Raw genomic sequence first — 72,089 nt, forward strand, 5'->3', positions numbered from 1 at the left:
ATCAACATTAATATTTAAGGTTGTTCTTTTCCCCAATAAATCTAGTACAGAACATTATTGCTATTCCAAAAAAAAAATATATAAAAATTCTGGCATATTAGGGGACACTTGCCTTATCCCCTCCACTATTTTGCAATATCATAGGAAAGCTGATTCTCTTGTGTTATGCTCACAAGTGAAGTGGGAAAGAGCATTCTTATGTGCAGCATTATATTATGGGTCCTTTCTTATGCTTTACTAAGTTTATGTAACCATGACTGATTTCCTCTGTTCTTGAGTTGGCTGTACTTGTTAATCCAAAATGAGCATTTCTATTGTTGCAGCATCTTCCTAGATTCCAACCTGAAAATCTGGAGCATAACAAACACCTTTTTGAGCGTGTTAACGAAATTGCGGCGAGGAAACAATGCACTCCATCACAACTAGCACTTGCCTGGGTCCATCACCAAGGAGATGATGTCTGCCCCATTCCAGGAACCACCAAGATAGAAAACTTCAACCAGAACATTGGAGCTTTGTCTGTGAAACTCACACCAGTAGAAATGGCTGAGCTTGAATCCATTGCCTCTGCAGATGCTGTAAAAGGCGATAGATATGATGGAAATATGGCTACATACAAGTTTGCCGATACTCCACCACTATCTTCATGGAAAGCTGCATAGAGGCGTGTCGTTCAGCGCGTGTGTGAACCTCTGCATTTTAAGGTTGTCTTTGGTGTTTCGTATACCATTTAGACTGACGACATATTTCTGTTAAAATTTTTCATGTAACCTATGGTAGAAAAGATAATGTCACCATTATTCTCTGTCAAAACATTATCCTATACTCCTAATAAAATTTAAGGAATAATATCATCTGCTTAGCACTAATAGCTTATGTGTGCAATTTTCTTGATAGGTTTTGGAGAAAGTATGAAAGTGGAGGCAAATTTTTTTTTTGCTTGGCTTTGCAATATGTAAGTGTTGAATTATTAAAAATTCAGGTAACACTTGCTAGGCATAAAAGCTAATTCCTGGCAATGATCATAGCCGGCAGCAAGTTAGAGCATGGTGCTTCCTCTTTTAAGTTCTTCAAAGTAGTTTTTATGGTGGATTGTAAGGTTAAATTAGCAAACTCCGAGTTGGAGAAACCCGGGGAAGAATTTTAAAGCTTTCTTCAAGATTTGGATGTATATTGTGAGACAAGCCCCTGGACCCTGGTTCAGTTTTATGCAAATTCATACCTTCAAACCTTAGGGTGGTGATGTTCAGTTTTTATGCAAATTCTTACCTTCAAACTTTAGGAATGTTCGTGAGTTGGGTTGATTGGTTTATAGGTTATATATTAATCTAAACCATCTTGATCGGATTGTACTTATTTAAAACCAAATTCAATATTTGAAATTAAAAAATCAATAAATTCAAGTTCATCTGTTTTTAATCGGGTTCGATTTCATTTGAAAGTAAATCCTAGCAGCAATATAAAATAGTAAGTACAAAATTATAATATACACTCACTGATATGGCTAACAATTTTGTACTATATAAAACAATATCAATTGTAAATAACTAAAGACTAATACTATATTTATACATTAATTATAATTAAACCATGCAAGATGATAGAAAGCTTTGAGAAAAAAAATTATTATATATTTTATAACATTCAACCATCCATATAATGAGAAATATGAGTTAGTAAGAAAAACAACTTCATGAATAAAAAGTCATGTTCTATATATGGATTTGAACTTTTTTACTTTATATTGGGTTGTGTCGGGCTTACTATATTTTTTAAATTCAAAACCGGACTCAATCTACTCTTATTCGGTTTTGAACATTTATAAACTATTTTCAATTCAAGACAGTTTAAACATAATATATTTGTTTTTCGGTTTTTATCGGATTTTTTGAGTTGGTCATGTTACTGGTTTGGTTGAACACCCCTACCTTACATTATAAATGGATTAGAGGTAACTGAAAGAGAAAGGAAGAAAACAACTGGGGGAATAATTAACTATTATATTTTAAAATTATTATTATTATTTTTTTTTTTTTGAAAAGAAAGGAAAATGATATGTTGAGGAAGGTAAAACTAGTTATGCTCATTTTGGAGAGTAAAAAATTTAAGTCGTGGAAAATAATTAAGATATATACATTTCTTGTCTTTTCTTTTTCTTTTGTTTTTAATGATAATCCAAATATAACCTTTTTATATGATTTTTAGATTTTTTTATTATGTTTTCATATTTTTTATTTTTTATTCTCTTTATTTTACCATAATTTTATAATGGGATTCATAAGTCACAAGCTTGTGTATGTTACCACTTCAATATCAAGTTTCTCTCTTTCTCTTGTTCTATATCATGGTTATAAATTTTGTTCTTATGGCCATAGACGTTTTCAATCCTCACAAGCTAGCTTTTAGTTTTCTGTTATTTTGTTTTTTTTTTTTCTTTTTTTCATTAATTTCTATTTATTAAATCTTTTCCAAATATAATTACCGAATATCTTAAAGAAAAACCTGTTAATTATAAGTTAGATTTCTTAAACATGCTAATCTTTTTTCTTTGTTTTCTTTGCTTCTATCTGTCATTCTTCTATTTCAAGGGATTTAAAAAAATATTAAGTCCAATTTTCGTGGTCTGTAATTCAATATGGATTGTACAGACATTCTCTTGTTAGTTTTATTTTATTTTTACTTACAATATCTGTCACATTTGTTATAGTTACAAACACATTATATTAGATTAGTGCCAGGCTATATTGTATGTTATTTTAGCAATAATAAAATTACTAAAAATAAAAATAAATAATTTTAAAAATAATAGTAAAATATTAAAATAATAAATTTTGCTAGAGTATTATTATGGTATTTTATAATTATAAAATATATTTTATAATTATAGTCAATCAATCAATTCTTTTAAATAATTTATTAGTTTTATATATCTTTAAACTAATTTAGATTGCTAATGATTTTATATATAATTGTTAATTTTTTATATAAGTTAAAATTATATAGGTGAATCTTATAGTTGTTAAGTACGATTGATTAAATTTAAAAAATAGATAGAATTTCTTTATAAATAAAGATAATGTATTTAGTTGATGGATAGTTAAGTACTATATAATTGGCTAATTTAGTATTTAATTATGTTAATAAGTTATTATTAATAAATAATATCATTTTTTTTAGATTTATAGAGTATCGTACACCCATAGTATATTAGAAGGACTTAGGGCTGTGATTGAACCGAACCGAACCGAACATCAACAAATTCAGCCTTGGTTTGTTTAATTCTAACAAAAGCTCGAGCTCGGCTCCTTTGTAAATAATTAGGCTCGCGAATAGCTCGAGTTCAGTTTGTAACTAGCTCAGTTTGATGAATAGCTCGAGCTTGATTTGAATTTGATTTGTTAAGTGGTTGCATAATAAGAAAAGTTCGAGTTCGAGCTCGTTATACCTATATTGAGAATAAGCCCGTTAAGCACAGGTCGAGCTCAAGCTTGTTAACTACAATGAGCTCGGGCTCATTAAATATTTTTTAATAATTAAATTAAGCAATAAAAAATCTAAATATATATTAAGGAATGATGAAAATATTAAATATAATAAACTAAAACAAAACTCAAATTTACAACAAAAGTATTCAACATTAGCGTCTAAAAATATAGCAAAACATGAAAAAAATATTACTAGAACAACATGAATGATGAAAGTAAATACCAACAATACACAAAAAAATTTATAAAAAGACCATACTAGACAAATCACTAGTCTATATTAACTTAAAAAGAGTATATAAACCAACATCACAATCTCTTTTTTAGTGGCATTCACCTTCTAATGAATACTATTTATAAAATTTAAAATTAATTTAAAAAAAAAAATTAAAGTGCGATATAACAAAGTAGCTAAAAGTTTTTTATAATAATATATTAACTTATATATATTACCGTCTTGATTAAGTTTAACTTAGTTTTCAATTTTGATTACCGTCTATAAATATAAATGTAAATTCAATCCAAATTCTTAATTAAATTAAAATTTTATCAAATAAACTATATAATCCAACACCCACATTCGACTCTATTGACTCCGAGATTTTGGTTGGACAAATATGAGATATATAAAAACTAAAGAACATCATATCGAAAGAAAATACTATATATATATATATATATATATATATATATATATAAGATTTAGTAATAATGGCAATACTAATAACTATATTCATTTAGACACAAATGTTTAATTTTTTTCTTTTCACGCTAGTGCCTAGTTAGTCATGACCTATTATATACTAATTAAGACTTTAATAATAAATAACTTTTTCATTAGATTAGTATAATTAGAGGAAGCATTACGAATATTTTTACTATTTGTAAGAATTTAGTTAAATTTAATAATATACAATAGTTTAATAAGTAGAATAATAATGGATCAACTTATTTTATCTAATCTCAAGAAACTCATTTTTATTAAATTTTTATAAAATATATTTATTTATTATTTATTATTATTATTATTATTATTGTTATTATTATTAATGTTCTTATTATTATTATTAATTATTTGAATCGAGCTTGAGTCTATAAACGAGCTTACTCACTAGCGTGCTTGTTGAGCTTATAAACAAGCATGTTTATGAACTTTGTTTACGAGCCTGTTCGCAAGCATTATAAGCGAACCGAACTCGAGCTCGAACTCGGTTCCATAAAACTATTGAGTTCAAAATTAAGCTCGAAATCGGCTCGTATAAGTTAATCAATAACACTGAATAAGCTTTTTAGTGATCTGAGCTCCGAATAGCTTGCGAGATATTTGATTCATTTACAAACCCAAAAGGATTTCACCATAATATCGTTAGAATTAATGGACTAGGATTGACAAAAAAGTTTTGTACTCTTTTAGAATTTAATTTCTTTAAAATCTTTTAGAATTTAATCATAAAAAAACGTATATCTTAATTATAAAGGTCTAATAGCTATAAAAATCTAAAATTTTATGTGATTTGGTTATTTTGGTCAAAACTTTAAATATTATCAATTTAGCCATGGATTTGCTAATTAAGAGCGGTTTTAGCCAAATTTTAATATTGGTCAAAATTGAGCTGGATAGAGGATGACATGTAAGCCACCTAAACAATTTTGAACACATTCAGGGTCCTATTGCCATGTCATATTAAAACTAATCTACTTTAGTTAACCTAACTAGTCTTACCTATGTTACTCAACCTACTTTACCTTAACTAAAAAAGTAAAGAAGAACCCTAATTAGCTCTTGTCTCTCACCTCTCATCTTTCTTCTCATACATCTTTTATTTTCTTCTTTGAATTTCTATTTATAGTCCTACCTAACCATTTAAAAAGAGAAAATAATTAGATCTATACATAAATATAGAAAAAGAAAATATGTATATGCTAATAAGGAGGGTTCTAGAGAGAGTTCACTTCTAGACACGCCTAACAATGGAAGTGAGTAAGATGTGATGAATGAACTAAAATCAAGAGAGAGCTAGTGAGTGGATGAGTGAGTGAGGGGTGAAATTGATGAAAATAGTTTATTGGACATGTGATGTTAGTTGTTGGATCCAAAAAATTTATGTGGAAACTAATAGGTTTTTTCATAAAACTATGAAAATGAGGATTAATGAATCTAATGGTGCCATCTCTCCTTTCCTCTTTCTTGGTTAATGTTGCTAATTAATCAATTTTAGTTCTTTATAAATATTTATAATTTTTTAAAAGAAAGATAGATGTGTGAGAAGAGAGATGAGAGGTGAGAGATAATTAGGGTTTTTATATATTCTTAGGCTAATTGCATTTTTAATCATAAACTTTCGCGCTTTTTACAATTTTAACATATCTTTTCAATTTTGATAAATCCAGTCACCTAGTTCCATTTCTTTGCAATTCGAAGCACCGATATAAGATCCAATAGGTTACTTCCGGCATGTCAGGTCGAGATTAGCCACGTTGGTCTTACTGTTTTAATATAGGCCCACGTCAGTACTATGCATTTGGTGTCAAGACAAGGCGTTTTAATTTTAATATATTAGAGAAATACAATGTTTTAAAGGAAACCCTAAATAGAATACTAAAATCCCTAAATTGGTTTTATATCCTAAAATTTCCAAACCTAAAAATTGTCGTGTTCTTCATCTCCTACTGACATAACTTTAGTTCTCTCTTGAAATCAGAGTTAAAGAATCCAAAAGTGTTTATCGTCATTTAAAAGCCTTCCATATTTTAGAGATTTAAGTTTACTTGCTACACATTTTGAAAATTTAATATAGAAGGTTTCAATGTGGTGCCTTGTAGTTGTGGTCCCAAGTGCTTCATAGTGTTGCGAAAATGGCAACTACGTAAGGCAACTTTCTTTACTTTTATAATGTAGTGGACCCTAACTTTAAATTTCTTAATAGGGTTTGTATAGTTTCTGTGTTTTGTGCTTTATCATGGTTTGACTATATGTAGCTAAGCAGTTTTCTGCTTATATTATACTACGGCAATACATTTTCAATTTACTTCCACCATGGTAGGAGTTTAGTAAGTGTTGGTAGTGAAATGGTATATGCTAGAGGTGACATATACCCTAGACATGGGCTTGATGTAGATAGATTTAGCTATTTTGATTTGAAAGAGGAAGTAGAGAAGTTAGGTTATAATTGTTAGGATAAATTGTCGTTTAGATTACCAGATGTGAGAACAAGTGAAGGGTATAAGACTATTAATGATGATTATGGTGTTATGGAAATGGCGAAGTATATTTGTAGTAGGGATGGTATGATGAATGTGTTAATAAAGGGTGGAAGAGCGGTAGAAAAGACTACTGTAAGGAATGACAAGTCAGGGGTTAGAAATGGCAGGGTTGAAATGCAAGTTTATGTTAGTATTGCAAAAGAACTTGAAGAAATTGATGTAGGAGGGAAATATGAAGGAGTTAACATTGAGGTAGGTTACAAAAAGAATGTGAATGGTGGCGTAGAAGATGAAAGTGAATATAATGCAGAAGATGAACAAACTGATCTTGACTAAAATCCTGTAGGAGAAAGTGGCATAGATGATGAGCTTTTTGACATGAGCTAGCATCAAATAGTAAGGAATACATTCAAGCAAGATAAAACAAGGCAAATTATAGAAGATTTGTGCCTGTGGATGAGTTGTAGATAGATTCAATATAATTGGTGGATTTCAGACAAGGAGAACTCAAGGCAAAACTGAATAAAAAGAGAGGACAAATTATGAAAGGGAATGACAATCAGAATATGAAGACTCTAATAGTGATATAAATTCAGATTCCACAAGTGATAAGAATGAGGCTTTTGAGGAGGGATCAAGTAGAAGGAGGAGAAATAGAGTTACATATGACTCTAATTGTGATCATAAAACACTTAAATTTGTCTTAGGTATGAGATTTGAAAATGGATTTCAATGTAGGCAGGCTATCTAGAGGCATCAAATTTTAAATGGACATAACATCCAAATTTGTAAGAGCAACAAAGATCAACTTGAAGCTAAGTTTGTACCAGGGTGCCCTTGGAGGCTTTATGGCAGTATCATAAAGAGAGAAAATACATTTGCAATCAAGACCTACTTTGGTCCTCATAGATGCCATAGGAAATGAAGAACAAACAAGCTACATCAACTCGGATTGTAAAATGATATGCATATAGATTTAGAAGAAACCCTAATTGGTCTATTAAGCATTTACAGGATGATGTGCTTGAGAAGTATGTTTTAAAGTTATCAAAATGGAAACTATATAGAGCTAAGTGGAAGGCTCTTGAGATGTTGAGAGGTTCAATACATGATCATACTAGGCAGAATTAATAAGAGTGGACAAGGAAGGGAGGTTTGACTTTCTATTGGTAGATGAGAGTGTGTTTAGAGGATTTTTTTTAGATTCAGTGCACTAAAGAAGGGTTTTTTTGAAGGGATGTAGACCAATAATAGGATTTGATGGGTGTTTTCTTAAAAAATTTCTTGGTGGGACCTTTTCGTGTGCTACTTCAAAGGATGACAATAATCAGATGTTTCCTATTGTTTGAGCAGTAGTAGAATCTAAAAATAATTTTTTTTGGGAGTGGTTTTTAAAGATTTTATTTAAAGAGCTCAACATCACAATTGGCCTTGGTTGGGACCAACAAAAGGTATATCAATCCTTTTACTCTATATAATTTTTCTTATAGTTAGTTTACTTGTAATGTGGGCCACTAGTACATGTTAATGTGTATACAACAGAGACTGATAAATTCCATTAGGAACCTTACACCGTATGCTGAATACAATAACTGTGCCAAGCATGTGTACTGCAATTGGAAGAAGGAGTACAAGGGTCAGCCATTAAAGAACATATTTTAGAGAGCTGTAAGAAGCACTAATGAAGCCTCATTGAATGCAGTACTGGATGAGCTAAATGCTGAAAATGAATCTGCTTACCTAAATTTCCTAGAAAGAGATCCTAGCAAGTTTTGTAAGTCATTAACGGTTATTGTCTTAGTATATTCTCTTCCTTTAGCTTTGATATCCACTGTATTTTAAACTATGCTAATACTTTATGCCTTTGATGATTCAAATTTAGTGCTTGACCAGAACTTTTGCAGGAAGAAATTAACTTAACTATCGATCAAACTCACCTACCAAAGGCCCCGAGCAAGGATGGACTTCCAATGGCTTTTTTTACCAAAAGTACTAAAATATCATTAGGGATAATATTGTTTCAGCTTGCTTGGGAGTTCTTAATGAAGGAAAAAGCATGGGAGATATAAACTTGACTTTAATCAAGCTCATTCCAAAAGTCAAATATCTGGAAAGTGTTGAGGACTTTAGGCAAATAAGCTTGTGCATAGTTCTGTATGGATTATCTCTAAAGCTTTTGCTAATGGATTTTTACGAATAGTTGCTGAAGCTATCTTCGAAAACCAAAGTGCCTTTCTCCCTAGTAGACTAATTAGAGATAATGCAATTATTGGCTTTGAGTGGAAACATGCTTCGAAGCACTGGAATAGGAAGATGAAGGTTATCATGAGCTGAGGCTGGACATGTCCAAAGTGTATGATCGTGTCGAATGATCTTTATCGAATGTATGATGTTGAAACTTGATTTTTAAGTTTCCTGAAGTGATAAAATCTTGAGGTGCATTTCTTCAGTCAATTATTCTTTCTTGATTAATGGAGAGGTGAAGGGTCATCTAACCCTTTCAAAGTGGAGCCCCACTCTCCTCAGCCTGGCCTTCAAGTTATCGAGTTTCAATCTTAAGCTAAGCCCCCTACTTTTCATGAAATATTCGCGGCCAGGTTGGACTCCGAAACTAGATCAATCAAAAAATTGAAATTAAAATTCTTCAAATTCAAAACCAAACTCAAACTTCTTAAAACTTGAGAGGATTAGTTTCTTTTCAGTTGGAATCAGAATCGACAGTTTTGATTCAAACTCGTAGAAATATTATTTATAAACTTTTATTATATAATTATATAATTTATTTATTATTTCTCTCTAAAATTACTCTCTAGAATTATTGATTCTCTATTTTTTTATTTCTCTATAACATCTCTTTATAATTATTTATTATCTAGAATTATCTCTCTCATAATTATTATCTCTTTCTAGAATTACTACATAGTATATATATATATATACTATGTACATAATTATAGCTAAAATACTATTTCTTAGAATTAGAAATTATTATATAACTAATTAAGAAAATTAACTTATTAGTTAATATAATATTAAAATATAACTACTACTTTCAAGAATTAAAATTATTTAACTCTATCAGAAATTCATTTATTGTAATCTTTTTATTTATAATATTTTAGAGTCCTATCTCTATACAAATTGAATTTCTATACCACTACTATGTATTATGTCTCCTATTAAATTAGATCTAATATGTAAAAAAATTATATCTATATACCACTATAATTTATTATCTATTTTATTAAATTATATTTAATTAGTAAAAGACCAAATTGATATATCTCACTAATCATAAGGCCATTTTTATAAATTTATATGTCTCCTTTTTCACACACACACATATATATCTTTCTTTTATCACAATAGACATTAAAAAAATATAAGATATATAAATTTTATTGTAACAAACATTTAAAAGTATATAATATATATTAAATTTTTTCGATTATACAAAAGGTTTTAATGAGTAATTTATAGATATTATTATGAGTATATTTCAAATATATTATATGCTTAACAATATATAATATAAAGTAGTAATGCGTATAAAATTAAAAATAAAAATCAAAAGATGTACAAAAATAAGAAAAATGTAAAAAAGTACAAAAGTAAAAAATTTCAAAAAGCATATAAAAGTGAAAAAATGTGAAACATATACAAAAGTAGACAAAGATCTAAAAAGTATAAGTAAAAAAATTCAAAAAGAATAAAAAGAATAGATTAAAAAAGAATAAAAAGAAAATTAGATTAACCAAAAAATTCGAAATACGAAATATAAAAATAAATAATGTAATCTCAATAAAATTAAAGAAAAGTTCCAACACAAATGTACAATTGAAGCAAGTATAAGCCTTAGAAAAATAACATCTAACACATATTTCCATATTTTAATGATCCCTTATTTTATGATTTTATCCCTTCCTCGGCTAAATGGAAAATCAATTTTGTCCCTTCAATTGAAGTTTTCTTTTTCTGAAAACCCCTTCAATTGAAGTTAAGCAACAAGAAAATGTGGAAAATTTTTAAATTGCTTTCATAAAATAATTTAAGTTAGATATTTTTTATTATAAAATTTAAATTTAAGATTTTATTTAAAAATCGAGATATATATTTATTATATTAATTCTTATTTTTTATCTTTAAAAAAATATTAGATTTTAAAAATAGATGATATTATTATCAAAATTCTTTTTTGTTGGCTCTTTCTTTCATAACATTAATTTTTATGTTCCAAGTTTTTTTTTCTAAAAATAAAACGAAATACAACCATAATTACATAAGCAATTCAGATAGGACAATGATATTATATACATGCATGACAATAAACCATAATTATTTTCTAGAATTAAGAAGAAAAATCGATTCATTGAAATTTATTTATATAAAAAATTTCAGCAAAAAAATTAATTGTCTTCCGTTATTGATATGATCATGTAAGATAAAGACCAAAAGGAAAAAGAAAACTTTCATATGGGTCAATTTGCATACTCATCACCTAGAACTCCTAATTCTTGCTGGTGACAGTGCATTCTAAAGGAAGTCCTTGAGGAAATCTCTTGGTATCTATGCAATAATTAGAGACCATATAGTTCATCTGCACCCATTTAAGCTGCTTTTAATTTGTAAGATCTAGCTCCCGAGAGTACCACTTATCATGATTATTAGTACCATTAGAAATAGTGCAGGAAGATTTTCCATTAGACTAAATACAGGCATTAGCTTGGAAGTTTTTGAAAGCAGTAGTAAATGGTGTAAATGGTGTTTGTGTCCAGTCTGTCTTCACTAGTCCTCCTCTTGTAGCCCAATCATCTGCATTCCATATGCTTGCATAAATCCTCCTCGCTTGGCCTTTTGGGTACGGAGCTCCAATTGATTCCAAGTTCTTGAATTCTTTAATTGGTCAACCGTCAACATAGAATCTGTAAAAAAGAAAGATAATCAGAAAGAAGTCAGCACCGTAATTTTATAGTAAACTCTTGGCAACATGACATGCACTGTGAGGAACTTATATACACAAACTTACACAATATGCCCTAGATTCCAGAGGACTGAATAGGTGTGAAAATTAGTTGTTGGATCAACCCATAGGTAGAATTGCTGCTCCCTATTTCCTTTTCCATGTTTTAGTATTATGTTTATTGCAAGAACCAATAAATAACTAAAGAATATATTGTTCCAGAGTGCAGGGAGAGTGTTAATGGTACTCGCATAGAATGTGGTAACCGTGCCAGTAGAGTTGCTAGGTACAAGCTTGAGTTGCATATCGAACTTGCCAAAAAGATACTCATTCTTAGACTGGAAGCCTGAGCCAGAGGCTTTGTCTAGGGAAAGTGTGACAACATTGCCATTGTTGAGTATTTCACCACGCCCATCTCCCCATGTGATGTCAACATCTTGGTAAATGTTTCCGGCAATGATAGGCTAAATCATTGCCGTGCTGAAACTGTGGATCTCACCAAGTAGGGTTTCACCACGGCCGTGTTTCTCCCTGTGTTGGCTACCACGGGCCGTGTTGTTCCCCGTGTTATCCACCACGGGCCGTGCTGAAGGCCGTGGTGGCTACGAAAACCGTGCCCAAACTATTGTTTTGAAGACCAAGTTTTGATGGTTGGTCACGGCCAGAGTCTAGGCTGTGATGGTCAGCACGACCTTGACTCAGGCCGTGCTCAATGTGTGCAACGCGGGCTCTTGTCCGATCTTGATGAATTCTCGTCCGTTTCCGCACGTATTGATCTATAATTGCTTAAACACCGATGATGGTCCTATAAATGTTCCTGAAATGTAAAAGAACATAAAACACGGGTGATCTGGGAATAAAAGCACAATAATTGCTAAGAACATACGCAATAATATGCAAGCAAATATGTGTAAAACTATGCTCATCAGGCAACAACCATCAAAGAACCCACCATAACAAGGGATGTTATTAACAAGAGTGCTAAAGAATTTGGCGGACAAGGATAGGTAGCCATGTGAGTATATTCTTCAAGCTTGATAGTGTTTAGGCAAGGCAGTAGTAGTGTATGTACTTTTGAGATATGGTACATTTTTTTTCAATTTGGTGACTATTTATAGGAAATCGAAGGAGTGGTAGACTAGGAATGTTTATTACAGTAAAGAGAAACACAGACAATCACATCAACATCAATAAACATCAAGCAACACTAATCAAAATAACAATCACAAAGCACTTGTAGACTAATATTACTTGTCAAGCATGCGCCTATGTTCGATGATTACCCCATCGTCTAGGAGGTTCTAACTCAATCCCGTTATGCAGTTAAAATCTACTTTTCACATAATGCATGCACGCATATCTTATTAATCACTAAGTCTCATCAATCTCATTTACATTTAAACGCATGCTTATTATAAAAGGGAGAGAAGAAAATGCATATACATACATATATGTATAATATACTACTCACACTAAGACGCTCCCAAACTAAGCTCCATCCATCACGCTTAATAACACCGGGTTATCTAATCACAAATATAGAAGTTAGAGTTTATAAATTTTATATTTCTAATTAATTATCATCAGACTATATTATAAACAATTCAATTAAAACATCAAACAAAGAAATTAAAATAACCCAACATGACTTTTGAAGTAACTCCATCATGCAACTTAATAAAATTAAAGATTAGCTACTAACCCTATCATGGAATTATTTTAAGATGAGGTAGAGGTACTAATCTTAAAAATAGAAATTGAGATAGTGAACAAAATAAGAAAATTAAAAAACTTATATTTAGCTCAAGAATAACCTTAAAATAACTTAACTTTTCAAGCATCAGCTTCTAACTAATCACCAGTTCTTCAATTAAAACTCTAAGCAAAGAGCCTCATTACTTGTGCCAACGCAAACCTTATGTTCTTTGAGCTCCAATCTTCAAGCACAAACCATTTTAATAAGCTTCAACTTCTAATCCAGTCATAATAGCTAATGAACAAAAAGTTAGTATCTTAAGCTAGTATAAAAAGTGGCTAGAAGAGCAACTTAACTCTTCAAGTTGATAGCTTCTAACTCATGATCAGGTCTTCAATTAAAACACTAAACAAAGAGCCTCATCACTTGTGCTGACGCAAACCTTATGTTCTTCGAGCTCCAATTTTCAAGCACATACCATTTCTTACAAGCTTCAACTTACAATCTAGTCATAATAGCTAATGAATAGAAAGTTAGTATCTTAAGCTAGTTTAAAAAGTGGCTAGGAGACTAAGTGAGTTGGATTTGAACAAAGAAATCTTTTCCATAAACATGCAAAGAGATAATTAGAGGAAGATAATGGTGATTAGTAAAAATTGTAAAAAATAATGTAGAAAGAAAGAAAAATTAGGATATAAATGATTACTTGAAATATTAAATTTAAAAATATAACAATTTAGTTTTACTAAATTGTTATAAATTTTTATAACAATTTAGTAAAACTAAATTGTTATATTCTAACTTACTCACGCAAGAGTACATGCGTATCCATCCCATATTATGATGATTGTCATACTATCAATAAGATTATAGTAAAGTATCTCCATGTTAGGATGATTAATATATTTTATAAGTTTATACTTTATTCTTAGTTATTATTTAGAGCTAATTCGAACTTATCAAGCAATTCATCGTTTGTGGCGTCTAAATCCAACTTATCCATTTAGAATCTATACTAAATTGTGGCGTCTTCTACATCTAGTACCTTAGATTTGATAGTTTAATATGCTTGAAGGGTCGAAGGTTTCCATTGATATGATTCTAGATAGATCTTGGGTATTGAAATCAAACTTGCATACGGGTTTAATCCTTTGATATAGGTTAGGTTCGTACCATTCACCCGTACATTATATCAAATTGGGAAAAGAATAATGAGGAAAAATTGCAGTAGGAGTAAATAGAAGCAAATGCAGATATATCAACAATTTTTGGAGTAATGATTGAACTATATAAGCAACCATGTAGGTACAGCAGGTGCAAGAACATCCACTGTTAACCAATTCGCATCTTTTTCTTCATTCAACTGTTGGATTGAAGTACATGAAACAACCATCTTTTCTTAAGTCGCCTCTACACATGAACATCACAATGGCAGAAATGAATATTGACAAAGGCTATCCATTGATTAAAAGAATGCACTATAATTTCAAAACTAATGGGAAAAACTTTAAGATGTGAATAGTATAAAGAGTGAAGATAGGTACCAAAAATATCTGCATGTTCTTGAACAAACACAGTTTCTTGAAAGGCTACTACATGCAAGCAACATGTCAATCTGTAAGGGAAGAAGATATACAAGAAAGAATAAGAAGTGTTAAACAAACTAATCTAGAGGTATAGCCATCATTCCACTAACTAAGAAACACAACTGAAAAATATAAACAACTACATTATAAAATAAATCTCATGATAACACAAATCAATTGAAAGTATGAGATGCAATTATATATTTAAACATAATATACAGCATGTAATTATAGAAAATAAATGCATGATGATTGAAAGCGATGCTTCTTTGTGACCATGAGCATTACAGTGCTCCACAATATGGCGTGTACCATATGCAATACCATGTCCGACACTGATCGACCAACATTCTACTCGATATATTTGACATGAAAATTATATGATGCATGAGTGAACACGTGCGACTTGATACATGCGAACACTATTGAAAAACCATCGGACACAATGCTCAAGTTCAAAACTTAGAGAAAATGATAAAACTATTTTAAAAATATTTTCAATCTCTTTAAAATGCTTATAATACTTTTGAAGCTCCATAGATACATACTTTATCTATAGGTTCATCTTGAAGTCTCGTGTATTATAGTTCTCTGAATATTTGACTTTCGAACCCTCTAGTAGTCCGTTAAGAAAATGATCCTCTTCGAAACCGAGAGGGTCTCCACTTTCGCTATCTAATCAGTTTATTTGGATAGTGGTAGTATTTTTTTCTGACGATTAATTAACCTCAAAATGACACGAGCACAAACAATCACATCAACATCAATAAACGAAGCAACAGTTATAAAAAATAACTAAGCACTTCTAGACTAATATTACTTGTCCAGAATGCACCCACGGTCTGATGATTGCTCCATCTTCTAGGAGGTTCTAACTCAATCCTAATAAGCAATTAAAATCTATTTTTCATATAATACATGCATGCATATCATATTAATCACTAAGTGTCATCAATCTCATTCGCATTTAAAGACATGCTTAATGCAAAGAGGAGAGGCGATAATGCATACAGATACATATATGTATAATATACTGCACACAGTACGATGCTCCAATAGTAAGCTCCTTGCGGCACGCTTGATGACTCCGAGTTATCTAAATATAAATATACAAATTAGGGTTTACAAATTCTATAGTTCTAATCCTATTACCCATCACTACACACAGTAAACACAATAATTCTCATCAAACTACATCGCAAACAATTCAATTCAATCATCGAACAGAAACCAAATTAAAGAAAACCAACATAGTCAATAATCATCATTTGAAATAATCCAAAGGTCTTACTCTGTCATGCAACTTAATAAAATTAAAGATTAGCTACTAAACCAATCATGAAATTATTTAGACATGAGGTAGAGGTACTAACCTTAGAAATGGAAATGAAGATAGTGAACAAAACAAGAAAATTAATAAGTTATAATTAGCCTAAAAATCACCCTAAAACCACTTAACTCTTCAAGTTAATAGCTTCAAACTCATCATCAGTTCTTCAATTAAAACTCTAAAAAAAGAGCCTTCAACATCACCTGTGCTGACCTAAACCTTATGTTCTTTGAGCTTCAATCCTCAAGCACGGACCATGTCTAACAAGTTTCAATTTCCAATTCAGTCATAATAGCCAATCAACAAAAAATTAGTATGTTAAGCAATCTTTAAAGTGGCTAGGAGAGCAATAGAGTTGGATTTGATCAAATAAGCCTTTCCCTTAGACATGTAAAGAGATAAGTAGAGGAAGGAAGATGATGGTGAATAGTAAAAATTGTGGAGAATATGTAGAGAAAAAATTAGGATATAAATAGTTACTTGGGACATTAAATTTAAAAACAATAGGTAAAACTATACTGTTATCTTCTAACTTGCTCATGCAAGGAGACATGTGTATCCATGCCATATTTCCTTTTAACCCTCCAATTAAATTAAAACTATCCTAATAACCGTATAATAAAATAAATCCTTAATAGACTAAAAGGAAATGTGTCCTCTACATATGTTGCCAAGTAACATCCTACTATCAAGCTATAATAGTTCATTTAGTCCATCCATCATAATTAGGAAACATAAATTCACTAACTCCCATTTACTATTAAAACAAAAATTTAATTCATGTAATATCTTCGCCCTCAAAATTTTATTATCTAACAAAAATCAATTTAATCCTTAAGTCCAAAAGAAATTAAATATATAGACTTAACTTATCTAAAATTCTAAAATATAAAAGTATAACCTACTATAATTAAACTTTAGTTATTTAATAATTTTCTCGTAAAAAAATCATTTAAAATAACTCTCAAAAAAATAATCCAAACACCACGAAATTACTAAGTGATAAAATATAAATTGTTATAAATTTCTCCTATGACTACCCCTAGACCCATCAGTACCCATAATACCATATTATTTGAAACCTCTTTGAGCATCCACTCAGCTATGACACACAATAATTATTATTTAAAACATCTTTGAGCAATCACATACATTTCACCAATAAGCAATCATATCATTATGCACTCACAATCACTATACCGTTTATTGTGAACCCTAAGGCGTCAATTAACTATTGTTCGAATGTCATCCATACAAAGAACTTTGATCTATTGTGAGTCTTATTCGAACCATTCAAAGTACTTTAATAATTCTTAGTAAAATATATTTTAGTATACTTTTTATTATCGCTTTTTGTTTAAAACTTGCATCATCATGTCCGACACTAACCGACCAACATTCCACTAACATGAAAATTATATGATGCACGAGTGAACACATGTGACTTGATACATGTGAAGACTACTGAAATACCATCAGACACAATGTTCAAGTTCAAAACTTAAAGAAAATGATAAACCCATCTTAAGAATATTTTCAATCCTTTTTAAAATGCTTATAATTTACTTTTCAAGATATATAGATTCATACCTTATATATAGGTTCATTTCAAAGTCCCGTGGATCATAATTTTTTAGACATCTGACTTTCGAACTCTCTAGTAATCCATTACGAATATGATCCTCTTCAAAACTGAGAGGGTCTCCCCACTTTTGCTATCCAATCAATCTATTTGGATAGTGGTAGTATTTTTTTTTTGACGACTAATTAACCTCATAATGATACAAACACAACCAACCACATCAACTTCAATAAACAACAAGCAACAATAATAGTCATAATAAGAATAACAAAGCACTTCTAGACTAGTATTACATGTCAAGCCTGCACCCAGAGTCCAATGATTGCCCCATCATCTAAGAGGTTCTAACTCAATCTCATTATACAATTAAAATCTATTTTTCACATAATGCATGCATGCATATCATATTAATCACTAAGTGTCATCAATCTCTTTCGCATTTAAAGGCATGCTTAATGCAAAGGGGAGAGCGGATAATGCATAAACATATATAAACAATATACTACTCACAGTACGATGCTCCATAACTAAGCTTCATGCGCCGCGCTTGATAACTTTGGGTTATATAATCAGAAATAGACAAATGAGAGTTTACAAATTCTTAAGTTCTAATCCTATTACCCATCCCCACATGCGATACACAGTACAATTCTCATCATACTGTCACAAGCAATTCAATTCAATCATAAAAAAAATAAAGCAATTGAAAGAAATAGTCAATAATCATCATTTGAAGTAACCCAAAGCTCTTACTCACTTCATCATGAAACTTAATAAAATTAAAGATTAGCTACTAACCTAATCATGGAATTATTTAGAGATGATGTAAAGGTACTAATCTTAGAAATGGAGTTGGATTTGATCAAAGAGGACTTTACCATAGACATACATAGAGATAACTAGAGGTAGAGGATGGTGAATAGTAAAAATTGTAGAGAATATGTAGAGAGAAAAAAAAAACAATTACCATAAAAATGGTTACTTGAGATATTAAATTTAAAAATAAAAGGGATATAAATTAAAACTAAATTGGTACATTCTAACTTACTCAGGCAAGAGGACATGTAAATGTAACCAAAACATCAATCAAATGGCTAGATCTGGGCAGTGCTAAAGCATTGCAAAAGAAATAGAATGCAGAGTGCAGGTGATAAGCATCATACTACACATGTTTTCATGCCCGATTGTTCACATTTTTATGCATGATTATCCCGTTTTATGCTAGAATCACCTGTCTTTTGTTTCCCTTTTCGTTTCAGGTCATTTTCGAAGGACACCATCAGTAATCGAGGGAAATACGTGGGATTACGGAGCAAAATCCATCAAATTGGGCAAGAACAAGCACCCCGAGGGTTGAGCACGGCCTGGACTCCGGCCGTGCTGAATTATCAAGAGGCTATCCCCAATTGTGCCATTTCAAAGACGCCTTGTAGCCACCACGGCCTCCAAAGACGGCCTGGTGGATCAAGCGCGACTGTGGTGGCTCACAGATTGACACTGGACTCGTCTTGAATCAACTATATAGGCGATTTTGAATTCCAATTGAAGAAGACGATTTTTGGACTCAATTCCAAGACACACACTTAATCAAATATTTCCTATACCTCAATTGTAGACCTGAAGAGATCAATTTTCATCAATTGAAGGGGGGATTGCACTTATTCCAACATCGAATTGAAGATCAAGATAAACTTTGGGAGCATTCAAGAGGCAAGTAGGGTTTGAGATTTTGAATTTGCAAATTTAGGGTTTCTCATTCAGCTTGAAAGAGAAGGGTGTACATACCTTTAATTTATTTTTCCTTATTTTGTTCTTTAATTGCTTTGACTATGAACATGAGCAGCTAGATCTTTTGAATCCATTAGGGTTCACCTTTGTTGATGGATTATGCTTAATTGTTAGTTTTTTTTATAATTGTCATTCTTGCAATCTTCTTGCTATTCAGTAATAAAAGTTTGATGCAGTTAATTTGAGACGTTGGATTAATTGTTTATTAGGTTGTTTCTTGACATTGAGAAATGCTTGTTACAACTGGATTTTGAATAGTAAGGACCGGTAGTTAACACTTAGAGATGAGGTTGATTTACTCACGGATTAAGAACTAACAACTCTTAATAGTCTTAAATCATACTTAATGCTAATTTATAGTAATCCCGATAGGAAGAGATTCCATTAGGTTAGTGCAGGGTTTAGGAATCCGGTAAGCTCGAGAGAGGAACCGGGATTCAATTCAGGGATTTAGGCACGGGTAAGCAAGATCGGCAATCCATAAAATTCATCTTTAGAATTCCATCACTTAGGCTCCCTTTTGGATTTATTTCTCTCTTTACAATTGTCTTTTAATTGTCCATTGTTGTCCTTCATTTACTTAATTGCACTCATAACCATTAGCTGGTATGTTAGAACTTTCACACCCTATTTCAGACTAGATAACATAGCAAGCAGTAGTAACTCTAGGTTCACCCGATCTCCAGGGATACGACCTTGATACTCACTAGTGCTAGGCTGCATCGGTAGGTTCACTGCCTTAGGTGTAGGTTGCATAAAGAACCCATCAAGTTTTTGGCGCCGTTGCCGGGGAACTGTAAAGAAGATAGGTGAAAGAAGATCGCCAAGCTCTCAACGCAAAAATACAGAAAAAGTGCTTACCATATGCTTGCTTATGGATTCAATCTCCACTACTACGAAATAATCAATAATCATGATCAAAGGGTCTTGAGCCAGGTTGTAATGGGGTTAAGGTAAGGTACGTATAAATATGGAAAGTAGGCTACAAGTTGCTGGAAGTTAAGCAAGTAATGCAAGAAAGTAATGAAGGATCAAGTGTTGTACCAAAATGAACACTAAGTTGCTCTAAAAATAAGATGATGCTCGAAATGAACTAAATTAATACTTTTTAACTTTTTTTTTTGTTTTTTTTTTGTTTTTTTTATATATAAATATATATACTATGTATATATATTACAACAAATATATGTAGGAGTTGTTGGTTATTGACACATACAATAATTGAAGGGAGCATTTATGAAAAATCTAGCAACTTAGTGAAATATATGAATGCGGATTGATCCAAAGTAAAATGCGTATAACTTATATAATTTCCAAAGTAACAATGGTAGAAAGAATGGTCAAATGAATAGAAGTGATGAGATGAGTGTCACTGTTATTATTGTCAAGAAAGGAATGGCTAAGGCTCAAAATTGGTTCACTAAGGGAAAAATAGGGTTAGGCTTTTTTGGCCAAATTGTGTAAATCCTAAGTGCCCAAATCATCTCACGATTATTGACAATTCATGTAATCTCAACAGATATCGTAAAGCAAGTTCTAGAAACAGAGATTCTGTAAAATGCTCACTAATGAAAGAAAAGGGAGCATAATAGTGATGCTCAATATCTCACCATTTGAGTGGGTTAAAATTGCATGAATTCTCAAACCAAAGTTTAAATAGTCAATCACAATAATAAGCAACAATATTAACAGTGTTCTATATCTAAGATAAAGTAATATGGAAGAATTTAAGGAAAAATACCAGTTTTACCTGGCTGGATTGTAATTAAGAGATTCGTTCATTGCCTTCTTCCAACAAGGTTCGATAAAAGCTATAAGGGAATCCATTCAAAGGAGAAAATCATTAACTACTCGATTAAAACAAAACTCAAGATAAGGACAGTAATAATGAATGGACTTAATCAATAAGGGATATTAAAACAAGATAAAAACAGAAAGATAAAATCCAGACACGCACAAATCTACTTGACTCACCCCACACTTATGAAAGACATCCTCGGTGTGAACAAGGTAGGCACTCCAAAATATAAGGAATAAAATCACGTGAAATGAAGCTAATTATGGGAGTCCATGAAAGAAATTAGAAAACTAAGAGAAAAACAAGACGACAAAAAGAGATAAAAACTAGAAAGTCTACTAGATACTGCCCTTGATGTGTACTTTAACACTTCAAAATATGTTAGTCCTCAAAATTACGTACGAGCATCAAGTAGGCTAACTCCTGAAAAATTCAAGAATAAACACATTCTAAGCAACATCTAGTAAAAGGTTCAATAAGATAGTATCTCCTCAAAATCAAACTTACTAAAAACAGACTGAAATATCTAACTGCAAATGACTACATAAAATAAAATAAAAAATGTCCAAAAATTCAGAAAGCAAAAATAGATTCGGGAATGCCTTCCGAAGGCGCTTCTTTTTGTTCGAGTCGTCTACCGGACTCGGATCGGCATTCCCGCATCATGGGCAAATTAAGAAGGTAGGCTCAATGTAAGTTGGGGTTCGAGGCATATAAGCGCAATGAAAAGGTCCGATGTGTGCAGTAGATGTCCAAAGAGGTGCTCTCTGGACCGATTTGGGATGTCCATTCATCCACTCCGAATTTCGGCTAAGTGATCTGTCAAAAACAAACTTGCAACTACCCTTCTCGGGTCTATCACAGCACAAAGTCTCATATTGATACAAGTTATTTTTTTCAGATGAATAACACATACTAGTAGGGGAAGAAACATGTATAGCATCATCCATTTGTACATCTTGTGGTTGTGTATTACATGCAAGATCAATTCCATCAATACAACAAATGGCATGAACATGGTCGGTGGAAGAACTATCAAATGAGGGTAAACTAAAAGTGACACAATCGTCCCCTACATTAAGTTCTAACTTCCCCTCAAATACGTCTATTTTAGCTCTAGCTGTGGCAAGGAAAGGTCTCCCCAAAATTAATGGTATACCATGCTCATTGTCCATATCCAAAACCACAAAGTCCACAGGAAATATGAACTTATCTACCTTAACTAGCACATTTTCCACAATTCCCCTAGGAAGCTTAACAGAACGGTCAGCTAATTGTATGCACATCCTAGTGGATTTTGCCTCCCCCAAACCTAGCTTATTGAACAAACTAGTGGGCATGACATTTATGCTAGCCCCAAATCAGCTAATGCATCATCAACATATAAATTACCCAAAGTGCAAGGAATAGTGAAACTCCCTGGATCGTGACGTTTCTCTGGCAACTTGCTTTGAAACACCGCTGAGCACTCCTCATTAAGCTGAACATAGGCTACCTCCTCCAACTTCCTTTTTCTGCTAAGTATGTCCTTTAAGAACTTATCATACTTTGGCATCTGCTCCAATGCATCAATAAAAGGCAAGTTAATATGCAGTTGTCTAAAAATATCTAAAAACTTACTGAACTGCTCTTTCGCCTCTGCTTGTTTATCTCTAGCAGGATAAGGAATCTTAGGTTGATATTCCCTAACTGGAATTGATTTCACCTTTTGTCCCTCAGGTTCCCTAACCTTACTGCTTGCCTTAACCTGCACATTAATAGTGGCGTCATAAAAAATAGGCTTAGAAGGAGCTGAAACTAACTTACCTGAACGCAAAATGATGGCGTTCACGTGCTCCCTCGGGTTAGACTCAGTGGTGCTCGGGAGCGCTCCTTGCCGCCTCTCGGACAACATCTTAGAGATTTGGCCAATTTGGGTCTCCAAGTTCGAATCGAGGCCTCGGTTCCTAAGTGCACTATCGGTTGGAACCTCATCTCCGTAGACGTCACAAACTTCATCATAAGCTCCTCTAAATTTGACTTCTTTTCCGGTAGAGGGAGGAGCTTGTGCAGTCCACCGAATGCTTACCGCCGATGAAGTCTCCGAAAACCAGTGGACCCTGAGCGTTATTGTTCCTCCAACTGAAGTTGGGATGATTGCGCCACCCGTGGTTGTATGTACATCAGTAAGGATCGTTCGCTGCCTTGGGGCATTCCCATATAATTAACTGTTCAATATCGCATTTACATAGCGAATTAGATGGAAAAGTAGTAGAGGATGAAGCAAACATACCTCCCGCGACAACAGACCGAATGCGGGCCACCACAAAACTTCGCAGCCCAACGCTCACTGCATGAACTCAAGATCCGGAGTTGGTCGATCTTCTTGGCTAGAAGCTCCACTTGAGCTCGCCAAGGTTGTAGAGTCCACTTGGTTGACCACTCCCTGTCTTCCTAGTCGGCTCCTAGAGGATTGCCAACGATAGTTGTTCATGGCCATTTCCTCTATCAAGTTCGAGCCCGCCGCCCATCGTTTAGCGCCCCACCGCCGCGAAGATCCACCATCTCGCCTCGTTGCAAGGTTCAACCCATTTGTAGAAGGTCCGAACTGCATCCACACCGGCAATCCGTGATGTGGGCAGATCTCAAAAGATCTTTAAATCTCTCCCATGCATCGACATGCTTTCATCATCAAACTGCACAAAAGAAGATATGTCATTTCTAAGTTTAGCAGTTTTAGCGGGAGGAAAATACTTATATAAAAATTTTTCGGCCAACGCCTTCCAGGTAGTGATCGTCTATTGTGGAAGAGATTGCAACCATCTCTTTGCTCTGTCCCTCAAGGAAAATGGAAACAATCTCAGCCGAATGACATCATCGGTTGTTCCATTTATTTTGAATGTGTCACAAATCTCCAAAAAGTTGGAGATATGTGCATTGGGATCCTCGCTGGGCAATCCTCCAAACTGCACGCTTTGTTGGATCATCTGGATAACATTGGCCTTTATCTCAAAATTGTTGGCCGCTACAGCAGGTCTGACTATACTAGTTTTCGTCCCATCCAAAGATGGTCGAGCAAACTCGTACATCGTCCTCTGATCTTCATCGGCGTGGGGGTCATGGTTTTCCATCGTGTCTAGTCTATCCACAGGTACCTCAACCTCAATCTCCTCCTCTTCTAATTGCAACCTCTTCCTTAAGATCTGGGCAGTGCTAAAGCATTGCAAAAGAAATAGAATGCAGAGTGCAGGTTCATCTAGGCATTTTCTGCAAGTTTTTCTCTACAATACACAAAACACCAAAACATTGAAGGAACAATGAAGTAAAATATGCCTTGAGGTACTTCCCTGCTTATTGCAGGTTTACTGAATTTGGATATTTGCAGCAGGTCTTAAAAATCACAACAGTATATTTAAAGGTTAAAAACAAAATCTAGTAGACAAGCTAGGTATTAGGCACTTAGAACTTCATTCAAGAAGTCGATCAGTCAATCCCTAGCCAGCTTGGCTCTAAGGTCATAGAACTTACTCACATGTGTTGCCAAATTTTACTATCAACTTTAAGCACCAATCTTATGCAAGGGCCTTTGGATTTATTTAAAAAATTCACAACTGATTTATAAAAATTTGTAGCATAATTGATTTGCAGGTTAATATCATTGGAGTAATACTTTGCTTAAAGTCCTTTTTGTCTGTTTTTACATTTATTTCCTTAGAGAGAGGTGGAGAGAGTGGGATGGACTAGGAGAAAACAATGACTAATAGGAGTTCCAGCAGAAATAGAATGAAAAAGAAAGTTTCATTATATTGTGCACTTATTGAAAAAACATTGTCCTAATCATTTATTGTTCTGTACCTAGTGATATGTCATAAAAGTTATTCAACTGCAAATTCAGAAACAAGATGTCATGCATACTTGACTGGCTGCATTCGAGGCCCTCGTCACCTCATAGAGATTGGCATATCTTTTGCAGCAACAGCACCAAGAATAGCAGTACCCAATAGAACATGCTTGCTTTCTCGTGGTAGTATAATAGGGCAACCTGCACCAGTCATGAACAAGTAAGCATTAAGTTTGTTAACATGCACGACATTGAAAAGAATAACAGAAAACTATTATTCTCAAAAGTAGTCAGAGCAAGCTATCAGTCATAAAAAACTAGTATTCAATTAACAACTCAAATTTGAAGCTTTTCACCAACTCTTAGTTTTAAAATGAATAGACTAAATTAACCTTTTTATTATTTAGTTAATCTTATTTACTATTCTTTTAATTTTAATTTAAAATAACTTAATTTGAATTTTTTACAAAGAAATAACAATTTAAATTATTTCTTATATCCCTTAAAAATACTAATTTAATATTAAAATAAAATATTTGTTATTTCTTTTAATTAAATTCTTTTGGAAGAATAATAAATGCGACACTTTAATAAAAAGGAGAAAAAATAATTAAATTGATGTCTACATCATTAAACATATAAACAGCACCAACTATAGATAACTTTATCAAACACAATATTTTGTTTACATTGATAGTTTCTTTTTCTCTTTATGTAGTTTATTTAAATATTATGCAAATTGCAGATATCAGATAACCTCTCTCTGCCTCCATTTAATTCACGTAGAATCATTAGTCCACAAAGACATGAGATTGTTCGAAACTTTCTGGTCAAAGACCTTGAGGCTTTAAGTGTGAAGCCATTCCAATGGCGGAATCAATAACAAGTTGATAAGAAAAACAAAAATCGGAAGCATCATTTATTTTCAGAGCTCTGAACTGTTGTAAAATCTCTGGGTTATGTACCTGATGAAAATGCCAATCAACTTTACAAAGATTTCTTTCTGAGATTTTATCAACTCCTATGATCCTGCACAAGTTTACACAAGTCCTGAGTAGCAGCAGGACCTATTCCAAGCTTTAGCAATTAATGCACATTGAGATAGTTGCTGCTCATAAAGCTCCCGGAATACTCGGTATTTGGCATCATGATACGGCTTCAACTTGGGGTCTTTTGATGGATGAATAACCTGGAAAAGAGTCAGGTTAATTACATTGAATCAAGTGGATATTAATAAAAAAGAAATATATGACGACATAGTAGAACAGTTTGTACAAGTCTTAATCCCAGGTTAGCAGCTACTTACATTTTAGAATATCCAGGTTAACAGCTACAGTCCTCTTAATTTGCACCCTATTTTATTTTATATAGTAACATACAACTCCTATTGATTTTGAAATTAACGGGAGCCAATCTATGTACCGTTGACAATAAAATAGCAAGTTGTTACTAATCAAACATAATATATAACTATTCAAAACATATTGACTAGTAAAGGCAGTGCTGTGTAGAAAAACAAATTAATGTAGTTTAAGGCTATGCAGAGGTGGTTTATTAATGTAATCAAACTTCAACCAAATGACTAGACCCAGACAGTGCTAAAATATGGCATAACAAACAAAATGTAAGTGAAAACTCATTTAGGCAATTTCTGCAACTTCTTCTCTATAATACACAAAACACCAAAACTTTGAAGGAGCAATGAGGTAAAGTCTGTCATGGGTTGTCGAATTCTACCATCAACTTCAAGCCCCGATCTTAAGCAAGGGCCTTTAGATTTATTTTTTCACAACTAATCTATAAAATTTTGTAGCATAATTGAGGTCAACGTCATTGAAGTAATACTTCCTTCAAAGTCGTTTTGTCTATTTTTCTCATTTTTTTCTTAGAGAGGTGGAGGAAGGTGGAGGGAATGGAACGAACCAAGAGAAAACAATGACTAATTGGAATTCCGGCAAAAACAGAACGCACAAGAAAAGTTACATTATGTTTTGCACTCACTTAAAACCTCTCCCCTAATCATTTATTGTTTTGTATGTAGTTATATGTCATAAAAGTTATGAATTGAACTGAAGATTTAGAAACAAGAGCTCATGCATCCCTGACCGACTGCATTCAGGGCCATCATGGCCTCATTGAGACTAGCATATTTTACAGCAACAGCACCAAGAATAACAACACCTAATACTCGTGGTAATACAATAGGGCAACCTGCACCAGTCATGAACAAGTAAGTATTAAGTTTGTTAACATGCACACAACACTGAAAAAATAATAGAAAAGCTATTACTCTAAAAAATAGTCAGAGCAAGCTATCATAGTCTTACAATCATCGAATTTAGTGCATGTTTCTTTAATTGCATATATGTTCTAAAAGACAAATTTGTTGCAATCCCAACTGCATGATTCTCCTAACTCAAACTCACTATGAACCTGATATCAAGAAAAATAAAATTCAAAGAATCATGAGATTTAGTGTTTTGGTCTAATTTTATAATTTCAACACCCAAAAGGTATTTCCATAATTTCTAGCTTTGCAAGGGGAATTTCTGTAATTTCCAGTTTTGCTGGAACAATAGTTAAAATTCATTTTTAAAAGTCTTTATTTATTTTAAGTGCGAATTAAAAGTTTAACTTAATTTAGTAGTGGTAGGATTAGTTTAGCCTATAAATATCTAGGCTTATAACAACTATTATTAAGAGTTTTCCAAGTTTATTAACAAATATTTCCTACAAATTGTTGGTCTAGAATTGTGTGTTTTAATCTTCTTTAGGTGTGATCCGAAACCTTCGAAGTCTTGACTCTTAGAAGTTTTCTTGTCTTTTCTTTTCTATTCCTCTATTTCATATCGGAATTTCTGCTAAATCAGATATGAAATTCAATCTTAACCTTTATATTTTCAAGAAATCGACATAGAATAGGTTTTCTAAATTCGTCCTACATCAAAACCTTATTGGTATGAACTATACAAGGTTTAATTTGAGGTTTCATGAACTATTCAAGCCACCAATTCAAGATTGAAAGACTTTCCTAACAACGTATATTCATAATAATTAATAACTAGTGAACATTGAGACTTCACGATATATTATATCAAACTGGGAAAAGAATAATGAGAAAAAATTGCAGTGGCAGCAATGAAACTTTATGAAGGCTATCCATTGATCAAAATAATGCACTATAATTTTAAAATCGATGGGAAAAATTTTAAGATGTGAACAATATAAAGAGATTATGAAGATAAGTACCAATAATATCTGCATATTCTTGAACAAACACAGTTTCTTGAAAGGCCACTACATGCAAGCAGCATGTCACCTGCAAGGGAAGAAGATATATAAGAAAGAACAGGAAGTGTTAAAACAAATTACATATGGAGGTATAGCCATCATTCCACTGACTAAGAAACACATAGCTAAAAATATAAATAACTACATTATAAAACAAATCTCATGATAATACAAATCAACTGAAAGTATGAGATGTAGTTATATGTTTAAACATAATATAAAACATGTCATTACAGAAAAATAAATGCGTAAAGATTAAAAACAATGCTTCTTACTTTGTGACCATGAGCATTGCAATGCTCCACAATATGGTGTGTATCGTATACAATACCCTGCATGGCAGCAAGGTATGAAAAAGCCAATTGTCTATCACTAATGTAAAGGGTCATGCCACAAATAATTCCCTTTGCCTTTGGATATGCAACAAGAGACCTGTAGCATAAAGAATTTAAAAGCTCAATGATTAATAAAAAAAAATTAGGCACTATAACCTGAAAAAGCCTTATATTCACTAATCGTTTACCTGTTCCCATGAAAGTCGGGAAGGACATTTACATCTTATGTTAAAGCAGCAAATGCAGCATTTAGGTCATCCATTATAGTCCTCAAAATATTGTTCAATAGTTCAAACAATGAAATGTCTGGAAGACAAGGATAAGTAATATATGATCAAACATAGTTATTAAAGGCGCATAATTAGGTGTATGCTTGAGAGACGTGACGTGCAAAAGAGAAGAAAATAAAAGAATAAACTTCTGAAAGAAATTGAAATTTTAGACAGACGTATATATATTTATATAATCAAGAAGAGGAACACTCTCCATGATCCCCACACCACCAGCATAAGCATCAATCAATGAAGTCCTGACAGGAGTTCCAGCTTCAGGACCTAGTTCCTAAACATATAGGCAAATACTTGAAATAAACAATATAGAAATGTCCCATAGGTTTATGGTTGATAATAATAGATCTACTTTGCAAAGCCTAGATAAAGGTTATGTGCCAAAATTTAGTACCTAATCAAATGCGACTTGGTCAATGGACCTCAACGAAGCACCATCTGAAATCAATGTGAATTCTTCAGTATAAAATTTCTTGCCTTCGCAGCTGCAAGAGTCAAACCAGAACCCAGAGAATGACCAGGGAAAGCTACACTTCATCCTGTTTGATGTCAGGTAAAAATAAGAGTAAAATATCGGTAAATGCAGAACTAAAATTATATGTTAAAAGCCAACAACATTATGCTTTGCTTCTTTTTTTATAGATACAGAACTATGTTTCAAATTGTATAATAAATACACTTTATCAATGTGCATCATTAAAGAAGAAAGTGTTATAATCGGATAAATCATGGAGTTGAGGGTGTACTCTATTGCTATGCTCATTCAACATAAGAATCTATAAGTGACACAACCTGGAAATCAGTCTTAACATAAGAAGTTCTAAAAAACCCTTTCCTTATATTGATGGCAAGTTTTAAATAAAGTATCATGAAATTGATATCAAAACCAGTGCAATAATAAAAGATCTAATCAGATTATATCATACTGAATCAGACACCACTTTCAACTTAAACTAAGGGCTTAAATCCCATAAATTCTTGTATAGAAGCCTGTCAGATATTCATTGAATTAAAAGGGGTAATTGCAATTTTCCAAACTAGACAGCAATCCAAAGAAACAAGGAAGATCCCTAATTCTAGTTTAGAAAATTCTCTCCGGGTAGTCCCTAGAAAAATGGCCATAAGTCAAGATCCGACCGTTGGATCAAAGTGCCATTTATACCCATAAACTACATAGACAGGAAACAACATACCCAAAAATCAACCATTCATGTGTCGTAGAATTCGGCATATTAATTTTCAAACTTGACTGTCAAGAAAAAACTTAAAACAGAATTCAGGGCTTAAGCAAACAAATATTAAAATCAACCTTTAATTACAAAACCAAAGCTCCCACCAGCAATGTATCAACAAATATATCAAATACTAATCATATGGCATAAACAAAATAGATTTTCTCAAGCAATTAATCAGCAAATATATCACATACATAATCAATTAACTGTCATATATGACAAATTTCTGAGGCTCTACTCAAAATTGTCTCAAAAAATTCTAGGAAGCATTACTGGTACCATCTTTTCCATATCACAAAGACATTAAGTCTAGTTTCATTTCTAATTGGTCTTCTGCCATTTGGAAAGGTGAACAAAGAGAACTAAATAAAATATTGTAGATACGTCAATCTGTCAGGTCAGATTGACCATAAAAATCTAATACTCAATTTTACTTCTAAAACAGCAGAATTAGGCCTTCCACAAAATAAATAGTTTTAGAGGACGGATCAAAGTTTCTATAGGTTTAGATTTCGCCTCTTTTGGAGTTGTGGAACTCTAGATAATGCTCAAACAAGTGGACTGTCACACACAAGACAGAAATCCGAAATTCCAATCAAATTCACACTTCGATGGACCAACCTAAAATTTATATAATTTGGTATAGCACCAATCTAACATCTCATGCCACAATACAAAAATTAAGCCATAAACATAAAATCAAACACAGCATAGTCAATAATCATCATTTAAAGTAACCCAAACTCTTATTCATTTCATGCAACTAAATAAAATTAAAGAATAGTTACTAACCTAATCATGGAGATAGTAACAAAATAAGCAAATTAAGAAGTTATAATTAGCCCAAGAATCATTCTCAAACAATGTAACTCTTGGAGTTGATAGCTTCAAACTCATTATCAGTTCTCCAATTTAAACTCTAAACAGCCTTCGACTTCGCTTGTGCCAACCCAATCCTTATGTACTTCGAGCTTCAATCTTCAAGCATGGACCAAATCGCACAAGCATCAATTTCCAATCAAATCATAATATCACATGCCCAAAATTACTAAACCCAACTCATGCCAACAAGAAGTTAGTATCTTAAACAAGCTTAAAGAATAGCTAGGAGAGCTATGGAGTTGGATTTAATAAAAAAAGCCTTTACCATTGACATACAAAGCCATAATTAGAGGGAAATGATGGTGAACAGTAAAAATTGTAGAGAATATATAGCGAGAAAAGAAAATTAGGACATAAATGGTTACTTGAGATGTTAAATTTAAAACATAAAGAGATATTAATTAAAACTAAACTGGTATGTTCTAACTTACTCATACAAAAGGACATGCGTCTCTACAATATCCACTATCAATGCCATATTTTCACTTTAATCCTCCTATTAAATGAAAACTAAACTTTATTCTAAATAATTAGCTAATAAAATAAATTCTTGATATACTTAAAGAATAAGTGTCCTCTACATATTTTGTCACCTCAAGTACTATCCCACTATCAAGCTGTAACCATTTATTATTAACAGAAAAAGTATTAACTCATATAATATCTTCCTCCTCCAAATTTTGTTACCTCATGAAAAATCACTTTAATCCTTAAATCCAAAATAAATTAACAATATACATATAATTTATTTAAAATTCAAAAGTAAAAGTGTAAACTACTACAATTAAATTCTAATTATTTAATAATTTTCTCGTAAATAATCATTTAAAATAACAACTCTCACCAAAATAATCCTAACACTACGAAATTACTAAACGATAAAATTTAAATTGCTGTAAATTTTAGTATAATTTTTCATTTTCTCTTTGTTTTAAACTCACATCATTGTGTCTGAGACCGACAACCAATATGTTACTTGATGTATTTGAAATGTGAATTTTATGATGCATGAATGAACATGTGCGACTCAATACATATGCAGACTATTGAAAGACCATAGGACACAAGGCTCAAGTTCAAAACTTAGAAAAATGACAATGCTATTTGAAAACAATTTTAATCATTTTTTTCAATGCTCAAAATATTTTTGAAGCTATATAGAAACATCTTTATATATAGGTTCATTTCAAACTCTAATGGACCATGATTCTCTGAATATCAGACTTTTGAACCCTCTAGTAATCCATCAAGAAGGAAAGTAATTTCTAAGTAGAATAAAGAGAATGAAAGCCCAAATGTTCAATCCTCTGAGTAAAGAATCACTCATGCTTACTTGTAGAATGTCAAATTTATTATAGAACACCCTAACATAAACAATATGATAAAAATGATAAACATAAAACATGTTATTTTTCTATCAATTAATGACCAAGATAACAGTAGAAACTTCTATTAGTCACCTGACAGACATAGCTTTCTGTGAATTAAAGCACAATAAAAAGCTAAATATTTGTTGTACTGGATGTATGTATATTCCGTTAAACGTGTAATATGATCTGCACTGTAAATTTTGACAAGAAGATTAATTTACTAGTAATTGTTTTGCTTCTATAATATAACTACATCTCCCAAAGGACATATAGATAACTGAGAAGCAACCAATAATATAGAAGAAAAGAACAATTGGCAAAAAACAAAGAGAGGGGCAGTAGCCTTAGAACCGGTAAAAATTAAGCTACTCCCTCCAAGTTTGTATCGCAGAGCATTTCAAATGAAAGTTCAAGATATAATATAAGTAGAATCATGAAAGTATTGATATCAAGAATCAAATTAGTCATTGTTTTAAGCAACAACTATAAAAAAACAAAGAGATCTGACTATTGCTTAATATAATTATTATATCAACATATTTAGTTACATTATGTACAATTTCCATCCAACATCTAAATTCCAGTAAAATCTCATCCTAGCAAACCTATTAGCATAAAAATGCACGAGTCTCATGCGTTGGCAAGAAAATATATGGTTTCTATTCTTTTGTATTGTGATAAAATTAAATTCAAGCAGTTGCCATTTATAATTGATACCATACTAATATCATTTCAGAAATTCAAACATGTGCAATTTCAGTATCAAAACCTTAATTAGAGAGACAAAGAAGAAATAATGTTAAAATCACACATTGTCTTCATAGAAATAAAACGTGCAAAAGATACAATTTACTAACTTTTACATTTCAATCATCACAAATTTTATTTATTTAAAAGGGATGCTTTCTTACTGTGTGAATGCTCCACAATATGACGTGTATCATATGTAATACCCTGCACGACAGCAAGGTATAGAACATCCAATTGTCTATCACTTATGCCAAGGATCATGCCACAAATAATTCCCTTTACTTTTGAAACTGCAGTAGGAGACCTGTAGCATGAAGAAGTTAACAGCTCAAAGATCTATAACAAAACTTAGACACTATAACCTGAAAAGGCCTTTCATCACTAATCATATACTTGTTTCCATGGAAGTCAGGAAGGACATGTACATCTTGTGTTAAAGCAGCAAGGAATGGAGCATTTATGTCATCCATTATAGTCCTCAATTTATTGTTCAATAGTTCAAATAGCGATATGTCTGGAAGATAAGAAAAAGTGATACAGGATCAACCATAGTTATTAAAGGCGGGGGCTCAGGGGTGTGCCTGATAGATGTGAAGTGCAACAGTGAAGAAAATAAAGAATTAAACTTTTGAAAGAAATTAAAACTTACACACACATGTACATATTAATACAATCAACAATCTCTTGTTCGTAACAAATGTTTGAAAAAAACCGAGTAAATAGAAACTTAATGCTAAGACACATGGCACAATTAACAATTTAACTTGGCACAAAGATAATGGTAGCATCAATAATTTAACATGGCATAACTAAAAATCAACATGAAAAGGAAAAGTTATTTTGCTGCTTGTAAATGTAGGATGTGAGGTTTCCAAAAAAGTTGAGAGAAGAGGAAAGAAAGAAAAAGAGGTTGTGAGAGCCAAAGAGGATAGAGAATTGAGGGGCCGCAGAGACAGAATCAAAAGGTCAAGGACATCGTTTTAGGGATTGAGCTAGTGAAAGAGTATAATAAATGAAAAGCAAGAAAAGAAGGAGGAACTATTTGGGTTTAAAAAAACAAACGTAAAATTGGAGTGAGAAGAATAGAGAAGGTAGAGTAAAAAAGAGAACATAGAAGAAAGTTGACGAGAGAGAGATAGAGGAGAAACTGGGTATTGTGATGTAGAATAATTCTGGCAGCAACTTTTTATCCCCCTTATGATCTAAAGCAACATGGGTTTCTTTCTTTCTTATAGTTGATCTTTTTTAATTTGGTATGCGTGATCTTCATAAGTTCACTTGCATATTGAGATTAATGTTGGAGATTGTATAGATATGGAAACAGTTAAAGAGAAGGAAAAAAAACAACTTTAAACTAAAAAGCTTGTGCCCACATCTCACACCTTTTAGTGTTTGAGGCGTTAAAGCTTGTGCCTCGTGCACCTTTAACAACTATGGGGATCAATTAAGCCTCAATACTACGTAAAAAGCATTAAATATAATTTAGTTAAAATGTATATGCTGGAAACTGATATCCTACTCTAAGAAGCAGCACGGTTTGCAAGGCGGGAAGAAGCAACATGATTTTCTATGATGTAATCTAATAATGCACCAGTAGCACTCTACCCACCCTCTGCAAGCCAGTACTCAGGGATCATTGCTGTAGAAATTTAAAAAAAAAGGCCTTGAGATTAAGTTCAGCAATATATTGCTGTGGACAAATAAATGCTCACTTTTGATTAAAGTATGATAATATGTATGCATGTCTACACATCCATTGTCGTAAAATTCATTTCATTATAACATTCAGAATACTCCAAAATGATAGCCTGCCCCAGCATTGTAATAATTTTTAGAGAGACAGATATTGATATTAGAAATTGTAGATGTTACCTTACCAAAAAGGTCCCCAAACCCCAAGAATGAACAGTTTGCTCTGTGATACAGCCATATGACAAGTAGAAGTACCACAGACTAAAGCCATATGATGACATATTGCTTCCTTATCACACTCTGTAAAGAAAAAGTTTATAAGAAAGTTAGGAAGTATCTTTTTGTTGTCATAAGACTTAACAGATAATAAAGGTAACAGATCTATCTTTCATTCCAAATGACATAATACCTTTAACATCAGAATCTGTGTCAAGAAGAGGAACACTCTCCATGATCCCCACGCCAACAGCATGAGCATCAATTAGTGAAGTCCCCACAGGAGTTCTAGCTTCAAGACCTAGTTCCTAAACATACAGGCAAATACTTAGAAATGTACCATAGGTTTATGGCTGATAATAAATAAATCCACCCTCCACAGCCCAAAAAAAGGTTATGTGCCAAAATTTTAGCGTCTAATCAAATATGTTTGGTCAATGGACCTCAACGAAGCGCCATTTGAAATCTATGTGAATTCTTCAATACAAAATTTATTGCCTTCGCAACTGTAGGAGTGAGACCAGAACCTAGAGGATGACTAGAGAAAGACAAATTTTATTATTATAAAAAAATATCAATCCAGTTCTTAAGTATAAAAGAAATTAAATTTAAAGACTTAACTTATCTAAAGTTCTAAAATAATAAAATATAACCTACTTCAATTAAACTCGAGTTCTTTAATAATTTTCTCGTAAAACAATCATTTAAAATAACTATCAAAATAATCAAAACCCCACGAAATTATTAAATGATTAAATTTAAATTATTATAAATTTCTCTTATGAGTACACAACACCACGTTATTTAAAACCTCTTTAAGCATCCACGCAACCGTGACACAATAATTATTATTTAAAGCCTCCCTGACCAATCACAAACAATTCACCAATAAGCAATCATATTATTATGCACTCGCAATCACTATACAGTTTACTGTGACGTCTCAAGTGTCGAACGTCATCCATATATAGAACTTTGATCTATCGAGTCTTGTTCGAACCCTTCAATATACTTTAATAATTCTTAGTAAAATATATTTTAGTATACTTTTCATTTTCGCTTTGTTTAAAACTTGTAGCATTATGTCTGAGACCGACCGACCGATATGCTACTCGACGTATTTGACATGAAACATATATAATGCATGAGTGAACACGTGCGACTCGATGCATGTAAAGTGTATTGAAAGACCATCGGACACAATGCTCAAGTTTAAAACTTTACGAAAATGATAAAAATATTTTGAAAATAGTTTCAATCTTTTTTAAAATGCTTATAATACTTTTGAAAATTTATAGGTTCATTTCGAAGTCTCGTGGATCATAATTATCTGAACATCTGACTTTTGAGCCTTCTAGATCCACTAAGAATATGATCCTCCAGTAAACTGAAAGGCTCCCCACTTTCACTGTCTAATCGGTATATTTGGATAGTGGCAATATTTTTTTTAAGACTAATTAACATCATATTAAATCTACGAACACACACAATCACATCAATATCAATAAACAACAAGCAACACTAATCAAAATAACAATAACAAAGCACTTGTAGGCTAATATTACTTGCCAAGCATACGCCTATATCCGATGATTACCCCATCGTCTAGGAGGTTCTAACTCAATCCCGTTTTGCAGTTAAAATCTACTTTTTTCACATAATGCATGTGCGCATATCATCTTAATCACTAAGTCTCATCAATCTCATTCGCATTTAAACGTATGCTTATTGCAAGGTGAGAGGAGAAAATGCATATGTATACATATATGTATAATGTACAACTGGTAGTAAGACGCTCCAAAACTAAGCTCCATCCATCGCGCTTAAGTATATTATACATACTTTTCATTTTCACTTTGTTTAAAACTTGCAACATTATGTCCGAGACTGACCGATCGATATGCTACTCGACGTATTTGACATGAAACATATATGATGAATGAGTGAACACGTGCGCCTCGATGCATGTGAAGTGTATTGAAAGACCATCGGACACAACGCTCAAGTTTAAAAACTTTGCGAAAATGGTAAAACCATTTCGAGAATAGTTTCAATCTTCTTTAAAATGCTTATAATACTTTCAAAAATTTATATCTTCATTCGAAGTCTCATGGATCATAATTCTCTGAATATCTGACTTTCAAGCCCTCTAGATCCACTAAAAATATGATCATTCAGTAAACTGAGAGGGTCCCCACTTTCACTATCAAATCAGTCTAATAAAAAAAGATCAAACACAAACAATCACATCAATATCAATAAATAGCAAGCAACACTAATAAAAATAACAATAAGAAAGCACTTGTAGACTAATATTACTTATCAAGTATGCTCATATATCTGATGATTACCCCATCGTCTAGGAGGTTCTAACTCAATCCTATTATACAGTTAAAATATACTCTTTCACATAATGCATGCACGCATATCATATTAATCACTAAGTTTTATCAATGTCATTCGCATTTAAATGCATGCTTATTGCAAAGGGGAAAGGAGAAAATGCATATACATACATATATGTATAATATATTACTCATAGTAAGACGGTCCAAAACTAAGCTCCATCCATCGCGCTTAAAGAGCTTGAGGCTTTACGTGTGAAGCCATTCCTACGGTGGAATCAATAACAAGTTGACAAGAAAATCAAAAATCGGAAGCATCATTTATTTTCAGAGCTCTGAACTATTGTAAAATCTTTGGGCTATATACCTAGTGAAAATGCCAATCAACTTTACAAAAATTTCTTTTTGAGATTTTATCAAACTCCCATGATCCTGCACAAGTTTCCACAAGTCTTGATTAGCAGCAAGACCTATTCTAAAGCTTTAATTATTAATGCATGTTGAGATAGTTGCTGCTCATAAAGCTCATAGAATACTCGGTATTTGGCATCATGATACTGCTTCACCTTTGGGTCTTTTGATGGATGAATGACCTGGAAACGGTCATGTTAATTAAACTGAATCAAATGGATATTAATAAAAAAAATATATGACGATAGAGCAGAACAGTTTGCATAAGTATTAATCCCCGGTTAGCAGCTACTTACATTTTAGAATATTGGTTTAATGTTTAATCAAGTGAAGCAAGCTGCATATACCACCCCCACAGTCCTCTCAGTTTACAAATTTTTTTATATAGTAACATACAAATCTCTATTGAATTTGAAATTAACGGGAGCCAATCCATGTACCGTTGACAACAAAATAGCAAGTTGTTACTAATTCAAAACATATTGACTAGTAAAGGCAATGCTGAGTAGAAAAAATAAATTAATGTAGTTTAAAGCTATGCAGAGGTGGTTTATTAATGTAATCAAAACTTCAACCAAATGAGTAGATCCGGGCAGTGCTAAAGTATGGCATAAGAAACAAGCAAGTGAAAATTCATTTAGGCAATTTCTGTAACTTCTTCTCTATATTACACAGAAACACCAAAACTTTGAAAGAGCAATGAGGTAAAATCTGCCATGTGTTGCCGAATTCTATCATCAATGTCAAGCCCCAATCTTAGGTAAGGGCCTTTAAATTTATTTATTCACAGCTGATCTATAAAATTCCTTAGCATGATTGCTTTGCAGGTCAACATATTGAAGTAATACTTCCTTCAAATTCCTTTTGTCTGTTTTTCTCTTTTTTTCTAAGAGAGGTGGAGGGAGGTGGCAGTAATGGGATGAACTAAGAGAAAACAATGACTAATAGGAATTCCAGCAAAAATAGAGTGCACAAAAGAAAAGCTGCATTATGTTTTGCACTCACTTAAAACCTCTCCTCTAATCATTTATTGTTTTATACCTAGTTATATGTCATGAAAGGTATGAATTGAACTGAAAATTCAGAAGCAAGAGCTCATGCATACATGACCGGCTGCATTCAGGGCCCTCATGGCCTCACTGAAAGTGACATTTTTTGCAGCAGGACCAACCCAATAGCATAGACTCACTTTCTCGTAGTAGTACAATAGGGCAACCTACACCAATCATCAACAAATAAGCATTAAGTTTGTTAACATGTACACAACACTGAAAAAAAAACTAATATTCTCAAAAGTAGTCAGAGCAAGCTATCATAGACTTACAATACTGAATTTAGTGCATATTTCTTTAATTTTTATACATGTTGTAAAAGAAAAACTTGTCTGCACATCAAACCCGCTTAGTTCTTCCAACTCTAAAACTCAACGCCAACCTTATTGGTAGGAACTATCCAAAATTCAGTTTGAGGTTCCATGAACTATTCAAGCTAACAATTCAAGATTGAAAGACTTTCCTAGCATATTCATAATAATTAATAACTAGTGAACATTGAGACTTCACCCATACATTATATCAAACCGGGAAAGAAATAATTAGAAAAATTCGCGAGATAAATGCAAGTAAATGCACATGTATCAAAGCAATTTTTGGTGCAATGGTCAAGCGGATAAGCAACAATGTAGCTACGAGGGCAAGAATATCCAACGTTAACCAATTCCCAATCTTTTCTTTATCCAAATGTCGACATATAAACCAACTGTCTTATTCTTAACTCGTCTCTACACATGAACATCGCACGGTGGCATAAATGAAAATTCACATACAAAGGCTATTCATCAATCAAAATAATGCATACTAATTTTAAAATTACAGAGAGAAAATTTTAAAATGTAAAACAATAAAGAGAGTGAAGATAAGTACCAATAATATCTGCATGTTCTTGGACAGACACAGGGTTTTTTGAAAGGCCACCACATGCAAGCAACATGTCAATCTGCCAGGAATAAGGATATAAAAGAAAGAACAGAAAGTTTTAAAGCAAATTACATTTCGTGATATAGTCATCATTCCAATAACTAAGAAAGAATAATTGCTATAGGGGTTCATTGTCGGTGCCTGCTTTCTGTTTGTATTGTGGAGTTAATTTTCTTAAAAGTCCCATTTTATCTGTTGTTTCAGCGGTTGGATAAACAAGGTATTAGCTTTTGTGCTCGCACTACATATGATGATAATGCCATCACAAATGCTCTTGAATGGTATAATTGATGTGTATAGGTGTAGATTATGAAGAAAAGGTTAGGCTCAAAAATTGGCTAACTAATGGAAACATAAGGTGGTAGGCTTTTGGTCAAATGTGGGGAATCCTAAATCGCCCAAATCATCTCATGGTATTCACAATATTCATGTAACTTCAACATGCATTACAAAGCAAGTTCTAGGAGCAAAGTTAAGTACAATGCACACTCAAACAAGAAATATAAAGAGCATAAGCATAATGAATGCTCAACTGGCTCAAAATCTCACTTTCAGGTGTGGTATTAGGTGCAGTTGGTTCGAAACATTATTAATTGAATCATTATTTAAGAAACACATGCATATGATATTATCAACGTTCTAAGTTAAAATTCGACAATTCAAAATAATTAAATAACACCGGTTTAACCCGTATAGGTTGATGTGTAAAACACCATAAATTGTTTTCCAAGGACAATGAACAACAAAGAAAAGTAACTACAATTCTATAAATCAAGTCATCAATCAGCTCAAAATTAGCATACTCAAGTGCATAAAAACACAATGTCCTAACATCTCCTAAAAATACACAACACCTAGCCATAGCAATTAAAAATCCATATGAGAGATTAGGGTTTACCCATAAGCACCCCACACTTAAAGAACACACCGCCCTCGGTGTAAAATGTTATGGATACCCCGCATGGAATGCTCAACTAAGAGAACAAAAGCAATACAATCCAAGTGCATGACATGTATGAAAAATAAAGTAAATAAATACGGAAAATAAAAGATCTAGGGATCGCCCGATCATCCATCGAGGCCGATGTTGTGGAAATTCGGGCCTCCTGTAGAATCAAAATAATAAAATAAAGAAATAAAATTAAAACTAAAAATATGAAAACTAAAACTAATAAAATGTTTCCAAAACAAAAGGTTAAAAAAAAAAATAGAAATTAAAGATAAAAATTGGGGTGCCTCCCAAAAGCGCTTCTTTTTTATGTGATGAGTCTTCTTAGCTGGACTCATGGTGAAAAGCAAACGGTAGGGATTGGCGACCATCCATCATTCTTCCAAGTAAATGGCTTCAAATATCCGCTTAGAGGGATAATCGTCAACTTCCTCTTCCCGACTATCAAGCAAGCTGCCAGTATGATGGGCAAGACTCGCTCCTTGTATAATTGCATGTAGTCATGATGTTTCTAGGGCTCTTCCAATTTGAAAGTCAAGTTTCACCAATTGGAAGGATTGACGGTTGGGCAATTTCTTCAGGAACGTCAATGGTTTCCTCTAGTCCTTGTCTTGGTTCACTTGCTAAAAGAAACTCGAGCTCCTCCAAGACTTCTTCATTGGATAACTCATGCTCATCTTCCATCATCGAACGGACTTGTGGAAAATCCACCAAAAATTCCTCTAACCGCAACTCGAAGATCATCAATCATACATTCCAGTTGGTAGTCTTTCGGAGGGATTATGTTTGCCTCTTCCTTTTCTGGTTCCATCTCCATGTTCAAGAAATCGTCCTGCACATAAGCATCATCGTCAAACATAATAGACAAACCAGAAAAATTCTCACCTGAACGCAAAGTGACGGTGCTCAAATGTTCCTCGGATTCAGTAGCATTTGATAGAGTTCTCAATTGCTCTTCAGCTAGTAACTTGAAGATTAAGCCTACTTGATGCTCTATGTTATTAATCGAGGCTTGTTGATCTTCAAGTATCCTCTCTGTTTGTTGGAATCTATCATCAAGACTTGTAATGAACCTCATCATCGGCCTCCTCCGACACTAACTCTTCATCTTGAGTCGAAGGTGCAAGAGTAGGTCACGATGTGGTTGCCGAGATTCCGGTGGTTCTGGGCCATCTAAGCTCCATCCATAGGGTGAATGAGTACTCCACTCTTGATTATAGGTGCTTCCATACGAGTCACTTGGCCAATTGCCCGTATAATTCACATGTTCACATTTATAAGAATAAGGAGTAAAATCAGTGCACAATGGACAATCATTACTCAAATGTAAACCACAACAAAATTCATAAAAGACTTGAGATGAAAGGATAGGAGAAGAGAGTTGATCGGTAGCCCTGCAAAACGATTCCACTCGAGCATCTAAAGATGCACGGGCATCCCAATTTTTAGCACTTTCTTGGTTCCTATTCTCATTTTCCAATGCGTCATATAAAGATTTTGAGTTTAGCATTGAACCTCCTTATCATTCACTATCTGAATCATAAACTTAAGCTAAATAAATATGTACAAATAAAATAAAATAAATAAACAAATAAAAATAAAAATCATAAAATAATAAGAAAGAAAAAAAAATGGCTAAATTAACAAATAGCAAATTTCACTCTAGTTTTCAAACAATTCCCCGGCAACGGCGCCAAAAACTTGATGGTTGCTACTCGTGTTAGCTACAATCTAAGGCGGTGTACCTATCGATGCGGTTTAGCACTAATGGCGAGTATCAAGGTCGATTCCTCGGAAAGCGAAAGCCCAGAGTTACTTCTTTGTTCTTTGTTATATTAACCTAAAATAGATGATGAATAAATTCTAAACTAACTATTAACTACGAGCTAAGTTCTAAGGGAGATGCAGGAGTAATTGATAAGTGAAATAATCAAGACAAGAAGACAAACCCAAAGGGAATCTAAACTAGTTGGCATCCGAACAAAAGATAAAGGATCGGTAAGTCTAATTATGCTACCCGTGGGCGATTTATTCTTAACCGAATTCGGTGTCTCTCTCGAGATAACCGAATTCCTAAACCTAATAACCTAAAGTTGGAATCTCTTCCTAACAATTGATTCTTAAATTAGCATTAAGCTTTAATCCGCCTCTATTAAGCTTTGTTAATTCTTAATCCGGCTAGTTAATTATCCTTATCTCTAAGCGATTATTAACCAGTTCTTGTTATTCAAAGTTCCAATTGCCAAACGGATTTCTCAATCTCATAAAGCAATCTAAACATCACAATTCACAACGCCTCATGAATAATGCATAATCTTATTCATACTGAAAACAAGAAGAATACAAAACCAACTCAAACAATCCAACAATATAATATCAAGCCAACATAGTAAAGAAATCCCAATGGATTAAATCAGTCTAGCTAAACATGTTCATGTTTAAAACAATCTAGGAAATCAATTACAATGAAAGAATAATGAAAATAAAACATGTACACCCTTTTCTCTCGAATTGGATGAACAGCTCCAAACTGGATCTACACTTTGATTAATCTCCCAAACGCCTCTTGAATTGCTCCACTCATCGTTTTTGCACTCGGAATCTTACGATTCCGGGATTCTACTCACCGCAACTCTCTCGCACTCGATTGTGCGTAAACCGAACCAGCCACTAGGGCTCAATGTCACTCTTTCTCTTTCCCCCTTTTTTTAAGAAAAACTCATTTTTTCTTATATATTTAACTCAGCACGGCCGTGTTCAAGGCCGTGAAGACGGCCAAGTCCAGCCGCGGCCGAACCGTGGATCTCACCAAGTAGGGTTTCACCACGGCCGTGTTTCTCCCCGTGTTGTCCACCACGGGCCATGTTTCTCCCCGTGTTGGCCACCACGGGCCGTGCTGAAGGCCGTGGTGGCTACGGAAACCGTGCCCAAAGTGCTAATTTCAAGAATCAAAGCCAATGGTTGAGCACGGCCAGAGTCCAGGCCGTGCTCAATGTATGCATTGCGGGCTCTTGTCCGATCTTGATGAATTCTCGTCCGTTTCCGCACGTATTGATCTATAATTGCTTAAACAACGATGATGGTCCTATAAATGTTCCTGAAATGCAAAAGAACACAAAACACGGGTGATCTGGGAATAAAAGCACAATAATTGCTAAGAACATACGCAATAATATGCAAGCAAATATGTGTAAAACTATGCTTATCACAAATGCTCTTGAAATATACGACAGCTTGAGGTAGTATTATCATTTTGAGTTTTTTAAAGTATAATTTATCATTTCTAGTGAATATATTCAGATAAGGAAACTATTTTACAGGGATGGAGTCCATTTCATGGCATCCAATAATGATTGTGGTGTAAGAGAATATGACATGGAGAGGTTTCAGCTCCTGAATCACTTCCGCTTCTCTTGGCCGGTGAATGTGAGTTCTCCTTAGTACCTAAGGCAACTAACTTGATGTTTTATTATGTATTTTTCTAATTAAAGAAGCATCTAAATTTTCATAGTCAAGGAACAATCTGAAAGTAGGGTTTGCTGACTGGGAGATTTGAGCTTTCAACTTGCCATCATATACTTGACAAGGTTGAAGGCAACCATGCAAAAAAAGTGCTTGAAAAATGTGGTGGCGGTGGTGATGGGGACCAATAACATATTAACATGCATCAAAAGTCCATCCATAACCATTTCATTAATTATAATTTTTACATGGAATAAACTGTGTTTTTGAGAATTACAGTTCAAATTCATCTGCATTTGGTTCAGTTGGTTGGAAGAAGTTAGTACATAAGATATATTAAACAGATTTTATACATCCACTAGATGTGAAAAAGGGAAAAATGAAATTTAAATAATGATAACACCTCTGAAGTCGATTTATATTTTAACTCATAATATGTAATTTAATAAAAATCGATAGAATGAGATTCAAAAAGAAAAGTTTTAATTACAAATTGGGATCATAAGACACAGCAAATAAAGTGAGAATATAATTTGTAGTGGAAACTTGGGATAAACTAATAATGCGTCTTTATAACTGTCGGTGCATCTTTTGCTGCTAAGACTTTGGTGCGACTTCCAGCTTCATCACTAAACTATTCTTTTTTTCTGACGCAGCATACGTCATTGAGTCCTGACCGTAGATTAATAGGAGTTGTTGGTGATCACCTGGATGGTTTGCTGGTCGATGCACAGAATGGAAAGGTATGTGCTTCTTGATGTAAATACTTTTCTTGTAGAATCTTGATAGTTTGCAGCAATCAGGATGTTTTTAATTCTGAATGTTGAAACTGGGAAGTTCCTTTTTTGTGTGCTAAAAGAATATGGAAACGCAATAATATTATGAGGCAAAAATAAGAACTGAAAAAGAACGCCCGAAGTTGTTCAGGAGAAAGAAAAGAAAAGGGAGGCTGTTGAAAATTATAAAGAGGAAAAACTATGGAATCCTACTAGATATTTAATAAACATGCAAGAGTCATCACCAACTTAATAATGAACTGATAGGCTGAAAGATTGATTTACTAGAGAAATTGCATTTCCTAAAGGTCATCCGAGTGATATACACATCTCAATTATTCCATTTGAGGCTGTATTTAAGTGCTTATGGCCATAGGAATATGGTTTGATTCTGAATTTGAAAGGAAATAATGAGAAAGGACCCACTCAAACCATCTAGCTGCTCAGTGTATCTATAAGCCATAGCATCCCAGAAGTATAATCCCGAGATAAGGGTCAATCTTGGATCTCATAACCAGAAGAAAACATAACTCTAATAACCCTGATGATCTAAATAAATCGAATTAATAACTCCTGTAACGTTAACCTTAGTCCAAAAGTTCTGAAACTTCAATACCTCTGCCTCTAGAAAATTGTCTATGTCATCAGATAGAAAAGGATAATATCAAGTGCTATCAGTACTTCTACATCAGAATTCCTTTCTTTTATAATCTAAAATGTGTCTGTCATTGTACAAAATAATACCATATGACATAACCCCTCTGGGGCACTCAATTCCACCACTCTTTAACTGACCAGGCTGAAAGAAATTGATAACATAGTCTCGAGTTCTCCAAATAGAAAGGAGAGATGTCATTATACCCACTGAAAACGGAACTGGACTGCAAGTCTGCAGTGCCCTCTTAAACTGGGGTTTGGGGGTGGGGAAGAGGAAAGGAAGCTTGATGCAATTTTTCTTGATAACATAGTCTTGAATTCTCCAAATAGAAAAGAGAGATCTCATTATACCCACTGAAAATGGAACTGAACTGCAAGTGCAGTGCCCTCTTAAACTGGGGTTTGGGGGTGGGGAAAGGGAAAGTAAGCTTGATGCAATTTTTCTACAAAATGAGTAAAATGAATATTTTGGATCATCAGTACGAGGCTTTATCTTTTTGGGATGCCCTTATATGGACACAAAATGATGTTTGTTAATGTTGAAATTCTGGTTTTACATGGCTTGTGTCTGTATATAAAACTGTTTCTTACATACCAAAATTCGGTCTTGAAGTCAGAATGACATCTTTATGGATCCTATTTAATGGTTTTGCAGACTGTAGCCACAGTCAAAGGTCATCTAGATTTCTCCTTTGCAACTGCGTGGCACCCTGATGGACATGTGTTTGCCACGGGTAATCAAGATAAAACTTGCAGGGTATGGGATATAAGAAACTTGTCGTCATCCATTGCAATCCTGAAGGGGAACTTGGGTGCTGTGAGATCCATTCGCTTTTCATCAAATGGCCAGTTCATGGTGGTGGCTGAACCTGCAGATTTCGTTCATGTGTATAGTACCAAAGCAGACTACAAGAGGCGGCAAGAGATTGATTTCTTTGGTGAGATATCTGGAGTAGCTCTAAGTCCAGATGACGAGTCTTTATACATAGGAATCTGGGATCGGACTTATGCAAGCTTGCTACAATATAACAAAAGGCATACATATGGATATCTTGATTCATATTTATGATTGTCTATCAAAGGATTTTCTTCGTAAGCATGCTCTTGATAATTTTATTCCTCTTTATGAATGCTCTTTGTGAACTAATTAGCTCGAGTTGAAATCTAGACCATATAGAATAAGGTAAGGAACTCTAGTCTGATCATGTACAGAAATATACTGTTCTTAAATACTCGAGGTGGAAGGAAGCTGTCTCGGTAAGTCCCTATTTTTCCATAGGTCTCCCCACTGTGGATGCATGTCTGCGTGTTCATGCAGGTAATTTTCATAGGCCTAAATGCTTGCATTTTATTACTGGAGAAGTTAAATATGTAGTTATGCTGAGATGTACGAAAATTGTCACAAAGTAGAAAATGCTCACCAGCTCTCATATTTAGGCTTCTGAACTTTTCAACTTTGATTCATTAATTAATTGGGTCGTAACGATTTATGGTGTTTTCAAGATCCTTTTAAGTAGTTTTTTAGTGGACTATTCATGCAAATGCATCAAGTTGGCACTAGAATCTACTGAAGGAATTGCTTACTCGATCATTTCATTAACAATCTATATTTTAGAAGGGTGGTTGGACTAAGCTTCTCTAAAGTTGTAGCAAACAATGACAAGTACTGGCACTAATCCAATCGAGCATAAGTCTAAATTTGTGCTATTAGTCAGTTTGGTGGGTGGTTCTCTTCCTTTCTGTTGAGGTTTTTCTTATCATCGATCATGGATACGGATAGAGTTACTAAAGATTTGTGCCAAACTAAGTTTGAAGGAAGCCGGTTAGTTATAGTCCAAATGCCAGTGGTCGGTGTGGAGCCTAATTGAATAATTTGGTTTTAGTCTGCGAAAGGCTTCCTGATTATTATTCTTGTGAGAATTTTAATTAAGAAAAAAAAAATCAGAAATACTCTTTTCATTTTTTTATCAATTTTAAAGAGACTTCATTTAAAGAGTCTTTTAGCTCTTTGAAGAAGTAATACTTGAAACTTGTTTCTCTAATTCTTTAAAATCATTTTCTAGTTTCAAACTCTTTTCTTTATAAAACTTCATTTTAAGATGATATTTTCTATATTTTAAAATCATGGTTTTTAAGAGTTCAATATCAATCATCTCATGTATATCATGACCATAATCACTATCACAAGTATGAGATGAAGAACATGCCTCATTGGAGTCATCCTTCAGGGCCATAAAGTAAAGGTTGCCAACTTCTTGTTCATCTTCTTTACTTGAAGAACTATTGATGTGCGTAGAATACACACATCTAAATAGGGATTTTAAGGCAGAATTTATGTACATTTGGATGTGAATTGGTCTTAACACTCACCTTATGCATTTATTTGTGTGCTTTAGGTCCAAAAGAAGTCAAAGAGTGATAAAGGAAAGAATTGGACGTCAAAATTGCTGAAACAAGTCGAATTTGCGCATCCCTAATCTGAACATGGCCGTGTTGGTTTCAATACTGGCCGTGTTCCCAACACGTGCACCAAAACGGCCGTGTTGGTGTTTCAAACATCAAAGAAACAGAAGTTTTAGGGAGCACGGCCACAGAGAGTAACACGGGCATCAACACCAGCCCGTGTTGGTAACACGGCCACCAACACGGCCGTGTTGGCGGCGACATGGGGAATTAGTTAAAAGAAAAAAGAGAGAAAAAAAGAGGGAGAGCGGGGGAGAACGTCCCAAACCCTAATTTTTCTCTCCCTAAAGGTTTTCTGAGTTGAAACCAAGGGAAAAAGAGATTTGGATCAAGGTTTCAATCGGATTCCCTTCAAGGATTGAAGATTGGGCGAGGTTCGTTGATTGGTTTTCAAATCGAGCAAGAGGAACAAGAATCGATTCAATTCGAGCAAGAGGAATTTGGGCTGTTTACTCTCATCCAAGGGTGTAATCGGGTTTCTTTACCTTTACTTTTTGTTGTAATTGAATTCTTGTGTATTTTGATAATGAACATAATTAACTAGATTGATTAAATCCATTGGGATTTCTTTACTATGTTGGCTTAGTATTATTTTGTTGGATTTTTTGGGTTAGTTTTGTATTCTTCTTGCCTTCAGTATTAATAAGATAATGCATTGTTCATGAGACGTTGTGAATTGTGTGTTTGATTGCTTTGTGTGATTGAGAAGTCCATTTGGCAATTGGAATTTTGAATAGCAAGAACTGGTTAATAATCGCTTAGAGATAAGGATAATTAACTAGCCGGATTAGGAATTAACAAAGCTTAATAGAGGCAGATTAAAGCTTAATGCTAATTTAAGAATCAATCGTTAGGAAGAGATTCCAACTTTAGGTTATTAGATTTAGGAATTCGGTTATCTCGAGAGAGGAACCGAATTCGGTTAAGAATTCATCCACGGGTAGCATAATTAGACTCACCAATCCTTTATCTTTTGTTTGATTGCCAACTAGTTTAGGTTTCCTTTGGGTTTGCTTTCTTGTCTTGGTTATTTTAGTTATCAATTACTTTTGCATCTCCCTTAGAACTTAGTTTGTAGCTATAAGTTACTTTAGAAATTATTCATCATTCATTTTAGGTTAATATAACAAAGAACAAAGGAGTAACTCTGGGCTTTCACTTTCCCGAGGAATACGACCTTGATACTCGCCATTAGTGCTAGACTGTATCGATAGGTACACTGCCTTAGATTGTAGCTAACACATGTAGCACACATAGCACTTTTACGAGGTCGTTTTCTCATATTAAATTATTAGCACTATTATGGGGTTATTTTCTCAAATTCATAAATATGCACATTTTACGGAGTTATTTTCTGATATCGATAAATATACCCCTTTTACGGGTTGTTTTCTCATATTATAAAATTAATCAATTTAAGGTCTTATTTTCTCATGCTCACAAATATACAAAAATTACAGGGTTATTTTCTTCGATTGATAAATTTCCCCGTATTATAGGGTTATTTTCTCATATTAAGAAATTTACTCTTTCTGACTGTTTTCTCAGACTCGCAATTACACTATTTTTACGAGGTTGTTTTCTCAGATTCATAAATATACACGTTTTACCAGTTTATTTTTTTTATATTGATAAATATACCACTTTTACAGGGTCGTTGTCTCATATTAAATTATTAGCACTATTATGGGGTTGTTTGCTCAAATTCATAAATATACATGTTTTACAGGGTTATTTTCTTTTATCGACAAATATACCCCTTTTATGGGGTTGTTTCCTCAGATTCATAAATATCCCATATTGCGGGGGTTGTTTTCACATATTAAAAAATTTACCCATTCTACGAGGCTGTTTTCTCATATTAAAAAATTTACCCATTCTACGAGGTTGTTTTCTTAGACTCACAATTAGAGTACTTTTACGGGGTTATTTTCTCAAAATACACACGTTTTACGGGGTTATTTTCTTATAATGACAAATATAGCACTTTTACGGGGTTGTTTTCTCATGTTATAAAATTAACCCATTTAATTTGTTGTTTTCTCATACTCATAAATATACCAAAATTACGGATTATTTTCTATGATTGATAAATATCCCCATATTACAGGGTTGTTTTCTATTATCTATAAATATACCACTCTTACAAGGTTATTTTCTCATATTAAGAAATTTACCCCTTCCACGAGTCTGTTTCCTTAGATTTGCAATTATAGTACTTTTACGGAGTTGTTGTCACAGATTAATAAATATACACGGTTTACAAGGTTATTTTCTTATATTGATAAATATACCAATTTTACGGGGTCGTTTTCTCATATTAAATTATTAGCACTATTATGGGGTTGTTTTATCAAATTCATAAATTTACATATTTTACGAGGTTATTTCTCATATCAACAAATATACCCCTTTATGGGGTTATTTTATAATATTCTAAAATTAGCCGATTTAAGGGGGTGTTCTCTCATACTCACAAATATACTAAAATTACAGGGTTATTTTTTTCGATTGATAAATATCCCTGCATTACGGAGTTGTTTTCTAATATTTATAAATATGCCACCCTTAGGGGGTTGTTTTCTCATATTAAAAAATTTACACCTTTTATGAGGTTGTTTTCTTAGACTCGCAATTACACTATTTTTACGGAGTTGTTTTCACAGATTCATAAATATACACGTTTTACGGGATTATTTCTATTATTGATAAAAATACAACTTTTACTGGATCGTTTTCTCATATTAAATTATTAGCAATTTTACGGGGTTATTTTCTCATATTCATAAATACACACGCTTTATGAGGTTATTTTCTTATATTTACAATATATCACTTTTACGGGTTATTTTCTCATATTCTAAAATTCACCGCTTTAAGGGGTTGTTTTCTCATACTCACAAATATACCAAAATTACAGGGTTATTTTCTCCGATTGATAAATATCCCTGCATTACGAGGTTGTTTTCTAATATTTATAAATATACCGCTCTTACGGGTTTGTTTTCTCATATTAAAAAATTTATCCCTTCTATGAGGCTGTTTTCTCAAACTCGCAATTGCACTACTTTTACAGTGTTGTTCTCTCAGATTCATAAATATACACATTTTACGAAGTTATTTTCATATATCAATAAATATACCCATTTTACGGGGTTGTTTCCTCATTTCAAAAAAATTAACCCATTTAAGGGGTTGTTTTCTCATACTTATAAATATACCAAAATTATGGGGTTATTTTCTCTAAATATCCCGTATTATAGGGTTGTTTTCTATTATTTATAAATATACCACTCTTACAGGGCGGTTTTCTCATATTAAGAAATTGACCCCTTCTACATGGCTATTTTTTTAAATTCGCAATTACAGTACTTTTATGGAGTTGTTTTCACAAATTTATAAATATACATGTTTTATGGGGTTAGTTTCTTATATTGATAAATATAACACTGTTACGGGGTCGTTTTCTCATATTAAATTATTAGCATGATTGTTTTCTCAAATTCATAAATATACACATTTTATGGGGTTATTTTCTTATATCGACAAATATAACCCTTTACGGGGTTGTGCTCTCATATTCTAAAATTAACCCATTTAAGGGGTTCTTTTCTCATACTCACAAATATACCAAAATTACGGGGTAATTTTCTCCGATTGATAAATATACCCATATTACGGGGTTATTTTCTCATATTAAAAAATTTACCCCTTCTACGAGGCTGTTTTCTCATACTCGCAATTATACTACTTTTACGGGGTTGTTTTCTCAGATTCATAAAAGTACACATTTTACGAGGTTATTTTCTTATATTGATAAATATACCACTTTTACGAGGTTGTTTTCTCATATTATAAAATTAACCCATTTAATTATTTTCTCATACTCATGAATATACCAAAATTACGGGGTTATTTTCTCCGATTGATAAATACCCCGTATTATATGGTTGTTTTCCATTATTTATAAATATACCACTCTTACAGTGTAATACCCGGAATTTTTTTCCTAATAATGATTATATTAATAATAATTAATAAATGAGTTTTTATTTAAATTAGTTTTATTTTATTTTTATTTGGTTTAATTTGAAATGATTTAATGAAAATTTTAATATTAGACAATTACATGAGTTATTTTTCTATACCCAATTGGTTGGATCTTTAAGAAATTAATTAAGTAAATTATTTGACGAATAAATTATATTTTTAGTTATTCAAATTTTTTCCAAATGTATATATATAATTATATATTGGAGAATTATGAAAGAATTTGTAAAGGGTATTTTTATAAAAGAATTTTGGAAAAATTGTTATTTTAATTAGCTAGTGGTATTTAATTTTAAGTTGGAAAATATTTACCAAATTGACTATTTAATTTAATTATGTTAGGACTAAATTGAAAATTTATTTTGAAATAAGGATTAAAAGTATAATTTTATTATTATGGGGTTTTAATGAAAATTTGTAAATTTGGTATTTTTGGAAATAAATATGTCGGTCAGGGGTATATATGTAATTATGTATTTTCAATAATTCTAATTTGGCCCAAATTAATTAGTTAGGGGCTTAATTGAAAGGCTAAAAAGAAGTTTAGGAGTTAATTGAAATTTTTGCAGGGCGAAATTGTAAGTAATTCAAAAAGTTGAGGGGCCAAATTGTAAGGAAGGAAAATTTAGGGGCCTAATGTCGATATTGAAAGGAAAGAAAGAAGAAAAGGAAGAGAGAAGATCGGGGAGAGAGAAGATCGGGGAGAGAGAAAGGGGGTCACTGGGAAGAGAGATAGAGATTGCTGCGGTGGTGTCCTTCTCGGACGACCGGTCAGTGGGGCCAATGGCGGTAGATCTGGCCAGCGGCACCAGCGAATCGCTCGAGAAGAGGCAAGCGATTCGGAGGCCGTTTACCGGCCTTCCGGCAAATCTCAGTGGCGATCGGCTCCCCTCGGACAGAGCTTCCTTTTGGCGGTGGCGGCGTCGGTTTTGGTGGCCGAAGGAGGGAGTTCCGGTAAAGTGATGGCAGCCAAGTTTTTCAGCTTTTTTGGCAAGCTCCAGCGGAGGATGGACGATCGTAGGACGTATCCCGACTCTCCTCAGCTCCAGCTTCGCAATGGCACTAGTTTCGTGGCAATCGGACTCCGTTTGCGAATCGACGATCGAGATCGTCTGCAAATCTCTCCGGACGATTGCGGGTCGGATCGAATAATCGAAAGCGGGGATCGTTATTAGTGCATCATTTTGAGTCCGATGGTGTGTTCAGATCATCGATCGAACTCTGGTGGCCGGAGGCGAGTCGACCGATAGATTGAGCGTTCGGTAATTTTCTCTGGCCCGCTGATTTAAGAATTCTTTGATTTAATTTATGCTTATTGTTTTATGTTGAGTATTTGATAATATTTGTGAGTCAAAAATAATTGTCTGTCGGTTGCCTGCCTCGTGTTTTGTGTTGTGTAGCGGAGTCGGAAAAATAATGATGTCTGGGGACTCGACTCCCATTATTTTGAATTGTTGGATATTTGAAGTGTTTTTCTGGCAGGTCCTAGACCCGTTTTACGGGGGGGGGGGGGGGGGTTAAATGTCAGAGTTATAGGGGAGGTTCTGCCGAATTTTCGGTAGAATTCTTCCGAGTTGAGATTTTTAGATAGACAGTCCTAGGAATCCAGGCCTAGGATTAATGGTTAATTGTTTTCGCGTTTTGATAAATTATTTTCCGTGATTAGATGATCTGTCTGTTCGGCTCGCTCCAACCGAGGACTGGAGTAGAGCTAGGAGGTCGCCAAATCTGTGAGTTAAAGTCACTTAATCGTTGCACTATTTCTAAGTCTGAATTTAATATTCTATTTTAGAAATTTATGCTTAATATGATTATTAGTATCGCAATATAAATAATTTCACTTGATTATTAATTATTAAAAATAATATAAATATTATTATTAGTAACGTTATAATAATACAAATATTATTATTTTTCGACACGAATTGCACATTGCCTTACCCTAAATTTTTAATCTTTATTTCTATATGTGTTGAATGATTTTATTAGATAATGATATTTATTAAATGTGATGATTGCGTTTTAGAAAATGTGGCTTTCGTAGAACATGCCACCTGGTGGGTTACATCAGGACCGTGATGTGCGTAAAATACACACATCTAAATGGGGTTTTTAAGATTGATTTTATGGACATTTGGATGTGAATTGGTCTCAACACTCACCTTATACATATGTTTGTGTGCATTAGGTCCAAAAGAGGTCAAAGGATGAAAAAGGAAAGAATTGGAGCATAATTGGACGTCAAAGCTGCCGAAACGAGCTAAGTACGAGCATGAGGAAGCTGAACATGGCCGTGTTGGTCTCAACACTGGCCGTGTTCTCAGCACGGTCACAAACACAGGTCGTGTTACCAACACGGCCGTGTTGGACATCAAAGAAGAAGTAGATCTTATGGAGCACGGCCACAGAGAGTTACACGGCTAGGAACACCATTCGTGTCCCCAACACGGCCAGGAACACGGCCGTGTTGGCGGCGACAGAGGGTTTTAATTAAAAGAATGAAAAGAAGAGCAAAAGAGAGGAGGCTAGGGTTAGAACGTCCCAAAACCCTAATTTTTCTCTCCCTAAGGGTTTTCTGAGCTGAGACCAAGGGAAAAGGAGACTTGGATCAATGTTTCAATCGGATTTCCTTGAAGGATCGAAGATTAGGCTAGGTTCGTTGATTGATTTTCAAATCGAGCAAGAGGAACAAGAATCGATTCAATTGGAGCAAAAGGATTTGGGAACATTTTACTCTCATCCAAGGGTGTAATCGGGTTTTCTCTACCTTTGCTTATTGTTGTAATTGAATTCTTGTATATTTTGAGAATGAACATGATTAGCTAGATTGATTTAATCCATTGGGATTTCTTTACTATGTTGGCTTGATATTATATTGTTGGATTGTTCGAGTTGGTTTTGTATTCTTCTTGTTTTCAGTATTAATAGAATAATGCATTATTCATGAGACGTTGTGAATTATGATGTTTAGATTGCTTTATGAGATTGAGAAATCTGTTTGGCAATTGGAATTTTGAATAGCAAGAACTGGTTAATAATCGCTTAGAGATAAGGATAATTAACTAGCCGGATTAAGAATTAACAAAGCTTAATAGAGGCGGATTAAAGCTTAATGCTAATTTAAGAATCAATCGTTAGGAAGAGATTCCAACTTTAGGTTATTAGGTTTAGGAATTCGGTTATCTCGAGAGAGAAATCGAATTCGGTTAAGAATTCGTCCACGGGTAGCATAATTAGACTCACCGATCCTTTATCTTTTGTTCGGATGCCAACTAGTTTAGATTCCCTTTGGGTTTTTCTTCTTGTCTTGATTATTTCGTTTATCAATCACTCCTGCATCTCCCTTAGGACTTAGCTTGTAGTTAAATAGTTAGTTTAGAATTTATTCATCATCCATTTTAGGTTAATATAACAAAGAACAAAGGAGTAACTCTGGGCTTTCGCTTTCCCGAGGAATACGACCTTAATACTCGCCATTAGTGCTAGACTGCATCGATAGGTACACTGCCTTAGATTGTAGCTAACACGAGTAGCACCCATCAAGTTTTTGGCGCCGTTGCCGGGGAATTGTTTGAAAACTAGAGTGAAATTTGCTATTTGTTAATTTAGCCTTTTTTTTTTCTTTCTTATTATTTTATGATTTTTATTTTTATTTGTTTATTTATTTTATTTTATTTGTACATATTTATTTAGCTTAAGTTTAAGATTCAGATAGTGAATGATAAGGAGGTTCAATGCTAAACTCAAAATCTTTGTATGACGCATTGGAAAATGAGAATAGGAACCAAGAGAGTGCTAAAAATTGGGATGCCCGTGCATCTTTAGATGCTTGAGTGGAATCGTTTTGCAGGGCTACCGATCAACTCTCTTCTCCTATCCTTTCATCTCAAGTCTTTTGTGAATTTTGTTGTGGTTTACATGTGTGTAATGATTGTCCATTGTATAGTGATGTTACTCATTGTTCTTATAACTGTGAACAGGTGAATTATACTGGAAGTTGGCCAAATAACTCGTATGGAAGCACCTACAATCAAGAGTGGAGCACTCATTCACCCTTTGGATGGAGCTTAGATGGCCAAGAACCACTAGGAATTCAGCAACTACATCAGCAGCCTAATGTTGCACCTTCATCTCAAGATGAAGAGTTAGTGTCAGAGGAGCTGATGATGAGGTTCATAACAAGTCTTGAGGAAAGATTCCAACAAACAGAGAGGATACTTGAAGATCAACAAGCCTCGATTAACAACATAGAGCATCAAGTAGGCTTAATCTTCAAGTTATTAGCGGAAGAGCAATTGAGAACTCCATCAAACGCTGCTGAATCCAAGGAAAATTTGAGCGCCATCACTTTGCGTTCAGGTGAGAATTTGTCTGGTTTATCTATTATGTTTGACGATGATGCTTATGTGCAGGACGACTCTTTGAACATGGAGATAGAACCAAAAAAGGAAGAGGCAAACATGATCCCTCTGAAAGACTATCAGCAGGAATGTACGATTGATGATCTTTGAGTTGCGATTAGAGGAATTGTTGGTAGATTTTCCACAAGTCCCTTCGATGATGGAAGATGAGCACGAGTTGTCCAATGAAGAAGTCTTGGAGGAGCTCGAGTTTCTCCTAGCAAGTGAATCAAGCTAAGGACTAGAGGAAACCATTGACGTTCTTGAAGAAATTGCCCAACCGTCAATCCTTCCAATTGGTGAAACTTCAGCTTTCAAATTGGAAGAGCCCCTACAGCATCATGACTACGTGCAATTATACGAGGAGCGAGTCTTGCCCATCATACTGGCAGCTTGCTTGATAGTCGGGAAGGGGACATTGACAATTATCCCTCTAAGCGGATACTTGAAGCCATTTGCTTGGAAGAAGGATGGATGGTCGTCGATCACGCCCATTTGCTTTTCACCATGAGTCCAGCTAAGAAGACTCATCACATAAAAAAGAAGCGCTTTTGGGAGGCACCCCAAATTTTATTTTATTTCTTTTTCATTTTTAATTTTTTTAATTTTATTTTTTTTACCCTTTCATTTTGAAACATTTTATTAGTTTTAGTTTTCATATTTTATTTAATTTTTATTTCAGTTTCGGTTTTAATTCCTTATTTTATTATTTGCAGCCACTCCTTCAACACAGACCAGCCAGCGCCCTGATATACCTGCTGATGCACCTCTTTTCACTCCGGAGCCATAATCAGGGCAGTATTAGTTTCTTTTTCCTTTTTCATTTCATATATTTTGTACACTGAGGACAGTGTGTCCTTCAAGTGTGGGGTGGGTGATATTTATCCCATCTTAGTTATTTGTTTATTCTTTGTGCAATTTTTTATAAAATTTTGAAAATTTTTCACTTTGTTTCGATGCTCTTACTGTTGACTTGCTTTTGAAATCCTGTTTATGTCCATATGATCGGGTAAAACCGATAGTGTTGAGTCTTGCGGAAGAATGTAAGATAATTAGTTTGAGTTTTGCACTAAGTTGCTTTGGTTTATTTAATTCTGTTTTGATGATTTTTGTTTGGAACCTACTCAAAAGCACACTTGTGAGAAATTGAGCCTAAATTGTAAGCATACACTTTATATGCTTGTATTTATTTCTTCTTGAGAGTGCCAAGTACAGTCTTTACTTTTAGAACTTGCTCGGTAATGCTTATGAGGGCCACAAGGAGAGTTTAACACTTTGGTATGATAGAGGCACTTAGGTTTTTCATTCTAGCCAAATAGCCTTCATTCGTTTATTGATTCTGTAGATAACCCCCTCTTTCACCATTTTCTATCATATTTCATTGCCACTTAGTTTTATTCTGCTTTGGGTTATGATTTTACACATGAGTTGTTTTTATTGGGAATTTTTATTTTGGGAATAGCTTTGGAATCTTGTAGCAGGTTACTTCAATCCAAAAAGAAATTCACTCTATTATGTGAATGTTCTTCCCTTATGAAAAAAAAAGAAAAAAGAATATAGAAATAGAAGAATAAGAGGGAAAGGTGATGAAAAGAAAGAAAGTAAGTGAGCCAAACATTTGGACTTGATTCCTATTTTCCACTTTGGACTACTGTTCATTGTTTATCCCTTATAATTTTTGTGGCTTGTGTGCAGGTCATGTAATTCATTGCAGAACACCATAGGTTCAACTCTGACCAAATTTACCTACCCCTACCTAATCCCCATTACAACCCTTATAAAGACCTCTTGACATGGTTGTTGACTCTCCATAAGTGGTAGGAGTAGGATTTAAGAGCAAGCATATAGTAAGTAAGGCAGTAGTTGATGCATTGAGCAATTAAACACTACCCTTTTAAACACTTTGAGTGATTTAGAGCGAATCTGGTGAGGAGTTGGTTCTGAATAATTTTGTTGAGATAGTATTGTGTGAATTATTGGCATCTTGGTTGTGATACTTGAATTGATTGCTTCTTTTCTTTTTGTTTGACTTACGCTTGTTAAGGATATGTGCAGGAGCTCTCTAGCTTGTCTGTCAGTTTAAGTATTGTTCCTTAGTGGTTTATTTTCCTTATTTTACTTTTGATTGCTTGAGGACAAGCAATGAGCTAAGTGTGGGGTTATTTGATGTGCGTAAAATACACACATCTAAATGGGGTTTTTAAGATTGATTTTATGGACATTTGGATGTGAATTGGTCTCAACACTCACCTTATACATATGTTTGTGTGCATTAGGTCCAAAAGAGGTCAAAGGATGAAAAAGGAAAGAATTGGAGCATAATTAGACGTCAAAGCTGCCGAAACGAGCTAAGTACGAGCATGAGGAAGCTGAACATGGCCGTGTTGGTCTCAACACTGGCCGTGTTCTCAGCACGGTCACAAACACAGGCCGTGTTACCAACACGGGAACCAACACGGCCGTGTTGGACATCAAAGAAGAAGTAGATCTTATGGAGCACGGCCACAAAGAGTTACACGGCTAGGGACACCATCCGTGTCCCCAACACGGCCAGGAACACGGCCGTGTTGGCAGCGACAGAGGGTTTTAATTAAAAGAATGAAAAGAAGAGCAAAAGAGAGGAGGCTAGGGTTAGAACGTCCCAAAACCCTAATTTTTCTCTCCCTAAGGGTTTTCTGAGCTGAGACCAAGGGAAAAGGAGACTTGGATAAATGTTTCAATCGGATTTCCTTGAAGGATGGAAGATTAGGCTAGGTTCGTTGATTGATTTTCAAATCGAGCAAGAGGAACAAGAATCGATTCAATTGGAGCAAAAGGATTTGGGGCTGTTTACTCTCATCCAAGGGTGTAATCGAGTTTTCTCTACCTTTGCTTATTGTTGTAATTGAATTCTTGTATATTTTGAGAATGAACATGATTAGCTAGATTGATTTAATCCATTGGGATTTCTTTACTATGTTGGCTTGATATTATATTGTTGGATTGTTCGAGTTGGTTTTGTATTCTTCTTGTTTTCAGTATTAATAGAATAATGCATTATTCATGAGACGTTGTGAATTGTGATGTTTAGATTGCTTTATGAGATTGAGAAATCCGTTTGGCAATTGGAATTTTGAATAGCAAGAACTGGTTAATAATCGCTTAGAGATAAAGATAATTAACTAGCCGGATTAAGAATTAACAAAGCTTAATAGAGGCGGGTTAAAGCTTAATGCTAATTTAAGAATCAATCGTTAGGAAGAGATTCCAACTTTAGGTTATTAGGTTTAGGAATTTGGTTATCTCGAGAGAGAAACCGAATTCGGTTAAGAATTCGTCCACGGGTAGCATAATTAGACTCACCGATCCTTTATCTTTTGTTCGGATGCCAACTAGTTTAGATTCCCTTTGGGTTTTTCTTCTTGTCTTGATTATTTCATTTATCAATCACTCATGCATCTCCCTTAGGACTTAGCTTGTAGTTAATAGTTAGATTAGAATTTATTCATCATCCATTTTAGGTTAATATAACAAAGAACAAAGGAGTAACTCTGGGCTTTCGCTTTCTCGAGGAATACGACCTTGATACTCGCCATTAGTGCTAGACTGCATCGATAGGTACACTGCCTTAGATTGTAGCTAACACGAGTAGCTCCCTTCAAGTTTTTGGCGCCGTTGCCGGTAATGATCATGGACATAAGATTATTATGGATTTGTTTACCCTGATCGAGCATTGCTCTCTAGGCTGAGTTCAGTTGATTGCCGGAGTTAAGGTCCTTGATCGAGCAACGCTCTCTAGGCGCTGGATTATTTGGAATTCAAGTGTTCAGGCTGGAGGTAAGGACCTTGATTGCTCTCTGGGCACCAGAGTTGTTGGACAGAGCCAAAAGGCTACTAGAATTTGGGGTTAGGGTTCTACTGAGCCACTCATCCCGTAAAAGTAAAAATATATTTTTATTTATTTATTTATTTTTCTATTATGGTATGATGATATTATGATTTGTATTTATGTTCAGAGTTTGATATACTGATTCAGATAATTAATATTTTCTGTGAAGACTGCAATAGTCTCTAGATTATTTGATTTTAACTCAATCTCGAGACTGACAGTCTCATTTTTACTATTTTTCAGATCCGTGACTGTTAGTCTTCCCGCGACTCTTATCTAGTAACCCGACTCCTTCATCATCGGGTGGTGTATTTGATTTGGTACGTTAATATGTAAAATCTTAGATTCTCCGCAGTAGTAATAGTAGATGTATCAGTTGTAATGCTTTTTAGTTTCAGGTCTAGCCTAATTCTTTTGGTAGACCGAATTAATTATAAATTTAATGGTTACAAAATTGTGGAACCAATAATATTAATTGAGATGAGTTTTATTTAAGTCAGTGAGTGTCAGGCTTACTACGGGTTTCTGTAACGCCTGCATTTTCTCATCATACATGTAATGTGCATTTACATTTAATCATTGGGCATATGATGGTATATTAATAATATTTTTATTTTATGAGAACAGATATATATTAATTATAAGTAGAGAATAAGAAGCATGATATTAGATTATTAATTTAGATAAGTTGATTAAGTACTTGGGTTATGTGTATTAAGCCTTAAGACTTAATTGAACCAATAGTTGAAGGTTGGGTAAATAGATTGGACTTAAAAGATACAATTAAAAGTTGGTACCTATATATGGTTAGTAAGAATTAATTTAGGATGATAAAACTAGTTAAGTAGGTGGTGGCATTGAGAGATGAATCTTGGAAATTGGAACCATGAGCAAGCTCATTTTACCTCTTCATTTCTCTAAAATTCGTTCATGGCCAAAAACTCAAAATTTGGAACAAGAGAGAGGAGTGGAATACCTAGAAAAACTTAAGATTAAGATAGGATTTTACCAACTATTGAAGGAGCCAAGCTAAAGCTAAAGGATTTAAGCATATTAGCAACCCAAAAGCTGAAATTGGTGAGTTGTTACTTGAGTATTATTAATTTGTCATTAGGGTTCTTGATTACAAATTGGAAAAACTTTAATTGATGCTTTCATTGATTAATTAAAGGTCTGATTATCATGAATTAGTAGAGTATTGAATGATTGCATAGAGATTAAGCTTAATTTAAGTTTAAGTATGTCAAGATAGAAAACTGTCAAAATTCCAGCAACCTTGATGTTCTGTATTTTGGGCATAAAATGGGTTATATAAGTCCAAATTAAGCTTAATTGGTGTCTATGGAAATTTTGAAAAGTCCTCTATAACTTTTTAGTTTTGTGATTTTGCTATTTTTGCCGTTTTGGTTGCTTAAATTGAGCAAACAGATTGCTGCTCGGGTACAACTAGTTGTATGACCCTTGCTCAGTAATTTGAGAATAATTAAATCTATAGAAGTCAGAATTGAGTAATTCTTCTTGGAGATGAAAGTAGACGCATAAGCGTATATGTCTATTTAATACAAGATTTTTGTATTAAGCCAACTTTTCCCAGCAATAAATATACTTTGGTACTAAATTCTGTCTAGAAAACAGAGATGTTGGAGATTAGTTTTATGCAATTTATTTGATGTTAATTTGAGTTAAATTGGTATATAACTAGATGGAAAATGTTTATATGATATTAAAATAGTAATTGAGAGTCTTAGAGGAAGAGTTAGACCTATGAATTACAAAGGGGATGATCTTGTAATGCATTAGAACTAGCATTTACATGAATATTTGGAATATGCATGAAATGTGAATTGATGAATGTGTTAACAGGTACTCAAAGGCCTGAAAAGGAAGTTGTGGAGAAAGGAGGTTCTTATATGCTGAAGAAATAAGTGTATTTTGAGTAAGTAAATAGTTAATATTTCCTATATTCATATATTTAATTAAATGTTCCGAGAATGGTTGTGTTTGCTTAATATTGTGTTATGTTTGAATGAATGAGATGGAAATGATTGGTGTTGGGTGGAACAATTGTTATTGCTTCAACATGATATAAGTGAAATGATTGAATTATGATGTTAAGTGCATATGCGCATGTGATGGTGAATTCCCCCTGTGAAAAATATAGATATAAAGCATTGGGAGGCTAAAGCCTAGAGAGGCTATAAAAGTGTATAATGTGAGGATGAGGCGGAGCAGCTTACGTGTGCGATAGGTGAGGATGAGGCGGAGCAGCACATTAAAGGGGATCCACAAGCCGTGAGAACTAACCATAATTGCTGAATTGTATTTTTTTTATGATGGTTGTAATGAATTGAGTAGAATGATATGAATTTATGCCTAAATTATGAATCATGGTAAGTTATGTGATTGGGTGGAAATTGTATTAAGTGTATGTGATATAGATTATGTTGATTATTTATTTCTTGGAGGCTCACCCCTCTCCAAAATTTTTTTTTCAGGTTTGTAAATAGTAGTGCATCCGTTGGTTGTATGCGAAGTCTAGCTTTTAGCAGTTCTGTCAGGTTGGGCCAGTTTTGTGGAGTCTCCTCCTGATGCATTTTGTATGCAGTTATGTGATGTATATAGAAGTGTGCCTTGTAAGGCATAAGAAGATGTTTTGAATACTTGTTAAATGATGTTTAAGTATAATCATATGTTTATATGTTAATAACCTTGTGTCTTGATGCTTAACAATCTGCATATTGACCTATCTACATGTAGTATATAGTCTACGACGCTTGTATGTTTTCTGGCTAATGTCTATTGGTTAGCATGTAATGGGGGTGTTACATTTAGTGGTATCAGAGCAGGGATTAGATTCATTGGGAGCAGATTCATGTTGCACATCATTAAGCATATGACATATGTTCTTTGAACTTGACTAAGTATTTGCATTTCATATATATAGATGGAAAGACAAGGAGAACACGCAACTGGCCCAGATAAGTCATTAGAGTCTGTGCATGGTCATGAAAATGCATCTGAACATGATCAACATGATGAGCATGAGCTACATTCTGAAAATGCTGCACAATCGAATGTACAAAATGTTATGGAACAGTTTATGGATTTTCTAATGCAACGGGTAGCTCGACAACAAGCACTTCGGACTCAACAACAAGAGGCTGTGATAGATAAAAATTATGAAAGGGTTAGGAAACAAGGTGCTAATGTTTTTCAGGGTACTACTGATCCTGCTCAGGCTGAGGAATGGTTACGAAATACGAAAAGAGTGTTGGACAGATTTAATTGCACATCAAAACAAAGGCTTCTATATGCAGTGTCTTTAATAGAAAAAGATGCACTTGATTGGTGGGAAACAGTTTTAAGAAGCAAAGATCGACCAATGACTTTGACTTGGAATGATTTCTTGAGAGAATTTGCTGAGAAGTATACTCCAGAAATTTATAGAGACAGAAAGAAGCTTGAATTTCTTCAGTTGAAGTAGAATGATATGTTAGTTGCAGAGTACGAAGTTCAATTTGTGAGATTATCTAAGTATGCACCAGAAGAAATAGCCACTGAAGAACTGAAAAGGAAGAAATTTGAGATGGGTTTGAGGCTTGACATTCGGGAGAAAATGGCAGTGAAACCTCAGAATTACAATGCCTCAATTGAAGCTGCTTTGAGAGCTGAAGAAACATCATTTGAAAGGAATACTATGGAAGCTAAAAAGAAGAAGATCATTGGTACTTATAGTAATCCTCCAAGACAGACTAGTATTTCTTCGTTCAGAGGCTCTAATTCACAGAGGAGTAGTTATCGTGGACGAGGGTTTGGTGGTCAGTCTAGTAGATCCTCCACAGTACCTTATAGCAGAGGTGGATACAATTCATCTAGACTTAAGGGAGGACAAATTTCGGCCAGTAGAGGGTTTGCTCCTGTTTGTCCTACGTGTAACAGGAGACATACTGGAGAATGTTGGGGACCTAGCACAAGCTAGAGTATTTGCTACTACTAGAAATGAAGCATTTGTAGCACCTGAAATTGTTACTGGTATACTTTCTATTCATGATTCTGATGCACATGTTCTTATTGATCCTGGATCCACATGTTCATTCATATCACATGATTTTGCATCGCATGTTCATGCTAATATAGAGGCATTAGGTTATGATATATATGTATCTATGCCTGCTGGGGGTATTATCACAGTAAATACAATAGTGAGATCATGTCCTATAATAGTAGATAGTGTCAAACTACATGCAGATTTGGTTGTTATTAATCTTAGAGAGTTTGATGTTATTTTGGGGATGGATTGGTTGTCAAGAAATCATGCTATTGTTGATTGTAAAACGAAGGAAGTGGCTTTGGAAATACAAGGAGAAATGAAAATAGTAATGGTGGGTGAAAGGAAGACAATTCCTAATTGTTTGATTTCAGAGTAGTATCACGTGTCGATTAGTTAAAATGGATGTGAAGCATATCTAATTAGTTTTGTAGATACTACTAAGGTCAGTCCAGGGGTATTAGACATTCCAGTGGTCAGAGAATTTCCTAACATATTCTTAGATGATTTGCCTGGTTTGCCACCAAATCGAGAGGTTGATTTTGAGATTGACATCATCCCTAGCATGACACCTATTTCTATTGCACCATACAGAATGGCTCCATTGGAATTGAAAGAATTAAAGAAGCAATTAGAAGAGTTACTTGATAAAGGTTTCATCAGGCCAAGTACTTCCTTGGGGAGCACCAGTTCTGTTTGTGAAGAAAAAGGATGGTAGTATGCGATTATGTATTGATTATAGGCAATTGAATAGGATTAGAGTGAAGAATAAATATCCATTACCGAGAATTGATGATTTGCTTGATCAGTTAAAAGGTGCAACTGTGTTCTCTAAAATTGATTTAAGATCAGGTTATTGGCAACTCCGGGTTGAAGAGAAATCTATTGCCAAGATAGCATTCAGAACAAGGTATGGGCATTATGAATTTATTGTGATGCCATTTGGTTTAACAAATGCTCCTGCTGCTTTTATGTTACTGATGAACAAGACTTTCCAGCCATATTTAGATCACTTTGTTATTGTGTTCATTGATGATATTCTGATTTACTCTAGAAGCCTAGAAGAGCATGAACAACACTTGAGAATTGTTTTACAGATTTTGAGGGAAAAACAGTTGTATGCAAAATTCAACAAATGCGAGTTTTGGATGGAGGAAATTGCATTCTTAGGGCATATTATTTCTAAACATGGAGTGCAACCAGATTCATCAAAGATTAAAGCAATTATTGAATGGGAACCGCCTAGAAATGTTTCTGAAGTTCGAAGTTTTCTTGGGTTAGCTGGCTATTATAGAAGATTTGTAAAAGATTTTTCAGTTATTGCTAAGCCTCTCACAGCTTTGTTAAAGAAGAATGTGCCATTCCAGTGGACGGAGTTATATGATCAAAATTTTCAAGAGTTTGAAGAAAAGGCTTACTACTACACCGATACTCGCATTGCCATCTGAAAATGGAGGTTATGTTATATATACTGATGCTTCTAGGCAAGGACTTGGATGTGTCTTAATGCAGCATGGGAAGGTTATAGCTTATGCTTCAAGACAATTGCGACCTCATGAGCTGAATTATCCTACGCATGATCTTGAATTAGCAGCTATTGTACATGCATTGAAGATATGGTGACATTATTTATATGGGGAGACATTTCAGATATTTACTGATCATAAGAGTTTGAAATATATCCCAACGCAAAAAGAGTTGAATCTGAGACAACGAAGATGGATTGAGCTTCTGAAGGATTATGATTGCACTATTAATTATCATCCTAGAAAAGCAAATGTTGTTGCTGATGCTTTAAGTAGGAAGTCAGTGGAAAATTTTTCAAGTATGATTTGTTACAATGTGGAATATTTAGTTGCACTTAGAGCTATGGATGTGAAGTTTTATGTTTATAACGATGATCTATTAGCCACATTATAAGTAAAGCCTTTGATTGGAGATAAAATTAAAGATGCACAGTGTGAAGATTCTTATTTGCAAAGGATGAAGGGTAGAGTACAAGAAGGAAAGAATACACAATTTATGTTGAAAGATGATGGTGTGTTATTAAATAGAAATCGTGTATGTGTACCTGATGTAAGGGATCCGAGAAAGGAAATCATGCATGAAGCGCACTATGCACCTTATGCAATGCATCCTGGAAGTACCAAAATGTACAAAAATTTGAAGCCTTATTATTGGTGGCCGACAATGAAGAAGGATGTGGCAGAATTTGTGAGTAAGTGTTTGACATGTCAGCAAGTGAAAGGAGAGAACCAGGCACCTGCAGGTAAACTTCATTCTTTATCTATACCTGTGTGGAAGTGGGATAAGATTACTATGGATTTTGTTATGGGATTGCCGCGTACATTTAACAAGCATGATGCTATTTGGGTAATTATTGATCGACTTACTAAATGTGCTCATTTCTTACCTGTGAAGCAAACAGATTCACTTGATAAACTTGTTGAATTGTATATTTCTGAGATTGTTAGATTGCATGGTGTGCCTATGTCTATTGTATCAGATAGGGATCCCAGACTTACTTCTCGTTTCTGGGAGAGTTTACAGAAAGCATATGGTACTAAGCTTCATTTCAAGATGACTTTTCATCCCTCAAACAGGATGGGCAATCGGAAAGAACTATTCAGACATTAGAAGATATGATGAGGGCTTGCACACTTGAGTTCAAGGGTAACTGGGATGATTACATACCACAGATGAAATTTGCGTATAACAACAGTTTTCATTCTAGTATCGGTATGGCTCCATATGAAGCTTTGTATGGGAGAAAATGTAGAAGTCCAGTATGTTGGGAAGTTGAAGGTTTAAGACAGCTTGAAGGTCCAGAATTGGTACAAGAAACAGTGGATAAAATAGAGATAGTTAAAAAGAATTTGAAAGTAGCACAGATGTATAAAAGAGTTATGCTGATTTGCATCGAAGGGAAATGGAATATATTGTGGGTGATAAAGTTTTCTTGCAGGTATCACCGTGGAAAGGAATATTAAGGTTTGGTAAACAAGGGAAATTGAGTCCGAGGTATGTAGGACTTTATGAAATTATTGAAAGAGTTGGACCATTGGCTTATAGGTTAGCATTACCTACAGAGTTGTCTTCTATTCATGATGTTTTTCACGTTTCTATGTTGAGGCGATATAGATCAGATCCTAGTCATATCATTCTAGAGCCAGAGATAGAAATCACAAAAAAATTGATATATGTAGAAGAACCGATAGAAATTCTTGATCGAAGGGTTAAGAAACTGAGAAATAAAGACATTCCTATGGTCAAAATTAAGTGGAGTCATCATTCACCAAGAGAAGCAACTTGGGAAGTGGAAGAGCATATGAGACAGAAGTATCCGCATCTATTCCATTGTAATGTTGGTGAGTTGTTAAAATTTCGGGGACGAAATTTCTTAAGGAAGGGAGAGTTGTAACGCCTGCATTTTCTCATCATACATGTTATGTGCATTTACATTTAATCATTGGGCAAATGATGGTATATTAATAATATTTTTATTTTATGAGAACAGATATATATTAATTATAAGTAGAGAATAAGAAGCATGATATTAGATTATTAATTTAGATAAGTTGATTAAGTACTTGGGTTATGTGTATTAAGCCTTAAGACTTAATTGAACCAATAGTTGAAGGTTGGGTAAATAGATTGGACTTAAAAGATACAATTAAAAGTTAGTACCTATATATGGTTAGTAAGAATTAATTTAGGATGATAAAACTAGTTAAGTAGGTGGTGGCATTGAGAGATGAATCTTGAAAATTGGAACCATGAGCAAGCTCATTTTACCTCTTCATTTCTCTAAAATTCGTTCATGGCCAAAAACTCAAAATTTAGAAAAAGAGAGAGGAGTGGAATACCTAGAAAAACTTAAGATTAAGATAGGATTTTACCAACTATTGAAGGAGCCAAGCTAAAGCTAAAGGATTTAAGCATATTAGCAACCCAAAAGCTGAAATTGGTGAGTTGTTACTTGAGTATTATTAATTTGTCATTAGGGTTCTTGATTACAAATTGGAAAAACTTCAATTGATACTTTCATTGATTAATTAAAGGTCTGATTATCATGAATTAGTAGAGTATTGAATGATTGCATAGAGATTAAGCTTAATTTAAGTTTAAGTATGTCAAGATAGAAAACTGTCAAAATTCCAGCAACCTTGATGTTCTGTATTTTGGGCATAACATGGGCTATACAAGTCCAAATTAAGCTTAATTGGTGTCTATGGAAATTTTGAAAAGTCCTCAATAACTTTGTAGTTTTGTGATTTTGCTATTTTTGCCGTTTTGGTTGCTTAAATTGAGCAAACAGATTGCTGCTCGGGTACAACTAGCTGTATGACCCTTGCTCAGTAATTTGAGAATAATTAAATCTATAGAAGTCGGAATTGAGTAATTCTTCTTGGAGATGAAACTAGACGCATAAGCAAATATGTCTATTTAATATGAGATTTTTGTATTAAGCCAATTTTTCCCAGCAATAAATATACTTTGGTACTAAATTCTGTCTAGAAAACAGAGATGTTGGAGATTAGTTTTATGCAATTTATTTGATGTTAATTTGAGTTAAATTGGTATATAACTAGATGGAAAATATTTATATGATATTAAAATAGTAATTGAGAGTCTTAGAGGAAGAGTTAGACCTATGAATTACAAAGGGGATGATCTTGTAATGCATTAGAACTAGCATTTACATAAATATTTGGAATATGCATGAAATGTGAATTGATGAATGTGTTAACAGGTACTCAAAGGCCTGGAAAGGAAGTTGTGGAGAAAGGAGGTTCTTATATGCTGAAGGAATAAGTGTATTTTGAGTAAGTAAATAGTTAATATTTCCTATATTCATATATTTAATTAAATGTTCCGAGAATGGTTGTGTTTGCTTAATATTGTGTTATGTTTGAATGAATGAGATGGAAATGATTGGTGTTGGGTGGAACAATTGTTATTGCTTCAATATGATATAAGTGAAATGATTGAATTGTGATGTTAAGTGCATATGCGCATGTGAATGGTGAATTCCCCTGTGAAAAATATAGATATAAAGCATTGGGAGGCTAAAGCCTAGAGAGGCTATAAAAGTGTATAATGTGAGGATGAGGCGGAGCGTACCACGTGTCGATAGGTGAGGATGAGGCGGAGCAGCACATTAAAAGGGATCCACAAGCCGTGAGAACTAACCATAATTGCTGAATTGTATTTTTTTTATGATGGTTGTAATGAATTGAGTAGAATGATATGAATTTATGCCTAAATTATGAATCATGGTAAGTTATGTGATTGGGTGGAAATTGTATTAAGTGTATGTGATATAGATTATGTTGATTATTTATTTACTGAGCTGGAGGCTCACCCCTCTCCAAAATTTTTTTTTCAGGTTTGTAAATAGTAGTGCATCCGTTGGTTGTATGCGAAGTCTAGCTTTTAGCAGTTCTGTCAGGTTGGGCCAGTTTTGTGGAGTCTCCTCCTGATGCATTTTGTATGCAGTTATGTGATGTATATAGAAGTGTGCCTTGTAAGGCATAAGAAGATGTTTTGAATACTTGTTAAATGATGTTTAAGTATAATCATATGTTTATATGTTAATAACCTTGTGTCTTGATTCTTAACAATCTGCATATTGACCTATCTACATGTAGTATATAGTCTACGACGCTTGTATGTTTTCTGGCTAATGTCTATTGGTTAGCATGTAATGGGGGTGTTACAGTTTCGGTGTCCTTAAGCCTACCCATTCCCTAGTGCTGGTCACGGGCCCACACTGAGGTTGTGACATACGGGGTAGTTTTCTCATATTAAAAAATTTACTCCTTCTACGAGGCTGTTTTCTTAGACTCGGAATTGCACTACTTTTACATAGTTATTTTCGCAGATTCCTAAATATACACGATTTATGGGGTTATTTTCTTATATTGATAAATATACCACATTTCCGGATTGTTTTCTCATATTAAATTATTGGCACTATTATGAGGTTGTTTTATCAAATTCATAAATATACTCATTGTACGGGGTTATTTTCTTATATCGATAAATGTACCTCTTTTACGGGGTTGTTTTCTCATATTTTAAAATTAACCCATTTAAGGGGTTGTTTTCTCATACTCACAAATATACCAAAATTACGGGATTATTTTCTCCGACTGACAAATATCCTCGTATTACGTGGTTGTTTTCTAGTATTTATAAACATACTCCTCTTACAAGGTTGTCTTCTCATATTAAAAAATTTACCCCTTCTACGAGGCTGTTTTCTCAAACTCGTAATTACACTACTTTTATGGGGTTGTTTTCTTAGATTCATAAATATACACGGTTTACGCGGTTAATTTCTTAGATTGATAAATATACCACTTTTATGAGGTTGTTTTCTCATATTAAATTATTAGCACTATTATGGGGTTGTTTTCTCAAATTCATAAATATACACATTTTACGAGGTTATTTTCATATATCGACAAATATACCCCTTTTACGGGGTTGTTTTCTCATACTCACAAATATACCAAAATTACGGGATTATTTTCTCCGATTGACAAATATCCCGGTATTACGAGGTTACAGTATTTATAAATATACCCCTCTTACGGGGTTGTTTTCTCATATTAAAAATTTATCCCTTCTACGAGGCTGTTTTCTCAAAGTCGCAATTACACTACTTTTACGGAGTTGTTTTCTCAGATTCATAAATATACACGCTTTACGGGGTTATTTTCTTATATTGATAAATATACCACTTTTACGGAGTCATTTTCTTAAATTAAATTATTAGCACTATTATGGGGTTGTTTTGTTAAATTCATAAATATATACGTTTTACGGGGTTATTTTGTCATATTATAAAATTAACCCATTTAAGGAGTTATTTTTTCATACAAATATACTAAAATTACGGGGTTATTTTCTCTGATTAATAAATATCCCCGTATTACGGGGTTATTTTGTCATATTATAAAATTAACCCATTTAAGGAGTTATTTTTTCATACAAATATACTAAAATTACGGGGTTATTTTCTCTGATTAATAAATATCCCCGTATTACGGGGTTGTTTTCTCATATTAAAAAATTTACTCCTTCTGCGAGGCTGTTTTCTCAAACTCTCTGTTACACTACTTTTACAGGGTTGTTTTCTCTGATTCATAAATATACGCGTTTTGAGGGTTATTTTCTTATATTGATAAATATACCACTTTTCCGCTATCATTTTCGCATATTAAATTATTAGCACTATTATGGAGTTGTTTTCAATATACCACTTTTACGGGGTCATTTTCTCATATTAAATTATTTGCACTATATGGGATTGTTTTGTCCAATTTATAAATATATACGTTTTACGGTGTTATTTTCTTATATCGACAA

At 33.7% G+C, this 72,089-nt stretch overlaps 1 protein-coding gene, 1 long non-coding RNA gene, 1 other non-coding gene and 3 pseudogenes across 3 annotated transcripts; 4 read left to right on the forward strand and 2 right to left on the reverse strand.

Moving 5' to 3' along the window:
• The window catches only part of LOC125368691, a 2,966-nt pseudogene extending 2,097 nt beyond the window's left edge, over positions 1-869 (forward strand).
• A 10,327-nt stretch (positions 870-11,196) lies between these two features.
• LOC8285078 lies at positions 11,197-16,829 on the reverse strand (annotated as a pseudogene).
• A 7,203-nt stretch (positions 16,830-24,032) lies between these two features.
• On the forward strand, positions 24,033-24,137 carry LOC125369068. Its single transcript, XR_007214561.1, has one exon. It is a non-coding gene; the product is annotated as a small nucleolar RNA R71 (small nucleolar RNA).
• A 2,081-nt stretch (positions 24,138-26,218) lies between these two features.
• Positions 26,219-39,539, reverse strand: LOC107262478 (annotated as a pseudogene).
• Positions 39,540-44,193: 4,654 nt separating this feature from the next.
• Positions 44,194-45,182, forward strand: LOC125368828. The gene is made up of 3 exons (XR_007214488.1): positions 44,194-44,227; positions 44,309-44,414; positions 45,107-45,182. It is a non-coding gene; the product is annotated as an uncharacterized LOC125368828 (long non-coding RNA).
• Positions 45,183-46,506: 1,324 nt separating this feature from the next.
• On the forward strand, positions 46,507-47,159 carry LOC8275069 (uncharacterized WD repeat-containing protein C2A9.03-like). The gene has a single exon (XM_015723619.2). The coding sequence runs from the start codon at positions 46,527-46,529 to the stop codon at positions 46,950-46,952; it is 426 nt and encodes a 141-aa protein (XP_015579105.2). The 5' UTR covers positions 46,507-46,526; the 3' UTR covers positions 46,953-47,159.
• The last annotated feature ends 24,930 nt before the right edge of the window (positions 47,160-72,089 follow it).

The sequence above is a fragment of the Ricinus communis genome, chromosome 1, assembly GCF_019578655.1.
Source record: "Ricinus communis isolate WT05 ecotype wild-type chromosome 1, ASM1957865v1, whole genome shotgun sequence".
NCBI lineage: Eukaryota > Viridiplantae > Streptophyta > Magnoliopsida > Malpighiales > Euphorbiaceae > Ricinus > Ricinus communis.

Bases quoted from the DNA above. Each gene is read 5' to 3' on its own strand.
- LOC8275069 (XM_015723619.2), top strand. From the start codon at position 46,527: ATGGTTTTGCAGACTGTAGCCACAGTCAAAGGTCATCTAGATTTCTCC.